General features: G+C 37.2%; 2 protein-coding genes and 1 non-coding gene across 5 annotated transcripts; all 3 read right to left on the bottom strand.

Moving 5' to 3' along the window:
- Positions 1–31,276: 31,276 nt before the first annotated feature.
- Positions 31,277–31,350, bottom strand: LOC138984519 (small nucleolar RNA SNORD107). Its single transcript, XR_011461808.1, has one exon. It is a non-coding gene; the product is annotated as a small nucleolar RNA SNORD107 (small nucleolar RNA).
- Positions 31,351–34,698: 3,348 nt separating this feature from the next.
- Positions 34,699–48,743, bottom strand: SNRPN (small nuclear ribonucleoprotein polypeptide N). 2 transcript variants are annotated; one of them, XM_070358175.1, is made up of 8 exons: positions 48,684–48,743; positions 40,781–40,849; positions 39,409–39,560; positions 36,659–36,770; positions 36,048–36,200; positions 35,481–35,619; positions 34,988–35,113; positions 34,699–34,881 (listed from the first exon to the last, which is right to left on the bottom strand). In XM_070358175.1, the coding sequence occupies exons 2-8, from the start codon at positions 40,781–40,783 to the stop codon at positions 34,844–34,846; spliced, it is 723 nt and encodes a 240-aa protein (XP_070214276.1). In that variant the 5' UTR covers positions 40,784–40,849; positions 48,684–48,743; the 3' UTR covers positions 34,699–34,843. The 2 variants fall into 2 exon arrangements, with proteins under 2 accessions (XP_070214276.1, XP_005910124.1); XM_005910062.3 differs by lacking the exon at positions 48,684–48,743 and having other exon boundaries at positions 40,781–40,920.
- Positions 40,787–58,163, bottom strand: SNURF (SNRPN upstream open reading frame). 2 transcript variants are annotated; one of them, XM_005910061.2, is made up of 4 exons: positions 58,009–58,163; positions 52,058–52,153; positions 48,684–48,809; positions 40,787–40,926 (listed from the first exon to the last, which is right to left on the bottom strand). In XM_005910061.2, exons 1-3 carry the CDS (start codon positions 58,020–58,022, stop codon positions 48,704–48,706), a joined length of 216 nt encoding a protein of 71 aa, XP_005910123.1. In that variant the 5' UTR covers positions 58,023–58,163; the 3' UTR covers positions 40,787–40,926; positions 48,684–48,703. The 2 variants fall into 2 exon arrangements, with proteins under 2 accessions (XP_005910123.1, XP_070214277.1); XM_070358176.1 differs by lacking the exon at positions 40,787–40,926 and having other exon boundaries at positions 46,639–48,809; positions 57,997–58,133.
- Between the last annotated feature and the right edge of the window lie 13,926 nt (positions 58,164–72,089).

The raw sequence follows: 72,089 nt of genomic DNA, 5'->3' as shown, positions 1-72,089 counted from the left end.
GAATCTGGAGGACTAAGTGATATAAGTGATATAAGCCAGACAGAAAGCCAAATCACTCATGGTTTCATTTATATATGAAATCTGAAAAATAATAAAGTCAAACTCATAGAAACAGAATACAGTGGTTGGTGGGGACTTAGGGGTGGGAGAAATAGTGAACATTGGTAAAATGTACAAACTTCCAATTGGAACAATAAAGTCTGAGAAGTTAATGTATAACATGGTGATTATAGCAGGCAATGCCCTATTCATTGTACAATTAAAATTCATGAAGACAGTAAAATTTAAATGCTCTCTCACACACAAATATAAAAAATAAGTATGTTAGGTAATGGTGTTCTGATTAACTCAATGGGGGAATACTTTTATGTTGTATACATATATCAAATCATATTAAATATCACTTACCATTTCAATTGTCAATTACAACTCCATAAAGTTGGGAAAAACTTCAGGAATATAGATTTCTTAAACAATATCAAACAAAAGTAGTAGCAACTAGCACAACTAAGCCCTTATGATTCTACAGGCAACAGAGAGCATTTCCTGGTCCACTGACATCATTTCCCTAAATATCAATAAACCTGAAGACAGACTTATACTCCTATCAGTCCTAGTGCTGCTCCTCTGTCCTTTCTTGCTGCTGCTGCTAAGTCACTTCAGTCGTGTCTGACTCTGTGCGACCCCAGAGACAGCAGCCCATCAGGCTCCCCCGTCCCTGGGATTCTCCAGGCAAGAACACTGGAGTGGGTTGCCATTTCCTTCTCCAATGCATGAAAGTGAAAAGTCAAAGTGAAATCACTTAGTCATGTCAGACACTCAGCGACCCCATGGACTGCAGCCCACCAGGCTCCTCCGTCCATGGGAGTTTCCAGGCAAGAGTACTGGAGTTGGTTGCCACTGCCTTCTCCCTGTCCTTTCCTATTCAAATTCAAAAGGGTTAACAAAGTGGAAGTCACGGTTAACTGAAATTTATGGAACATTCACATGGAACCAACATAAGAGGGAGGATCCAGAGAGTGATCCTTTTCTAATTTCCCCTATTTGGCTATTCTTATGGGTTTTGCTATTACTTATTTTAAAATAGACTGAAAGAGTTACTATCTGTATGCCTACATCTCAAAAAAAATCATTAAATTCTATGTTCTTTCCTTTCAACACTGTCAAACACAAGAGACTGCCAAATAACTCAAATAGCATCACGTCGATCTAAAATAACACTATCACTTCTTTACTGTTATAGTCTCTCATTTTTGTGACCTCCTTCACTCATTCCTTCATAAATGTGTTTATGTCACAAACCAATTAAACTCTTATTTTCCAACATTACAGGAGAAGACAAAGTGATAGAAAAAAATCCCTGTCAAGTAGGAGCTCATTGTATACATTTCAGGAAAAAGAGACAACATAAGACATAAAATAAATCTGAATTGGTATGTGTATTCATAAGGATACAATTACAAATTTAAGAGTAAATTGGCAAGCTAAAGCAAATAGGACTCAATACATGCAGCTATTTACATTAAGGCACACTGAACAATCCTGAGATACTTCAGATCTGAGTGCCATTCAACAGCGTTCTCATGCCCAACTTACCATTTTATCATGATCCATTCTGATACTCTCTCCAAACAGCACTTTATCCACTAAGAGAAGGGGATATGGGTAGGAATTATGAATTCACATTATAAATGTCAGTAACTATGCATCAACTAGACAATTTAATTACTATTGCTATTCCAAAGTAAATCAACAGCAATACTTTTTCTGAAGGTAATAAGGTCAGAAGAATTCTTAAACCTACTCAGAACAGCTGATTAAGTCAAAAGGAAAGTAAGAGGAGGAGGGAAATCTCCTGTTTTGGTGTCCTTTTAGAGACCAACAGTCTCTGACAACTTGGTCAGATCGCTGCTGACAGGGCATTTTCCCCATCTTCACAATCACCATAAAGGTGAATTTTCTTATTCTTTTGGACTCTGTGAACCTAACAGCAATGTGGCAAAAAGCTCACATACAATTCCCATTTTCTTTTCTTTATTATCTTTCTCAGTCTCTTATTGAAGACAAAGATTTTTCTTCCCTGCCCATCAATAGTCTGTATACATTTGTTCAGCACTCCTCAAATTTCAACACTAAACAAATGAACTGGGTCACAGAGATGAATATAACTATCATACTTGGAGAAAACACCCATAACACTTCAGGCATACAGATACAAAAGGGAAGGACTTTTTAAAGTTAGGAAGTTCAAAGACATAAATATAAAAAAAGTTCTCACTGAAATCAGCCACATAGACTGTACTGTGTAGTTCCTTCTCATGACTGAAAACCATCAATAACAGACTACATGCCACAATTTAATGTCTTAGTATTGATCTGTTCACAGTCCCTCTTCAAGATCAGCTTCTCACTTTCAAGGAAACTTTAAAACTAGAAAAGTTTATGTTACAGAGAAAATGAATACTTATAGGGATATCACATACTGCTTAAAAGAAGCAATATTACAACATATGTTGATCCTATCCAGAGGAAAAAGTCTACTATCTATACAGCTTCTTATTTGTAAGATTTGGATTGTTTTTGTTTGAGAGAACATGGTAGGAAAAAAACAGGATACCTCTTGCTACATGCTACAGAAGCAGAAAGGAAAAAAACAAAAGGCTGCATCATACTACTCCATAACAATGAATGGGGATTTATAACTCAACCTGCAATTTTCAACATAAAGTCTAATTCAGCAAATCCTTGATTCCCTAATATTAAATCTGTACTTGTGCATTCCAACTCAGCATAAGATACAATATCTATGATTTCTCATCCATCACTACCATACTCCCAAAAACATTCTCAAAGAGCTGCCTCATGTGGGGGTCTCTATAAACTCTTACTTTCCTTGCCCTTTAAGTGACTGGCTAAATCATCAAACTTTCATTCATCCAAGCACTAAAGTATTTTAAATACCACAGTTACAATTATACACCTGTTATATGGTAGACTCTATGAGATAATAAATGGAAAGCAAAATATTAATAGGAAAACATCCCTGTCAAAAGGAGCTCATTATTTCTAGTCTATTTAAGCAGACACAACAATAAAACAAAATCTAGTAACTGAAATGTTAAGAGACCTAACAAAGCATGCTTTATATTAAATGGTAGCAATTTAGATAGTTTGGGCCAAAAAATTTCAGACTCATTTCCAAACCACTAGTTAGTAATACAATAAATTTCTGGAAATATTCCAGATTCAATTGGGAAAGATCATCATCCATAGTCCTGTCTGCTCCTCGACATTAATGACGTTACTAATACTTACTATCCTCTAGAACAGGAGTACCCAACCTCTGGACTAGTACTTCCTGTCAGATTGGAATCAACATTAGATTAGAAATAAAGTGTACAATAAATGTAAAGCACTTGAAATCATCCTGAAACCGTCCCTCCAACCCTGGTCCATGGAAAAACTGTCTGCCATGAATAGGTCCCTGGTGCCAAAAATGGCTGGGGACTGCTGCTCTAGAACTATCATCTAAAATGTGGATTCAGGACACCTTAACCTTGGCCTTGTAGCTTTTCCCTTCAAAATTTTACCTTCTCTACATCCCATCTGACTTTGCTTCCTTGATTCCTAGCACCATCTTTTATTCACTTGGCCCCTCACCCATTATTCCTTTTTCCAACAGTCTTTTCTCAGTATCTCACAAAAGTCAAAATCTCTGAAACTACTGCACAGCCTTGCCTTGATGAGATATTCTTCCATGGCTAAAGGATACAGGAACAGATAGACACAAGCGGAACTGCAAGCATACAGTTGCATGAAGGTTATTACGGTAATACTGATGGCTTGTAACGAAGACAATCAGTTCTACATGTATATAATGTGGAATTCTGAAGGGATCTCAGCCTGTACAACTGACATACATCCTTACTTTATCATGATTCAAGCAACCAATTCACAAGATATCACCATGTGTCTGTACCAGACTGACACTGGAATTACAGGGCAAATTGTTGACTCAGGGGGATCCTTTGAATTGGCCTTGACAATATTAAAAGTACTATTTACCTTTCCCTTTCCATATAGCACTTTTAGTAAAAATCAGTGATCTTCTCATTTCCAAACTTAATTGTGCCTTACAGTGCCATGCAAAGCTAACTGCTATCCCCAGTATTCCTTTTACAAATTCAATCTTTGTTTCTCTTCATGGACAATACAATCTTTTGGTCTTCAATGACCCTAGCCACTGCTGACAATCTCCTTTATTGGATGGCCCTGATTAACTCAATATCTAAATGCTAGCACATACAAGGCACAGTCTTCAGGTGAATACATTCCTATTCTTACATATACTTCATGCCTAGATCTCCTCCTTCCCTGTGGCCATAAGTAACAATCTTGTATTGATTAATCCAAAGTAACATCTCAATCCCCAATTCCCCCCTAAGCCCCAGAGTACTATTTCTACCATAAAAACCAGTACCTTAATCTGTGGGATTAATATAAGGCTGGCAAAATATATCTCTTTCTTATCATGCATTCTAAGAAACCCAATATTCTCTAGAATAGTAAATGGTATTCACTCAGGTGCTAAGGCCCTGATCTTATTTCTCCTATTTGAATTCTCTTCTGATCCCACCCAGAATCATTCAATATTTTATCAACACTTTCAAAACACATCCTAAATCTCAGTAATTCTCAACACTTCCATGTCAACAAGCCTAGCACACCACCTTTCACGTGATTATTAAAATAACCATGTAATTTGCTTTCTTATTTCCATTTTTTTCACCACAGTGATCTTCATGCTATCTACCTTGCTTGAATACATAAAAATACAGAAAACTTAAGTACTGTAGAAGTCAGAATTTAAAACGTTTGAAAGACAAAAGCAGTTGGTATTAACTATTAATAAAATACAGCTACTGAACCATGCAATGACTCTTGCCTCAAGGACTATGTGAGAACATTCTATCTTGAAAAATGCTAAATGAGGCATTATGGGAAGAAATTTTTAGAGTCTATAATTCTTGAAAATAAATATTGACTTAATTATGGAAAAATTTTAAATAAAGACAACAGGATTTGTTTTATAATCCTCTATGATGAATTCCCAAGGATATCTTAAATGGCCAAATAAATGTGGAGGCAGTATCTTCAACCAATTATATAGTTTGCCTTGAAATTAACTTAGTGTCCTATGTTTGTTAAACCAAATACCCCAAGAATCACAGTCATGGAATTCTGCATAAATGATTTATCAGAGAGTAGTAAAAGTCAAGAAATATGGAGAGTTGAGAGGCTACAATCTTCTTGAACTTTTCCTAGACTAACTCATTCTGCTCCATATGGGAGGAAGAGGCTCCACTGTGACTGGAGACTCCAAGTAATTACTGGGCCTCTTTTTAATGAGGAGTCCCTGTGTGCTATGGTCACCCATGTGTTTATTCTTCTTTGTATCTTCATTCCATGTTTTCAAGCAGCTACCCTGAAAGGTACCTTTCCTCATGAAAAAGATCCAGCCATGTTGCATCCCTGCCCTCTTCTCCAAGATAAGGACATTACATTTACTTTTAAATCAGAGACTGAATTCTCTTTGGGACTACTCTTCGTGTATTAAAAAGTGTTTGGTATCACAGCTAACATCCCTGAGAATAATTAAATAGTAAAATGCTTTCCTGTTATCATTTCCTATTTAATTTTTTAAAACTTCCTTCATTCTATGAAATTTTAAGGTTTTGCTAGATTGAGACTGAATCTATGAATTTGGTAAAAAAAAAAAAAAAAAGGAAGAGGATGTGTTTTAGTCAGGCAGATTTCAAATTTTCCAAGATATTCTTGTTATAGGTTTGAAAGCCCCATATTTATATTAAAGTAATAACAAAATGTCCTTAGTCCCTGGACTGTCTTCAATTGTTTCTCCTTGTTTAGATGACAATTTTCTTTAATGGTAATTCATTTGCCTGTTTATTTTGCACATTCTTTTAGCTCACACTTCATTTGTTTACAATCAGTAATTTGGCTTCACTTCCATATTCCCCTTAAAACATAAGGACATTTACTGAGCCTCTGCTACAAGACTGTCATCAGAGACTAAGTACAAAGTTAGAAATAGAGAGCAGGGAATACTCATGTGACCATTTTAACCAATGCCTTACGTAATGATACCTCTGTAAATATACTGCATTGGTTTACAATTTATAAATCAGTGTAACATTTCCATTACTGACTTGTGCCTCAGGACCAAGAGTCAGATTTTGAAACTCATCATATTCAGGATGATTAAGAACATTTCATCAAATTCCACCAGGCCATTTTTCAAAACTCAGAATATCTTTATTCTGGCATAAAACTTGGAATTATGACTGGTAGATTGCTTATACTTCCTTGGTTACTTACAGAGAACACAGAATTTAGCAACATACAGATTTTAGCCAACATAATCACTGTAGTCATCTATACACAGTACCACAGAGGACTGGAGTTCACTTGCCATCAGGCTCAGACACCAGATTAGGTTATGGAAGCCTAACAAAGCAAACAAAAGTAGGGAGGAACAATGGGAATGTACCATCTATATGGAATATTGATCTATAGCAAATCTGAACCTGGACTCCTTAGTCAGTTCAAGAAAACAGGTGAACATCTTGAATGTAACAGAGGATCCTTTCCTAGGTCCTCAAAGGTGGAGAAATTACAGAAAGAAACATTTTAGAACTGGTGAAATCTGAATATAGACTGTATCTTAGTGTAATATATTTGTACTACTGATCAATTTCATGATTCTGAGAAACATACCAAGGTTAATTTAAAAGGATGCCCTGGATATTACAAAGTGAATGCTGAAGTATTTGGGGTTATTTAGACATATCTGGAACTTACTCATAAGGGATTCTTAATATAAGAACAATAATTGGGCAGGTAGAAAGTTAAAGAAACAGGGAAGGAGAGATGGGGATGAAGGGAGGAAAAACTAGAAAAAGAACAAAACAATGTAGAAAAAAATCTGGGTGATGTGTATATGGAGGTTCTTTATAGATCTCTGCAATTCTAAATGTAAAATTATTTCAAAAATAAATTCAGAAAAAATAAACACTGCTATAAGATATACTTAGGAAGTTTGTAAACCCCCACAAAGCGCTACATTTAGAAGAGGTCAATGGTTTCTACCTCTGACAACTCTTGTGAATAGAATTGTCACTATTTTTTTTTATTCATTGCCACTTAGTACTTACATTTAAGTTAAAAATACCATTTTCATCTATTAGACTGGCTAAAATGTTAAAGGACTGATAATATCCACCATGTACAATTTTTATGGAAATTAGCACTACCATTTCTCCATTTATGTTTGCTGTCCTAGAAAACATTTCAGAGCAAATTTACAGTATCTACTAAAACTAAAACATGCAGAATTGATGGTCCAACAATTCCACATCTAAAAATCTATCACAGAATTAGACCAATTTTTATATATAAAATTATATACATGACAGAATTATATGCAACAATAAAAACAAAGTTGACCTGCATTTCCAAATGAAGAAATGGAAAATTAATTATAATATGTACTTATACAGCCAATGGAAACTCTGCAGATAAACTCTATTGGTTTGGAAAATTTCTGCAAAATATTAAAGAAAAAATAAAGTTGTAAAACAACAAATACCGTAATGATGGCATACTTGTAAAATAAACTCAACATAAACTTAAATATAGACAAATTACTGACCTCTATACCACAAACAGTCAACTCTTATCACTCCTACAAAGTAGGAATGTAGGATGAAGGATAAATGACTACAGTCTAAGTTGTTTAATAACCCTTCATTCTTGGATGCCCAGTTTCAACACACTAGGTATTAGGCTTGTACAGTGAGAGAGGTTGGGCAATGCAGTTAGTAGTTCCCTGATAAGACAGTGCATCTGATATTCCAGAAGTAGATAAAACTTTCAGTAAACACAACAATCTATCTATATTAAGCCCACTTAGGTGAACATCAGAGTAACGTGGATTTAAAGGAAAACCTCGCGTGTTTTTTCTAGTCCAGTCGCAAAGAAGAAAATGCCAGTATAGCCAAGAAAATTATAGAACTATTTCTCTACAAGATTGCATTATCATGGCTCAAAATGTCAACACAAGGATCTGGCTCTCCTTATACAACCAGAGTTGTGATGGGATCAAGATCTTAAATTCAGGTATGGGAAAGATGACAACTATAATCAAGAATCAGATCCTGTTCTAGATGAGACCTAGTAGATTCAATAAAGAGGAAAACTGGAGAGGTCTATTGCAGATAATACAAATATTTTAACAAGATCTTGTTTGGGACCCCTCTAAAAACTGTGAGCTTCTGATTCAAATAAGGAACAAAGTATCTTATAAATGATACCAAAACTGGCACATGGGAGGCACTGTAAAAGCCTGGCTATTACCTGGGACAAGACTACGGTGTCCATAGGGTTGCATTAATTACATTTATCAGACACAAATCTCACACTTGTAAAGTAAAACATGGATAAAAAAATGCAACAATGTAAATACAACAATAAAGAAAAACACAAGATATATTCAGAGCACAGAGAAGTACAAACAACATTTCAGGCAATTAATTCTCAAAAGCATGCCAATTCTATTTCTGAGTATACATATATAAAAGATGTGCCCTTTGGGATATAAAGATGCAATAATGTCCAAAAGGGGGAAATAATGACAACATTTGAGTGCTGTGGATGGAATCACTGCAGAAGATATCTACGATCCTCTTGTCCACATGTTCACCACCTGGGAGAGTACAGAGGAAGAGATGGCAAACGAAAATAAACATCAAGTTATCACGCAGCCAGGCCTCATGACAGATGGGTATCATCTTTATGCCAAGATTTAACTGGTACTCCATGGAAAACAACTTCCATCATCCTAACTACAAAAATCTATCTCCTAACTACAAACACCAGGTTTAAGTACAAAAATGATGAAACTGTAATTTTCTTTCCTCAGCTCATTTACTGAGACCCTGGTACCCATCTTGTATTCAAAATTATTTCCATGCCATTCAACCACACATGCATTCTTTGAAATACCATTTCCAATGTAACTTCTTACTGCTAATTTATAAACAGAGTTAAAAATAAAACAACAGCACAACCAAAAGGTAATAATGTGTTCTATGAATTCCTTAGTCTTTCATGGAAATCTCTCCAAAATCAAAACCCATTATCACAATATCCACATTCTCCCTGCTGGTGCAACTTCTGATGGTCATAACTGCAAGAAAACTCTTTGTATTTTAACTAGTGACTTCATTAAGTGTTTTTCATTAACAAGAGACAACTCAAAAATCTGAGGTTAAACTCAAATAATCACAAAGATCACTCACCTAGAGCCAGACATCCTGGAATGTGAAGTCAAGTGGGCCTTAGAAAGCATCACTACTAACAAAGCTAGTGGAGGTGATGGAATACCAGTTGAGCTATTTCAACTCCTGAAAGATGATGCTGTGAAAGTGCTGCACTTAATATGCCAGCCAATTTGGAAAACTCAGCAGTGGCCACAGGACTGGAAAAGGTCAGTTTTCATTCCAATCCCAAAGAAAGGCAATGCCAAAGAATGCTCAAACTACTGCACAATTGCACTCACTTAACATGCTAGTAACGGAGAAGGCAATGGCACCCCACTCCAGTACTCTTGCCTGGAAAATCCCACGGACGGAGGAGCTTGGTAGGCTGCAGTCCATGGGGTCGCTAGGAGTCGGACACGACTGAGCAACTTCTTTCACTTTTCACTTTCATGCATTGGAGAAGGAAATGGCAACCCACTCCAGTGTTCTTGCCTGGAGAATCCCAGGGACAGGGGAGCCTGGTGGGCTGCCATCTATGGGGTTGCACAGAGTCCGACATGACTGAAGCAACTTAGCAGCAACATGCTAGTAAAGTAATGCTTAAAGTTCTCCAAGCCAGGCTGCAGCAATACGTGAATCGTGAACTTCCTGATGTTAAGCTGCTTTTACAAAAGGCAGAGGAACCAGAGATCAAATTGCCAACATTCACTGGATTGTTGAAAAAGCAAGAGAGTTCCAGAAAAACATCTATTTCTGTTTTATTGACTATGCCAAAGCCTTTGACTGTGTGGATCATAATAAACTGTGGGAAATTCTGAAAGAGATGGGAATACCAGACCACCTGACCTGCCTCTTGAGAAATTTGTATGCAGGTCAGGAAGCAACAGTTAGAACTGGACATGGAACAACAGATTGGTTCCAAATAGGAAAAGGAGTATGTCAAGGTTGTATATTGTCACCCTGCTTATTTAACTTATATGCAGAGTACATCATGAGAAACACTGGGCTGGAAGAAGCACAAGCTGGAATCAAGATTTCTGAGAGAAATATCAGTAACCTCAGATATGCAGATGAGATCACCCTTATGGCAGAAAGTGAAGAGTAACTAAAGAGCCTCTTGATTAAAGTGAAAAGAGGAGAGTGAAAAAGTTGGCTTAAAGCTCAACATTCAGAAAACGAAGATCATGGCATCTGGTCCCATCACTTCATGGCAAATAGATGGGGAAACAGTGGAAACAGTGTCAGACTTTACTTTTTGGGCTCCAAAATCACTGCAGATGGTGATCGCAGCCATGAAATTAAAAGACGCTTACTCCTTGGAAGGAAAGTTATGACCAGCCTAGACAGCATATTAAAAAGCAGAGACATTACTTTGCCAACAAAGGTCCGTCTAGTCAAGCCTATGGTGTTTCATGTATCGATGTGAGAGTTGGACTGTGAAGAAAGCTAAGTGCCGAAGAATTGATCCTTTTGAACTGTGGTGTTGGAGAAGACTCTTTAGAGTCCCTTGTACCTCAAGGAGATCCAACCAGTCCATTCTAAAGGAGATCTGTCCTGGGTGTTCACTGGAAGGACTGATGCTAAAGCTTAAACTCCAATACTTTGGCCACCTCATGGGAAGATTTGACTCATTGGAAAAGACTCTGATGGTGGGAGGGTTTGGCAGCAGCAGGAGAAGGGGACAATGGAGGATGAGATGGCTGGATGGCATCACTGACTCAATGGACATGAGTCTGAAATGAACTCCGGGAGTTGGTGATGGACAGGGAGACCTGGCGTGCTGCGATTCCTGGGGTCACAAAGAGTCGGACATGACTGAGCAACTGAACTGAACTGAAATAAATTAATAAATTTGCCAAACTAAGCTAAAAGTAGCCTACATAAAAATGCATTCCCAGTTTGGATTCAGATTTCTTCCAACTATGATAGATATCTTTGGAACAACTAATAAATTTACATGAGGATTTATTTTAAAATATATTAAAGGATTCTAGTTAATACTAGGCATAGGAAATTGTAGTTATGTGTTCTGTACACATACATAGGCCCAAAGTATCGCTGTATTTCTAATTTTCAAAATTTGGCAATGTTCTGATAACTATTAGTTCTAGTTGCTAAATATGTGAAAGTTTATTACACTCTCTTCTGTCTTTGAAACTTTTTATAACAAAAACTGGATAGTTCTCAAAAAGCTACCCAGGAAATTGCCATGACTCCTAGCAATTTTATTTCTAAGTAAAAACCCAAAAGATATGAAAACAGAGACTCAGACATTCCTATACCAGTGTTCATAGAATCATTGTTCAATGTGGATAGCTACTAGCCCTATTATTCAAAGTAAAAGAGCGGAAACATCCAAGTTCATCAACAGAAAAAATGTGGTTTATACATAGAAATCCATAAAAAGAAAAATGAAGTTCTGATACTTATCTTGCTCTCAAATTTTATTTCCCTTGAAGAACCAGGGATCCTAGGAGAAATGGTAGGTTTCACACTGGGGTTAAGATAAGAACAAAATGAACCTGGATACTGTTACTAGAGAAAGGATAGGGACATGTTGAGAAGACAGAGGCCAAATGTAGGACAATTCAGGAAAAAAAAAAAATAGTGTAGTGGAGACCCATCTTTATCTATAGTGTAAAGAAAATATCCATGAGTCTACACTGAAATGAGTAACTGAAAAACTGAATGGGGGAGAATGGACAACTCCCAATTGGACAACTTCACATAATAAAATGTAGGCACAGAGGAAACCAGAATTGAAAGACACATGTACCCCAGTGTTCATCACAGCACTGTTTACAACATCCAGGACATGGAAGCAACCTAGACGTCCAATAGTAGATGAATGGATAAGACTGTTGTGGTATGTATACACAATGAAATATTACTCAGCTATTAAAAAGAATATATTTGAATCAGTTTTAATGAGGTGGATGAAACTGGAGCCTATTATACAGAGTAAAGTCAGTCAGAAAGAAAAACACCAATACAGTATACTAACACATATATATGGAATTTAGAAAGATAGTAACAATTACCCTATATGCAAGACAGCAAAAGAGACACAGATGTAAAGAACAGTCTTTTGCACTCTGTGGGAGAAGGCGAGGGTGGGATGATTTGAGAGGGTAGTGTTGAAACGTGTATATTATCATATGTGAAGTGGATCGCTGGTCCAGGGTTGATGCATGAGACAGGGTGCTCAGGGCTGTGCACTGGGATGACCCAGCGGGATGGGATGGGGAGAGAGGTGGGAGGGGGTGCTCAGGATGGGGACACATGTACACCCATGGCTGATTCATGTCAATGTATGGTAAGAACCACTACAATATTGTAAAGTAGTTAGCCTCCAATTAAAATAAATAAATTAAATAAATAAATAAATAAATAAAAATAAAATGTAGACTTGACAGATTTTCTTAAAATTATGATTTGACAAGAAACTTCAATACACACTAAAATTAGCATATCAAAGTATGATAAAGAGTACTGGCATTATCTTTCACAAAAGATACTTATTAATAACAACACTAAGTAAGTAAAGCTACATCACTAGTCATAAAGCACTGTTAACATTTGTTGTTGGTTAGAATGTCCGACTCTCTTGAGATTCCATGGACTGTAGCCCGCCAGGCTCCTGTCCATTGGATTTCTTCAGCAAGAATACTGGAGTGGGGTATCATGCCCTCCTCCAGGGGGTCTTTCAGACCCAGGAATGCAACCCAAGTCTCCTGCTTGGCAGGTGGATTCTTTACCACTGAGCCACTAGGGAAGCCCACTGTCAACATTATATGATCCCTAGTGATTTCCTTGGAGAAGGAAATCACAACCCACTCCAGTGTTCTTGCCTGGAGAATCCCAGGGACGGGGGAGCCTGGTGGGAGGCCGTCTATGGGGTCGCACAGAGTTGGACACGACTGAAGTGACTTAGCAGCTAGCAGCAGCAGCAGTGATGAACTGAGAACTACATCACTTTCATAGTATTTTTGCCAAAAGTGTATAATTTCAAACTCAAAGGGAAGAAAAAAAAGCACACAAACCCAGATGCGCGTGGTTCCCGTATTTTGTAGATTCTCCAAGTGTTAAAAATCAAGAAAATCCAAGCAAACTGAACACCCGTCCCAAATGAGAGATTAAGTAGACTTTGACAACTACATGCAATGTTGGATACCACTTTAGATGTATAAAATTATCAGTTGATAATAACACATCAATAGACATTTACTGTTTTTTATAACTGTATACCGCAGATGAAAGATGTTTACATAAGTAGTTGGAAAATATTAAAAACACAAACGAACAACAAAAGCCTATGTAGTTCCCTGCAATATTCATGGAGGTATAAAGTCATATATCAATATAGAATTAAAAACTATATAAGGCTAGTATTTCCTGTTTTCCAGTCTACATGAAAAAACACTCAAAACAGTTTTGACAGAGCTAGTAAAGCAAACACAAAATAAAGTTCTATGTTTAGGACTATCTTCTCAGAAAGTGCCAATAAAATAATGATGGCTATAATAGGGGCTATAAATAGGGCTATAAAAGAGATAATATAAAAATAAACAAATTGTAGTTCACCTATTCATTGGATACAAAGATTTTCATTTTTAGAAAAATTCAGTTATGTTATCTTAATCAATAATTAAAATGGCAAATATGATCAACTTGAAAACAAAATATATTTTATTAAACCTGTCACTAAATTTGATGAAAAATTCTTAATTAAAAGGAGAAAAAGTTCCTAAGATGACTCTTAAGTACTTAAAAATTAAAATCATAATGAGTTTCAATGAAATTGTATTTAAAAAATATTAAAGCTGATTTACATATATTAATATGGAAAAAAACTAGTTTTGCAATCCCTATCACTATATTAACAAAACTATGAAATGCTTGGGAATGAATTTTAAAAAGAAAGCTAAACTAGCAGTATTCCAACATAACAATTTGATTTTAGAAAAATATAAAGACATACCTTGTTGTTTGACAGGAAGACTCAATTTTAAAGAGATCTAGTCTCTCCTAATTAATCTATTAAATTGTTGCAAATGAAATAAAAACTGCATTATTTTTTTCCAACTTGCAAAGTAATGTTAAGCATCAATTGAGAGAAAAAATGCAAGTGTTGACAGGGAATATTCTGAAAAAGAAGAGAAATGAGATAGAGCTCAATGGAATAGAAGATTCATCAGTAATTTTAAAGTAACAATAGAAAGTAAGGCAGACAAATAAATAGAAATTCAACCAATTATATGTCAGAATTTCTATGATTACGGTAGAAGTGAAGATGAGTTGTAACTACCTAAGTCAAGGTAAACAATTTGAATATGTAATGCTTTAAAACCACAAGTAAGGATAAATGGAAAGAGAAATAAAATGGCAAAACATCTGATGAAAAAAAACATAGATGAAGAAATGATACTAATACAAACATGTTTTAAAGAAAAACACAAAACTCAAAAGGCATAAAACATAGTATGATTATATTTTAATACACAACCAAAATACAAAACACCACAGTAAATTGACAGCAATAAAATATGGTATTTCATTTGCACTACACTTAGACATTGATATACCAAGGAAAATGAAAGGAAAAAAAAAAAAACAGAGCAAATGAAAGAAAAAAAAAAAAACAGAGCAAAATGAAATAATGCAAGAGACTGTAAGGATTAAGCATATATGAAGATGACAGACTGAACAGTTACAGAAGAAAGGCAATTTCTTTGTAACATCATATTGCCAAAAAATAAAAATGTAATATTTATACAGTTTTAGGAAATATATCCACATAAACACTTGTAGATAAGATTGATGAAATCCTGTCTATATAATGGGGGAAAATCTATTTTACTTTGGACTCGAAACTATAAATTTTGGGTATCCTTAGTCTTCACAGTTTCATTGGAATTATTTCAACAAATTAGTTGGATAAATTTACAATTTATATATAAACAATGCTTACTGCATAGAAAAATCTGTGGCTAGTATATATAGATCCCCCAAAATGCCATGAGTGTTAACTGATCAATAAACCCACAAGAAGTGCACAAAATTTCATCAATAAGTAGATAACACAGAGGTGGGAGAATCAGAGGAGGAAAAACAGCATTTAAGAAGTAAAATGTTACACTTAAAATTTTCCATATCCTTTGAAATCTTGAAAATTGTGTTTTTTATGAATCAATTTTAAATTTCCCTGTGATAAATGAAAATTTTAAATATAGGCACTAATACTTCTGGGAGCAATGAAATGAAGCTTTGACATTACAAAGTCCTGAGCCTCTTTGTGTAACAATGTCTCCATCATTCAAGCTCCTGAGATTCAGTCCAATAGCAACAATGAAAACAGTCCACATGCCTGGTTACAATTCTCTCCAATATCACCCTTTAAATTTGAGCCTTCTCAGCCTGTTTTTATGATCTACAGGGAGTGTCTGTTGCAATACAATAATGAGGAATTGCCATACATTATGAAGACTATTTTCTGGTTTTATGGAAGATGGTGGCAGAATCAACAGTATCAGTTTTCCTACGTAGTCATCACTTGAGAGGACACACTGGGGAAAAAAATGGGTAAAGGTTAGTAGCACACTTCATTTCATTACATAAAATGAAATGCAATAAATAGCTATTCTAATATGAAAAAACAACAAGTCAATCAAAATTTGCTTTGGAATTCTTTTAACAATGAGAAAGCCAGGTATTGGTAGTCTTATATCTTGCTTCTTATATTGTCTCCTCACATTGTCTATGCTTCCTTTTTATTACTCTTTCATCTACAGATCACTCACTCATGATATCATGCAATCTACATGGCTTTCTGTATAAGAAACATACCAATACCTAAATATTGCAATGAAAATAACCAAGAAACTTAGTCCATTTGATAAGAAAAATAGTAACTATATTAAAGATATAGAGGCTACAATGGAACTTAGGAAACATTTAGTTCCTAATCCATTACTCTGCTGCTGCATCGCTTCAGTCGTGTCCGACTCTGTGCAACCCCATAGATGGCAGCCCACCAGGCTCCCCCGTCCCTGGGATTCTCCAGGCAAGAACACTGGAGTGGGTTGCCATTTCCTTCTCCAATGCATGAAAGTGAAAAGTGAAAGTGAAGTCGCTCAGTCATATCCGACTCCTAGCAACCCCATGGACTGCAGCCTACCAGGCTCCTCCGTCCATGGGATTTTCCAGGCAAGAGTACTGCAGTGGGGTGCCATTGCCTTCTCCGCCCATTACTCTAGTTCCCATTAAAATGGCTGAGCAGGTACCTCTCAAAAAACCATTAATCTTCTCTTTGAAAAAATGAAAGAAAATGGAAGGACAATGGGTCTGTCATGTCCGACTCTTTGTGACCTCATGGACTATACAGTCCATAGAATTCTCCAGGCCAGAATACTGGAGTGGGTAGCCTCTCTCTCTCCAGAGGATCTTCCCAACCCAGATATCGAACCCAGGTCTCCTGCAATGCAGGCGGATTTTTCACCAGCTAAGCTACAAGGGAAGGCCAAGAATACTGGAGGGGGTAACCTATCCCTTCTCCAGTGGATCTTCTTTACCAACTGAGCTATGAGGGAAGCCTGTAATCTTCTCTTTAGTTATGATTTATGCCTGAGGAAAAAGGCAACATTTTCTGATTAAAACCGTTACTTTCAAGGTTATCCCATGGACAGCAGATGGGCAATAAGGCTTTCTGAGAAAGAATGTTTAACAATTTGTCAGTATTCAGTTCTTGCCCGCCCATCCCATGAAGTAATCTTACAGCAAGGTAGAATGGGAAATGAAGGAAAAGCTCCTAGAGTGTCAAGGGCAGGAATTCCGCATCTGTTACAACATTACTGACTTCATCAACAGCTGTCCCCTCTCATTCTTCCTATAGTTCCACAGCTTCAGGAGTTCTAAGATTCTACATTTCAGTATCTACATACTGGACCTGAATCTTTTCTATTTTGCATTTCCCAAGTGACTTAATCCAAAAATCATGTACTTTTTTTCTAATTTCTTATCTTTTGCCTAATTAATTCCCCAAATCACAAAACAATTCAGTATGACTTTATGTCAGGCAATGAGTAAGATATTTGCCAAAAATTATCTGCAAGAGATTCTGAGTGTGAGAAAAGTGGAATTCTGAAAATCAAGGACCCCTTCAAAAACAAAACAAAAAACTACTGAAGCTCCACATCTGTAGCTCTTAACCTGTTGTACTGTCTTCAATCTGGTCTTACAAGCTACCTGTGCCTGCAGTCACCTTGGCAGTATCCCACCATGCTATGAAATTCTGGTTGGCCATATGATAAGGTTAGCCAACAGAATATGGCAGAAATGATGTTACATGACCTCTGAAACCAGATCAAAAAAGGCCATGCCACTTCAAACACTTATTTTTATGATTGAAGTGAGAACCTGTGTGATGGTTAAAAGCCTTTTAGCTAAGCCCAACCTTCCAAGTCATCTAAAACCAGTGCCAGATTTGAGTGAAGAAGTATCCAGAAGACTCTAGTGGTTTGAATCACTCTCAACCATTGAACTGGGTCTTCCCAGTTGATTCTAAATACATTCTGGCACTCTCAGAAATCTTCACCCACAGAATCTTTAGAAATAGCACAAGAATGTATTATATATCACCAAATTTAGGATAATTTGTTACCTATATGTTATCTGAACAATAAACACTAGCTGCCACCAAAATTCTATCAAATTTAAGAAAAGCAGAATATCAGTTCCTGTCTAACCAAAATGCCCTGCCCTGAATCAAATGAGCACTCAGACTGCCCTTACAATCACTATCACCAAGGGGTTTTCCTGAGCCCAGAGATGGGAGTCAAGAAAACCTGGAATGAGCAATAATGCAACTGGTCTGGTGACAACAATTATTGACATTAAAACAAAGATGGCAAAAGTATCTTTTCTTAAACTACTACCTCCCTACAGGGAAAAAGAAGAAACATAGTAAGGTAAAACACACAGCATTCTGACCAAACACTGAAGCAGCAGCTTAAGTGGAGGCTAATGCCGAACTAACACTTAGAAACAGTTCCTCATTAATCAACCCTGTAGCTGATTCAACTCTCCAACTTCAACATGACTTTGCTACTATTAGTCTATATTAGCACCTTTTTTAGGCTGCCATCCACCTCTACCATTATACCACCAAACTACACATGCAAAAATAGCTGGTCTATTCCCTAATTTATAATTAGTAAAATATTGATCATCATTTGTTTTGCAATATTAGTTATGTTATTGTATTTGGTGTTGAGTAAATTAATTGAAGGCCGGCCATTGACTACATTATTCATGGACTCCATCTTTAATACAATTATATTTTTAAATAACTGGCTTACTTACTGATTCTCAGGAATATCTGATAATTCCAAGCTGCACAAGAACAAAGTCTGCACCAGTGTTATTTTCCTGAGCCTAGCCAAAATCTTGTCCTAATACAGCATTTCTTGATCCAGAACCTTCTTACTTGTGGTTTACAGTTGAGATTTATAAATTAAGGAACTCCATAGGAAGAATGTTCCTGATGATGTCAGATATCCTCAGATTATCTGCATGTTATGTTTTTCTTTCACCATATTTACCTGAGAAGCAAGAATACAATAAAGCCAAGGTCAGATACAAATAAAACTCCAGGAGACACTAATTATGATAACTTTAGAAGTGACAGGAATAGTGAATGCAAATTAAAAAACTAGCAAATATGACTGGCCCAAACAGAATTTTTTTTTTTTTTTTACTTACACCTTCTCAGAGTACTTTCAGCATGAATGTTGAGACTACTGAAATTTTTCTTACCAATTCTGAATAATCTAAAAAGCCATAAAAGACCTATGATCAATCCATTTAACAGACTCAAACTACTGTAAAAGACAATAATCCATTCTCCTATTAGGCCCATTAATGAAGAGTAATTCCCAAGCTATTCCAAGAGACTTTCCTTCAACAATTAGCCATAAATATGGCACTGTCTTATAAAATTACCCTTTATAGAAACTTTCAATGACTATTTTTATCATTCAGGTGTTTGTCAACCCAAATATAACTGTATAGCACCTACCTCAAATCCCATCTTCTCCCTTCTTTCCGAGGGTAATCAAATTCTCTTTGTTTCACTGTTTAAAACTCTCTGCAGCACTAGTATCTAAGTCACACGTTCTTCATGATCACTCAAAACTATGCGTGACAGTCACTGGGAATATAAAGCTGGATACAACAGCCCAACACTCCCAAAACGTCAACAGGTAACGATGAAGACAAGCACAAACTGGCTGTATCTTTTAAGTTCCTTTGGTTGTTAGATGTTGCTTTTGAAATACATTTAAAAATTTAAAGGCAGTAAATAGCAGCTGTCCCTTTTTTTCTGGTATGTTTATATAGTAATGTTAATTTTTTGCTATGATTTCCCAGACAACTTTCTATTCCATAATGCACATTTGCACTTTTACATTGTCATATAGCAACATATGTTTTAGTATTGAACTTACACATGTGCAAAAGTTTCAAAAAGAATGCTAAAATAATCACCATTATAGTTAACACTACTGAGAAAGCATTATTTAACTCTATTATCATGTCAGAATAAACCCATTCCTTAGGAACAGTAACCATTAATATTTCAAATAGAAAAAACAGAGGCATATGGACACATCTCAGCATACACATTTAGTTGTTATCTGTTCAAAAATGACAATTAAAAGAATCAACTTAAAACATTCTTCTATATCAGAATATTTTTTCAGTGTCTGAATGACAGTCAAACAAATAAGCTATCATTACAATTCCTCTTTTAATGATGTATATTTCAGACATTCAAATTATGTTACAATCTGTAACATATTTTCTTCTTTATGAATTTGAGAACAGTAATAGGTAAAATCCCATCAGCAAGTTTTATCATTTCAAAAGTTTTACATATTCAAATTTTGATTGTCACTGCCAAAATTCTACACAAAATAAGATATACTAATGATACCTCTAACAAATTTTCATTATGTACATTATAAGCAACTGAGAATACTCCTGACATTAGTTACTGATTATACTATAAAAATTTAAATACCCACCAGAAAACTTTCAAAAGCTCTCAGAAAAAAACCCTCAAAATCACATAAATTCTGTTCTCACAAAAGTATATATGGAAACATTAAAAAAAATACATAGCCACTTAAACATTTTACATAAAAATTAACATTCGTTTAGATATAAATGAAGCAGGTTTCTACACATTTAAGCTTATAACTGAAATTCCATTTTCATTTTTTTCCTAAAAAGAAAAAAAGCAAGGCATGAATAGATGTTTAAAAAGAAATTATCCCTAAAACTAATTTTACATATGTATGTGTATATACATTTACAGTATGTTTGTATATGCATATAAATTCTCAACCAGTATGTGTATATAGTATAGCAAAATAACCATTACTTGATATTAGCTATGAGAATAGCTATGACTTAAATGACAATTCCTTTAATGTCTTCCTTTCTTCCTAAAGATAAAAATAAAATCCTTTGGTCATTTTTCTTTGTTAAAAGTATACAATCTAATCTTTTCCTATGAGAATCTAACAATCTGAAGACATGGAGACAATCTAGGTATCCCTATGCCCAAAAAAATCACTGCATAAACACCAACTGTAATGACAGACCCAAGATGGAAGAGCAGATGGTCAGGTGCTCATCTTCTCAACTCCAAAATTACAACTTGCTGCTGCACAACCACTGATGGGAGAATGAAGGATCCCACCAAAAAAGGAAACTCCACGTCCAAGGGCAAAGGAGAAGCTCCAGCAAGATGGCTGGACTGGCGAAATTGTGTTTAGAATCAAACCCCATATCCGCCAGAGATGCTCGAAGGTCTCAAACAAAACCTTGGGCTCACCGGGGATGCCAGAGTCTGAGCCAGACCTGCCTTTGCGTTTGAGTGTCTCCTGTGGAGGCATGGATCAGCAGGGGCCTACCGCTGGGGCAGGGGCTCTGGATGCAGCAGACCTGGGTATAGCATAAGCACTCCTGGAGAAGGTCACTATTAACCCCACAACAGAGCCGCCAGAACTTACACAGGACTGGGGAAACAGACTCTTGGAGGGCACAAAGAAAACCTTGTGTGCACCGGGACCCAAGAAAAACGACCAGTGGCCCCAAAAGAAACTGACTCAGGCTTGCTGGTGAGTGTCCAGGAGTCTCTGGTGGACGCCTGGGTCGGCAGTGGCCTGCTACAGAGTCGGGGCACTGAGTAAAGCAATGCGTACACAGGACCTTTTGAAGGAGGTCGCCATTATCTTCATTACCTCCACCACAGTTTGGCCTCAGATCAAACAACAAAGCGGTAACATAGCCCCACCCATCAACAGAAAATCAGATTAAAGATGTACTGGGTATGGCCCAGCCCATCAGAAGAAGACCCAGTTTCCCCTCAGTCAGTCTCTCGCATCAGGAAGCTTCCATAAGCCTCTTAGCCTTCTCCATAAGAGGGCAAACAGAATGAAAACCACAATCACAGAAAACTAATCACATGGACCACAGCCTTGTCTAACTCAATGAAACCACGAGCCATGCTGTGTAGGGCCACCCAAGATGGACGGGTCATGGTGGAGAGTTATGGAAAAATGTGCTCCACTGGAAAAGTAAAAAGCAACAGTTAGAACTGGACATGGAACAACAGACTGGTTCCAAGTAGGAAAAGGAGTACGTCAAGGCTGTATATTGTCACCCTGCTTATTTAACTTATATGCAGAGTACATCATGAGAAATGCTGGGCTGGAGGAAGCACAAGCTGGAATCAAGATTGCCGGGAGAAATATCAATAACCTCAGATATGCAGATGACACCACCCTTATGACAGAAAGCAAAGAACTAAAGAGCCTCTTGATGAAAGTCAAAGAGGAGAGTCAAAAAGTTGGCTTCAAACTGGACATTCAGAAAACGAAGATCATGGCATCTGGTCCCATCACTTCATGGCAGATATATGGGGAAACAGTGGAAACCAAGCCTGACTTTATTTTTCTGGGCTCCAAATTCACTGCAGATGGTGACTGCAGCAATGAAGTTAAAAGACGCTTGCTCCTTGGAAGAAAAGTTATGACCAACCAAGACAGCATATTGAAAAGCAGAGACGCTACTTTGCCAACAAAAGTCCTTTCTAATCAAAGCTATGATTTTTTCCAGTAGTCATGTATGATGTGAGAGTTGGACTATAAAGAAAGCTGAGCGCCAAAGAATTGATGCTTTAGAACTGTGGTGTTCGAGGAGACTCTTAAAGAGTCCCTTGGACTCCAAGGGACCAGTCCATCCTAAAGGAAATCAGTCCTGAACATTCACTGGAAAGACAGATGCTGAAGCTGAAACTCCAATATTTTGGCTACCTGATGCAAAAAACTGACTCATTTAAAAAGACCCTGATGCTGGGAAAGATTGAAGGCAGGAGAAGGGGATTAAAGAGGATGAGATGGTTGGAGGGCCATCACCCACTCAATGGACATGAGTTTGAGTAAGTTCCAGGAGTTGGTACTTGACAGGGAAGCCTGGCATGCTGCCATGGGATCGCAAAGAGTCGGACATGACTGAGCAACTGAACACCAAAATATTACACAGTCCTAAGAGCCAATTATGAGTTGTATTCCACTGCTAATACATTCATAGAAGCCACCTCATGATATTGTTATATTTACAAATTTATACTTAGTGAAATCCCATGCACCTAGAAAAACTAGATTTTTTAATGATTCTTTTACTGCTATTTACAATGTTGTCTTGTATGTTGTCATGCATTCCAATTAAATACAACACTGTATAATTCAAAGACAATAAAATCTTATAAGATACAACTTCCTTTGATTAAAATATATAATGCCCTATCAGCAGTACAACTACAAATTATGACTTGACTTTTTTAATGTACAAAAACCTAAGCACTAAACAATGCTTAAAATATAAAACTTTCTTTTAGATGAGAATCCAAAAATGAAAAAGTACCATTTTAACTCTTGCTTTTCCATAAATCAGAAAGCAGATCCCTGAACAGGTATATAGCTCAAGAAACCCACAACAGCATCAATTTCACTGCTGAGATTTCTAAAGAAAACAATGGAGCTTTACAATGAATTATTTACAAAATTATACTTTATGAGACTCTATACATCTAGAAAGTCTAGATGTTAAAAATTAAAACCTTATATCTGCCTATTTACAAAGCTGTCTTGAATATTGTCATGCAACCAAGGGAACACATACAGAACTGTGTATTGTTCCAAGAGGTAGTATAAAATATCTTTGACAAAGTCATTTTTTAATTTGAATGTTAAGAGGAAAAAAATAAAGATTAAAAAAGATAAGAAGGGTGAGTAGTTAGAGTACAGACGCTTTTTAGGGCCATTACAATATGATGATGATTAATACATGTCATTATACATTTTTCCAAACTCACAGAATGTACAAAAGCAAGAGTTAATCCTAATGTATATAAACTACTGACACTGGGTGATTGTGTCAATGTGGGCTCATCCATTTTAACAAATGTACAACTCTCACAGGGGATTTGATCATGGAGGTGGATTTTCATATGTGTACTAGGTTGATAATGGGGGGAATTATGCAAGTATTCAGGTAGAAGGTACATGGAAAATCTTTTGTGCCTTCCTCTCAAGTTTTCTGTGAACCTGAAACTGCTCTTAATAAAAATAATATAAATGAAATATATCAGGAATCTTGGTTTGAATTAGATATACCAAAAGAATTTACATGGTGTAAGTTTTAAATATACGTACTTGATACAATGGCCAATTCTTCTACATGAGAACAGGGTAAATGTGTAATCTTGTCAGTGTTTCCACTTAACAACCAATTTGCATAGCTCCAAGGGCCTGTTTGTCAACTTCGTTGCTATGCTGATTTTAAAAGACAACAGTACTAACACATTTACAATGAAATAAAGTTAAACTTTTTAGATTCTCAGTACATTTAGAAATATTACATGTTTAAAACTAAATATTACTTTTGCTCCTTATTTACAAAATTGGTTATTGTCATGTTAGCAAGTGAACACAAACATTTCTATAAAATTTTCTTTAGAAAAATGAATTGCATCAGGAACCTTAGCACATCTGGGAAAATAAGTTACACATACATGTCCCACAATTAGAGGTAAAATTATATAAGAAATGCATGTATCTAGAAAGAACACATGTTTTTAACTGCATATACAGCATTATAAGAGTCACTCAAGAACAGTGAGAGTTAATGTACCATTCCATTTTGACAAGCATAAAGCTTATGTGCTATGAATTTTAGGTAAATATGTATTCAAAATTATGACAGAAATTTGTGAACATCTAGTGATATATGGATAAGAAACAAAAATCTGATCACAGGCACACAACCACCTAATACTGTTCCCCCCATACAGACTAAGTATAAACACATAATGGTCATGCAACACTTCTATTCATAATATATATATTTCACCATTAGTTTAACATTTATATATTGATTCTGTGTGTGTATGTGCGTGCGTGCGGTTTCAGAACACCTAGGAACTTGTTAAAGAAGAGCTTGCCTGCTAGACAAGTGTGGAATGTGTCCTTACTCTGTTCCAATATTTAAAACTCAAAATTTAGATGGAAATACAAGTCTATGTATTTAAAAATATGAATGATGATTTCTACACTCTAACAAATAATGTCTAATGGAAAAAACCTCAAGAACACAATAAACAGAAAACCATCAAAATTCAAGCCTAATTCATGAAGATGCTCACTCTGCTATATCTAAGATCAAACAATGACTGTAACTTTAAAGTTTCAATGAAAAGGTATTCCAAAATTATTGACAGAAATTAAAAATATTTTATGAAATAGCATGTATCTTCAATATACAAAGCAAAGTAAGAGATCAATCCCTAGCAACCAAAAATATCCCAAATACAAGTAGTTTAGCAATTCGTCAAAACAGTGTTTTAACTTTAGTCTATCAGTTTGGTACTCACAAAATACATGCCTACCAGGCAAATCCTAAGTCGATGTCATTTTAAAAAACTAACATTTGCTTCCCACATATCTAACAGCCTCACTATATTCTCCAGCAATACATAAAGTTCATAAACTAAAGCCTCCTGTATTATCTGCCCTCAAACAACCCAAAGAACCTAAGACTAAAGCCAAATGATAACTGGCCCCCAAAATATTGCCATTCTATGACTTTTAGTATCACTAGTTTTATACACACATATGTGCATGTATTCATATGTGTTGATATGTATACATGGATATGTATGTAAAAACATCCCTACAAAACATGGACTAAATGTTTAGAGCAAACGACTACATATTCTATTTTATTGACCACCATCTAAAAAAATCCCTTAATTGCCCAATTATTTATTCAGATAGTCTGAAAATAGGCAAAATTTTCACTCTCTGCATAGTTAATATTTTATAAAACCTGCATAAATTATAGCTCATATGCCTAAAAACATATAATAATGCTATTAAATACACATAATATAAAAAAATTCCTTTCATCAGCCCACTATTTAATCAACTTAGGTCTGATATACTATCACTAACATCACCCATAAAAACTTACATATTGTCTATACAACTATAAATAAATACTTTAAAACAATAATTCACTATTTTCATTAAAAGTCAAATGCCACTGGCAAATGAAAACTTTTCTAGCCTATGCTGTTTTATTACCAAATGTGAAGATTTCTCTAAGTTATATAAAGAGTTGTGTTCTTTTTGTATACAAATATATCTGAAAAACATAAAAGCAGTCCAGTGATGTTTCCACCATGATGAATCCTGTCATAAAATGATATATTTACATTAGATACTCCACACTATGTACTCCACACTATGTATTTCTCACAACCTAAAAATTGTGTCTAATGATCCAATGAACATACTGAGAGGGTGGAAGGAACATTTCTTTTGGCAAACAAAAATATTTGTATCCTATTAGGTTGATATGAATTTACAATGATATAGACAATTACAAGTTAAACAAAAAATTTAACATTGCTTGTAACAAACTGTTTAACAACTTTTACCAGAAATGAATTAATATTGGTTGGAAATTAGAATATTGATCAAATATATTTAGATTCCCAACATCTGATCATGGAGCAAAGTCTGGATGCTATTTGAGAACGCTCTTCATGCATATACATATACATACACAATCTTCCAAAAATCCCTATTCTCTGTCTCCTAAATTCAGCTTTTATTTGCCTAAGACAAAGTGGTCTAGAAATACCTCAGTAACCAACATTATATTTTACTAACTGAAATGTCAGCCATCTCTATGCATGACAGGATGGTAAAGAACAGTACTTTTTCTATTATGTACAAAGCAATAAAAAATCCCCACTCAATCCTGATTATGTAAGCATTGAGAAGCTCTTCTCTGGTGCAAAAATTTCATCTTAATAAGGCAATCTCATACCATAAAAAACTGTAACATAAATGTCATTACAGGATAACATCTACATCCAGATAGAGCACCCTTAATAGAATTTCTTAGGTGACAGTTGAATACAGAACAATCTCTCTCATCTCAAAAAGCCACTGCAATAATCCAATCAAATGATTTCAAATGTATACATCATTCAGAGGTATTCTAACAATCCTTATTTCTATAATCATGTATTAAAAATAATTCTTCTATATATATTAACAAACTCTGTTAATATTTGCAACACACTGAGAAATGTCACGAAGCAATTATATTTGGTTATGTCATACATAGTATTTTTAAAATGCATATAAACAATAGCAGTGCCTTCTTTTGCTTTTATAATAGAGTAATATTAGACATTTCCATGTCCTTCTCTTTTTGCCAGCCATAAACAATACAAAATTCTGTACAGCTTACAAAATGTCCTCAGAATCCCTTTCTAAAAGTCTTTTCCAGAAGACACTTTTACCAAATGTATTTTTAGAAACTTTCTTAGGAAACAAGCTGTATTATCTTATATAAAAATAATATATTGATGATTATAAATGTAGACCTATCTACTTGAATATTAGATTCCAAAAGATTAAGCAAAGAAAGAATACAATTAAGCTCTTACATGCTGAATTTCATTCTCTTCACCTCCCAACATTCAATGAACAATTCATCATTCAGAGTATTTTGTATCTCAATACCATTACCCAAACACAATTTTCCTAAGTATTTAAAAACATTCATAAGCTACAAATGTCAAATTAATTAATGGGATTAGATTTAGAGTAAACACAATTAAGATCTGTTTATCATAAATGTACACAAATGCTATATATATAGGGCTTTGACTGGTAACTGTGATAATCCACAGCAAGGCAATTACTATTCCTCACCAATCCAAAGACTGCTAATGAAATATCAATATTTCAGAACCAAGACGAAGTTCAGGCCAGTACTAAACTCTTATTTTGTCTATAATTTGTGTATATGGTAAAGCTTCTAACTGAAATCAAGAAGCACTGTCCTTCCCTTCCTAGCCTCATATTCCTATAGGGTTAGCTTACATGTACTTGATATTGTCCAGACTAGCCAATACTTGGAAGTTTTACCGAGTTGAAATAATTTTCAATTCAGTGGACACCCTTCACATACTTGAATCTTGGAGAGAAATCTGGAATGAGAGTTGCTGTCCTGATGCTGCTGGATCAGGCAAATCAATGCAGAGTTAAAGATCTAGAAAGTATCTATACAGAAGTGCCCCGGCAAAAGACGCTTTAAATTGGCAAGAGGTGTAGAATTCCTTATCAGTCAATAAGTAAAATTGCTCAGAATACTCCAGAAAAATCTGCTCATCTATGTTAATACAAAAAAAAAGTTTGCACAACTACCCTAACACCATCCTGAGTTGCACATTGTATCTTGCTGTGCAAAGTTATCTTGAGACTCTTGTGGACCAAAGGGGAAGAGGAAAGGAGTTTGAAATTTATGAATCCAAATGTTCAGTAACTAGAACTGGAAAATTTCCAATTTTCACAGTGGCAAAAAAATACTCAAAATATTATCAGTTTATATAAACCTTTGTCCTCTTTTCCAATTATTGCTTATTTCTAACACTTCTGAAACATGTCAATTGCAGATTTATGAAGAACACGACGTGGTTTCATCATCTTTCTCAAAGATTGTTCTGGCCAACAGATAAATTACAGAATCTGAAGCTGGAAGTAAGGGGACCAGTTAGAAGTTTCAGTATGAAAAGCAGCTCCAAAACAGCCATCTATGTAACACAGTAGCTACTGTGCAAAAAAGATTCTAAGTTTCTGGATGAAATCCTTGTCCATCTTTCTTAGGCCCCATTCATGTCCATGAATGACAGCCAATCACCTTCAAGTTGACATCATGTTTCAAATCTCTGTAAAATTGATAGTTAAATATATATTACACAATGATTTTAAAAGGATGTTTATGAATTATTTCCTGCTTATTTGCCACTATTTGCTTTGAATTATCTGTACATGTGTTTGCAATTTTAAAAGCAACTATTCAAAGTCTTTTCTTTTACAATGAGTTGTAGAATGATGTTTATGGCACATTATAAAAACCAAGAGAATAATCAATATACTCTGCTAACCTAACAGCCTCCACATGCCTAAAGCCTGAGCTCTGCAACAAGGAAACCACTGCAGTGAGAAGCCCAACCACCACAAGGAGAGCAGCCCCTGCTCGCCACAACTGGAGAAAGCCCACGCACAGCACCAAAAGCCCAGTGCAGCCATAAATAACATCTTTATGTTTTTGTTTTTAGCATTTTTTTAAAAAGCATTTTTTTTTAAACACAGAAGTTTTATTCCCCAGTGAGCCAGAATGAAACAGATAAAGGCATTCAGTAAGAGATACACATTTCTCTCTTCACCAAAGCCCCAAATCAAAATTTGGAACTCTCACATAAGTGAGTTTAAGATAGTATAGTATTACCCAGGGAATTCCCTGGCAGTCCAGCGATAGGGAGTCCACACTTTGACTACTGAGGGCCTGGGTTCAATCTCTGGTTTGGGAACTAAGATCCCACAAGCTACAAGGTGCAGAGCTGTACTACACAACTCCCTGATCTTAGATTCTGGCTGGCACAATAAATTTTCTTACTTCTTGACTCAATCCTTACAAAAAAACAATCAGAAAATAAACGTTAAACTGAAAGCCAAATTTTGCCTATAAGGCCAACTTTTTGTACTTACCAATAATTAAGACAATAGTGTAACAAAAATTACTATCAAAAACCTATTAGATGCCAATTTTTATTATAGGCTTTGGTGAAAGAAAAGTCATAATGACACCAAGGCCTCCAGTGAACCATTAATGTTTCATTCTAATAAAGGAAGAATATTAGAAAAATCTATCTTTCCAGTATTAGAAATATTTCCAATATTAGAAAAACCATCTTTCCAAAACCTGCCATGTTATAATCTTAGACAACAAAAATATTATTCTGTAACAAGACTTTCATAAGTTTCTTCTTTGTGACTTCAGCAGTTCTGGCGGATGGAATATTTGTATTGTTACTTTGACATCACTTAGGGCCACAATTCACTTAGTCAAAAAAACTGCTCAGTCTATTTAAAATTCAAAGCCAGTGTCCAGCCAAGTTCACCAGACCGGGTAAAGTGAAAGTGAAGTCGCTCAGTTGTGTCCCACTCTTTGCGACCCCATGGACTGTAGCCTACCAGGCTCCTCCCTCCATGGGATTCTGCAGGCAAGAGCACTAGAGTGGGTTGCCACTGAAGGTAGAAATCACCATGTCTAAGAAAACATACTACTCACTGAGATTGTTTCTATTCTTAGAAATATTTCTTAAAACACCTACTATTTCTTTGAAATTTTTATTTATTAGTCATTTTTATGACTGAAGGGCAGACGTAACAGAAAGACTCTTCATCTACCATTTAAAAAGCTGAATTAAGTATCCTGTAGCAATAAAGGAGCAGCTCCCCTGTACTAACTGCCCCTATGCACTGTTTGCAAAGATACACTGGCTGTGTGAATATCTGATGCTACTTAACAACATTCAAATCTAGAACAAGCAAAACTAGATTTCAAATACTGCTCTTCTAGTAGAACTTCATCATCTTACTAAGCAACAAAGATATGCTCACTCCTATGAACTCAAATTGCAGGTATTTCCACTTTTGACAAAAAATGACTAAAATGTATCCCTATGAATACCCTGTAAACTTCATGACAAAGTACTTAGGTTCTCTACAATAAATCCTGATATTTACTAAACAGCTATTCCCAGAGAGGAGCCTAACTTAATGACTACTGAGTATTAAGAGTATAACATTAGATATCAGATAGCCCTAGATTCTAATCTGTCACTAATACAAGTTAATATTCACTAATATAAGTATCTAATAACATTTTTAAAAATCAGTAATGGCATCTCTCTTAAACATTTACTCTGTGATAGGCTCTGATCCCATGGATCAACTGCAGACAACTGAAGAGAAATAAACTGTCCTTAAACACCAACATTCGTGTGACAGCACTTACCACACTCACAGCATTTCATAAAATATATTCCATAAACATTCCTTCTGGACATCACTTAGACACCTAGAACTGGTTTCCAATGTTTGATCCAAGATGTGGTAGTTTCCTTTATTTTGGTCTTGTTTCTGTCTTTGTTTCCACCTTGTCACATACGTGCCTTCTGAGATCCAAAGATGAGCTTCCATTTTTGCTTTGAACAGTGTTTGTGGTATACATACATATATATATATATGTGCGCACATATAAAAAAGGAAGAAAAAAAGAAAATAATTACAAAAATCTACAAAAAGAAAACAAGGGATGTCTGAAGAATTGGCACAAAGTGTACTACTACACCTGCCAATTCTAGCTATTCAGCTTTCACATGTCAAGAACAACATTTTTTGCCAAGAATAATGTTGTCTGAAAAGTCTATTGAGGCACATTGACTAGATTTCAGAGTGTCCTTTTAAGCTCAAACTTTGAAATCATCATGTTCAGACAAGGTCCTATGTCATCATAAATCTAGCCAAGGCCTCTGCAATATGATTTTTTTTTAAAAACAAGATTATTTTACCTGGTGTGGTTTGTTCTGTCCTAAAGGTAGTTAAGTAATATTTTTAGCCTGTTGCAACATTACTGGGTAGGATCCACATTGACACATCAGAAAATTCAGTAACCAAATTTTCTCTTCCTTTCAGAGGCATCAATTATGTGGGCAAAAAGGCACTGCATATGACTGAAAAAGTTTCAAGACAAAAAAAAAAAAAAAAAAGCCATGATGATTTGCTTTATCTAGGAAAATTCAAATTCTGAACATTTTTATATTTATGGCCCATCCCAAAGGAGTTAGAATGTATCTGAACATTTCATAATACAATACAGGTTTGTAACTGACTACTTGCTGAAATGAGTAATAAGTCTTATTTGAAATTAACACAAGCAAGTGTTTTTTTCTGATATTTGCAGGATTTTGAAAATTCTCCCATTTTCACACAATCCCATAAAGTACTCCCATAAGTAAATGAATGAAAAAAATGATTTCATTTACTTATGGGAGTACTTTATGGGATTGTGTGGAAATGGGAGAATTTTCAAAATGCTGCAAATATCAGAAAAAAACGCTTGTGTTAATTTCAAATAAGACTTATTACTCATTTCAGCAAGTAGTCAGTTACAAACCTGTATTGTATTATGAGATGTTCAGATACATGTTGAGTTTTGTTTACAAAAGTTAAAAATTTTTTATCTCACTTAAATGCAGAATCTAAAAAATCTGAAGACTAGAATGGTGATTGTTGCCAGGGGCTTAGGGGGTAGAAGAAATGGGGAGATGCTGATCAAAGATAATAAACTTTCAATTATATGATGAATAAATTCTAAAGATCTGATGTAGAACATGATGACTACAGTTAATATACGGTACACTTAAAATCTGCTATGACAAATTTTACATATAGATCTTAAATGTTCTTACTACCAAAAAATAACTCCGTAAGGAAATAGATGTGGTAATTCATCTTACTGTGGTAATCTTCTCACAATATATACTTATTACAAGACATCATTCTATGTACTTTAAAATTATACAATGCTATTTATGAATTTAAATTTATGAATTTATTTATTTAAATTTATACAGTGCTATCAATGAAACTGGGAAAAATTACAAGACTTCTAAAATTAGACATGATTACACAAGTGAGTACCAATGAATCTATGGAAGCAGGGAACTATGTCACATCTGACATGCTTCTATACTAAGTCCAGTTTGCCTATTACATAAGCACAGAATACCACAAACAACTCAAAACCAGAAAGGTAGTATAATTATTATATACCAAATTCTTACTTCAATTTTTAAGTCCCAGAATTCTACTGAAAACCACAATAAAAATATACATTGCTATACAATATGTATATCTTTATGGAGCCACAGTGAATGTAATGTGAACATTACAGTAAATTACATTAAATTACAGTAAATGTGAACAGGAAACCAGGAAGTTGTTGTCCCACTACGTTTTAGGTGAAACATGCATTCAAATGCAGGTATGTAGGAGAAACTCTTAGGGACATCAAGTATTTACTTCCATGAGTGTCTAAAAACTGACTATGTTGGTACTAGTATGTGACCGCAAAAGAACCTTGTAGAAGCAGATCTAGCAATCCACAACAAAATACCCATACTTCTCTTACACCTAAGTTTTCTTAGTATGTATTCTACAATGAAGAGTTTCAAAAAAAAAAAAAAATTCAAGTTCTAAGCAGAGAAAAATACTATTATCACCAAGTAAAAATAATGGAAGTAAGCTTTTTGCATAATCTAGGGTTCTTGCCATTAACTTCTAACTTGTAAAAGAGGCCATCTTTAATTAGTATTAGAGAACAAGTAGTCTTTAAATATGCATATCTAAAGGCTATGCACACCAGCATATCTATACATGGATGAGTATTTTCTTTCCAAAAACATAAAAAAGTACCACAAATTATTTAAAGCTGATCCAGAGAGCAGCCTTCTTAGAAAATAAAACTCTCTACATACTTTTTCTCTAAAAAATGAGGGTTGTATATCTGTCATATATATCAGGGTCAATTTTCTAAGAGAATGGTTTGCCTGGAGCTCTGTTATCACAAAGATTCTTTGTAACATTCACAAACTCTAAAAAAAAGTTATCACATGTATTATAAAATCTCCTAAACCAAGGAAGGCTTGGCTGCTTTTGTTCCTTACCTGAAAGTAGCCATTAATCTTAAAAATTACTTTGGGATAGACCATATAAAGTTGGGGCCAGCACCTGTAGTCATTTTGAATGCCCCTCTTCTTCCAGAGACTGTAATTTGAAAGGCCATGATTTAAAAGCTGGAAAAGGCGACACAGATACAATCTCTGCTGATAAAATCAAAGCAGAAGACAATTAGTCTACAAGTCTTAAATTACTAAGGAGTTATTACCAGTCTTAAACTGTGGTGTTTTACAAGCTAATTGCTACAATCAATAAGGACTCATTTATTGTCCAGTTGAAACCTTAGCCATAAAACCTAAAACCTCCAACCTCTTCCTTTTAAGAGATTTCACTGTTCCATATCAACTCTAACTAGACCTAGATATTTGGGCATTCATTAATTATTTATTTGGAAGATACTGTCTACTTCTCTGAACTTCCCATACATCACTAAATGATGCAGCTGGATATGATTGTAACTGGTACTTAACAGTCAACTAGGTTCTTCCCCGGTAGTCCAGTGGTTAAGACACCATGCTTCCAACGTAGGGGGTGTGCATCTGATCCTTGGTCAAGGAACTAAGATCCTACATGCTGCACAGTGCAGCCTAAAAGTTAAATTTAAAAGAAGTGTCCTGGGACCCATACTCTACCACTCATTTAAAAATTTGTAAATACTTACTCACTGGTAGGAAATGATGATTTACTCCAGGATCATGTCATCTCTCTGACCAGACGGGCACAAGGACACTATGTCCAAAAAGGTCATCAACTGAAGTAAGCTTGCAAGGAAGGAAGAACCTTCCTATTTCAAATACTTTGATTGAAGAAACAAAATCTAATCCAGTATCAGTTTCCTTCTATAAGATGGCCTTACAAGGCATCACATCCCTACTTTCCTTCAAGTATATACGGCATGGTAAAGTAGAGGGGTCAGTATAAAGTTTATTATGTGATACCAGCCAGTGCACAAAGTCAAAGTTGTTAAGCTAAAACAACTATCATAACCGTTTCACCATAAGACATACAAAGACAAAATTATTTAAATGAGTTGGTTAACAGGATTTACCTCATCCATAATAACTTCAAGACCAGAAAAATCCCAATCTTAACTCTGACCTCTAAAAAACATCAAAAGGCAAAAAATGTACAACAGTACCTCACAGTTTAATTGCTCTATGCATTTATTAGCTAATATTAATGGAGCAGAGGGGACAAAAGCTCACAAACATTTCACACATTTCACAAGCTGCATTGCAGAACAAAAAGTGACTAAGAAGGATCAACAGTATCCTAGGGTCTTGGTGGACGCATTCCTGGGGGAGGTGGACCTTGAAAAGAAAAAGCAAAATTCCATGAGATCATAAAAAAATAGACAAACATAAATATTCAGGGGCCTGGCTAGTACCACTGAGAAAATTATTAATACTCACTCACCTCTTATCCCTGGTGGAGGGGGTCTCATTCCTGGAGGGGGCATGCCTATTGGTGTCCCACGAGTAGGAGGAAGCCCAATTGGTGGGCCCATGGGTGGTCTCATACCAGGTGGAGGAGCCATAATTCCTAGAAAGAAAAATGGCAGGAAAAAAAAAAAGCACATAAATCAGCTAAGATGGTAGCATAAAGCACAAGATAATAGTTAAAGAAATAAGCCAGGTACTAAGTAAAGAGTTGAACACATTTCTCCTTGACCATTGCTACGGCAGATCATCCCAATTCAAGAGTCCATAGTTTTCATTAAAAATCAATGGCCAAAAGTGAAAACATATTCCAAGCTCCTAGTTAGGGAGTTAGGCTGGGCCTTAATTTAGTATCTTCTTAAAGAGTGCTTTTGGTCATCATAATTTTATTTACCAGATCCACATCTGTATCTAAGAACCAAATTCTTTTAGAATTCTTTTTAGAACCAAATTCTCCATCGATTCCTTACCTGGAGGTGGGGTTGCTCGACCAACAGGTGTAGGTGCAGTCCCCCGTCCTGGTGGATACTGAGTTGGAGCTCCAGCAATGCTGGCAGTAGCCGCAACTGCAGCAGCTGCTACAGTGCCTCTTCCCTGTGGGGTCATTACCTGAGAAAGAACGCACAGACAGGCTGTAAATATAAACACTTCCTCACATCATTCAAATACAGAAAAGAAAAGGCTGATCATACACTATTTATTAAACACAAAGTAATTATAGCAATTATGCACTTCTCCCATTTTTCTCATTTAAGGCGCACTATCACCACTATCACACTCTCCTTTAAAATGAACATGTCCGCTTTTAACTTCATCAGCCCTTTGCATTCTCAACTCTGGTTTATCCATCCATATTCCTCTTCGCTCATCAGTGCTGAGTTACTGCTATCATGGTGGCTTCATAATGTATATTTGTACCCCTCTTCCCTCTACAGCATATACTGCTTTACACAGTACAGGATGTTCACTCAGTTTTTTCAGTCTCCTCAGTATAAGATTCCAGGTACTTTCTCTCAATAACACTCCTGGTGCCTCACCTGTTGAGATGGCCCCCCAACCCCTCGGACAGGGCCTGCTAATCCAGCAGGAGCCTGGGGAATTGGAACACCAGCTGGAACGCCTCTGCCAGCTGCCCTGCCAACCCCAGGGCCCCCTGCAGCTCCAGCAAGTGGTACCCGAGCAATGCCAGTCTGAAACAAAAAAATACATATATAGCTTGAAATCAAATTTATGAAAGCTATCTATCAATAATCATTCCTAAATAATTACCTCTTTTCAACATTTTACCATATAACCTATCTCATATGAGGTTCTATATTGAAAATAGCATCAAGAGAAGCATCCTACAGACTAGATGTATACTAGTCAAATTGGGAGCCCATATATTTTTCACTTTTTCACGATCCTATCAAGAGAAAATAAATCAGCACTCCTACCCATAACTAGATTGTAGTCAGCACATAGAATAACTCATTAGAATACGCTTAATCTCCCATTATAGACAAACAAGAACTTATATCAAGTGCCAGGCACATTTTGACAAAGGTATAGTGTACTTTGTCTCTGTTGTACACTCATTTAGCAAATAATTCAAATACTGTGATTCCCTCCCACATTAATGTTCTGTCCTGTCCTACATCTTTCTTACATCTTTGGGGGGTGGTCCCTCCACAGTCATGGAAACCAAATTCTCCCCACGCAACAACACCAGACCCAAAACTCGCTTTTCTTCACGCTCTGGCTGCTTAGCATTCTTTGGCCTATAAATGGGAAGAAAATTTTAGTATGGTAAGTTATGGATCGACTCACTAACATTTTTATAGATAATTACATATCAAGACAGTAATCCATGCCCAGATAGTCATGCTCAGTTACTGAGTTGTGACAAAAACAAAGAAAACTAGACTCGATATATAAAGGTGAGCTCTTTTCCTACTATACACCAAACTTCCAGAATATTCCCTCAATGTTGTACTATAGCAAAACTAATTTCTTCTTTGTGAAACACAGATGCAAATAACATTGCTAGGATTCTTTTAATGGTTGTTGCTATTGTTCAACTGGTAAGTCATGCCGACTCTGTGGCCCCAGGAACTGCAGCACAATACTTTGCTATCTTTCAATGTCTCCTAGAGTTTGTTCAAACTCATGCCCATTGAGTCAGTGATACCATCCAATCATCTCATCCTGTCACCCTCTTCTCCTGCCCTCAATCTTTTCCAGCATATGGGTCTTTATTGACAGCAAAACTTGGAATTTTATCTTTTTCCTTCCAGTTTTACTGACATATAACTGACAAACCATACTGTGTTAACTTTAAGGTGTATAGCATAATGACTTATTTCATGAAATAACTACCACAATAATTTTAGTGGACCTCCAACATGTCTTACAGATACAAAAAAAAAAATGTTTTTCCTTGAAAACTCTTTTAACAACTTTGATATATAACATACAGCACTGTTAATCTCATTTCTCATGCTGTGCATTACATCCCTTGTACCTAATTACCTTAAAAATGGAAGTTCATAATTTTTAACCACTTTCATCCAATTCACCCCACCATGCCCTGCCTCTGGCAGCCACAAATTTGATCTTGTTTTCTGAGTTTGTTTCTGAAGTATAATTGACCTACAATACAGCATTATTTTCTAATACACTACACAGTAATTCAATTATTTCTATTATAAGGAGATCATTATAAAGTGATCAACACTGGCTAAGACTTTGAAGACAGGCAACATTGAAACTTCAAGTTTTCATGTTAAAATGGGAATTAAATCATTTTTAACTAAATAAATACTAATGACAAGACAACTGAAATAAGAGATGAGAACAGCAACAGGCAATAACAGCCTAATAGCAGACACCTGCTTATTCCTAGACTTACCACATACTATATAACCATGGGAAGCGGCTTCCCAGGTGGTGCTAGTGGTAAAGAACCCATCTGTCAATGCAGGAGACATAAGAGACGTAGGTCTGAGTTCTGGAAGATGGCAACCCACTCCAGTGTTCTTGTCAGGAGAATCTCATGGACAGAGCAGCCTGGCAGGCTACAGTCCATAAGGTGGCAAAGAGTCGGACACAACCAAAGTGACTGAGTATTCATGGATATAATCAGGGGAAATCTTTTTGAAAACTTTTTGAACCTCTGTTAGTCTAATTTCCTCATGTGTCAGCAGCAAAAATCATATATGCATACAGCTTCTACCATATAATATAGATAGTGCCTTATTTAGGTGAAATTATCCCTAAAACTTACTGAAGAATGAGACATAAATTAAGGATACACCTAAAGCACTCTCAAAGCACTTGTCTTTAGTATTTATCAAAGTTGTAATTTTTAAAAATCGTTTTCAGTAAAAATGTAGATTATTTAAACAAAACCTTAACATTGATCATTAACTTAGCATTCATCATCTAGAATTTCTGAAATGATCCAACTTCATATGCAGGAAGAAAATTAAGAATAAATAAAAACAAAAAGACAAGGAATATGTTATGGATTCTATTAAGATTTGAGAACAGATGTGTATAGCAGGCAGGCAAAGCATCATCACCTTTCTCTTCATACAGAAACTTCTAAGTGAATTGGTCAAATTAAATTTTTGGACAATGTATCATCAACTGTGGGAACAGAAGATATCAAGCCAATGGTCAATATAAATTCTGCCCCTAGATAAGAGCCTGAAACAAAACCATTTTGAACATCTAGAGATATTACTAGCACTAACCCAAATACTCTGAATGGAAAGTCAATTGAGTATAATGGCTCTGGGATCTCCCAAGTGCCACGCTCTTATTGTTACAGGAAGTTCCTCAAACACAGGTGCAAAGAGGATTGTGTCATAGGTAAGGCACAAGCATATTGAAGTTATTTCTGGAGAAAGAGCATGGATAAACCCCCAAAACAAATAAGCAAGGGAGATTAGAGGCTGATGCCAAATCAACACTGACCACGTGAGTTCAGACAAAACAAGGGGCAGGCAAAGAGGCTGGCTGAACAACTGCTAGACCAGGCCTGAACTATTCTATTCTCATTTCAAGTCCTCAACCATGAAGAGTAATTGTGACTCTTACAATTCCTTCGATCTCAATTTTCTAAATAAATATATATTGTTATTCTGAGAGTAGCATACAGCTTTTTCCCTCAGTTTCAGTTCATAATTGTAGTTTCAAAATTAAAATAAAAAATAAAAATAATGAAACAGTAGTGTGGATACAGTGACTCTAATACTGGGAGATTCATCCAATTCAGAGATGAGACCAGGACAGGACTGCCATTTTTCCTGTCTCCTTCAGCAGGTACCCTAACTACTTACTTTACCCTCCTTCACCCTTAACTGTTCTGCCTCTCCCTCAGGACCCCACTGCCCAAACCCAAAGTGGCCTTACTTGATCTTCCTGAACTCATCACAATCACAGAGGATCAAGTTCATATGCTTGTCAAAAGCCTTAAAGGTGCCAATGAATATACGACCATCTTGCAGGATACATCTCATCCTATAGTCAATGTGCTGCAGCATCTTGCTACTCTTTCCCACAGTCTGGAAGGAGTAAGATAAGAGTTAGTCATCACTTTGTCTGCAGCTACTTTCTAACCCTTTCCTGTTTCTTCCCCACTCCTGTACCAATCCAAATTTGGCTGCTTTCTTAACAAAAACATCATGCAGTCAATCTTTTCTTACCTTACCTTTAGGATACTAAGTTTGGACCCAGGACCACTTATACTCCTCTATGGAATGGTCTACTTTTCAGAATCCCTATGCAGTTTTCCACTGCCCTAAATATATGATTTCCCCAATAGATTCCCAAACCCAGTTCTCTCTTTTAGCATACCATCATTCTAATCCCTGTCCTTTCCCAATTCGAATCCCAAATCTCACTCTCCTACAGAGTACGTGATCCTGAGGACTATTTATTTTCCCACTAGACACCTAGACAATTGGTGGGAAATTTCTATCTCCATCAAAAACTTTGCAGTTTCCGTCAACCCAATGTAAACATAATGTATTATTTTTCAGTTCTCTTTTAAAGGCCTCTATCCTAGTTTACACTTCACCTCTTATATCATTCAGAACTTTCATCAGTGTTTCTCAAACTTTTACTTAATTTTTTGTAAAGGTGCCACTAAGGCCCCTTTTAAAAAGATTTTCATCCCAAGTGACCACTCCACTAAAATTTTAATATGCAGAAATACTATTTCCATACTGTGGCCCTCTGGAAGACCCCAAACCACTGTAAAAATCTAAGATTCTTCTCATTCATCAAAAACTAATTTTCAGTTCCTTTGGATATCCTTCCCATTAATAATGTATGTTCTTGGTTACCTAAACTTAAACAGAGCCACCAAATGGATTAGGATGCTGTATCTCTCTAGACTGCTTTCCTTTGTACCAATCAAGTCTCAAAGACCTCCATTTTTCTTCTCCACTGATTTCAAGCCTGTTCCTCGGCCGTGGTTTTGCTGGACCATCCATTTTCAAAGTAGACTTTTCAATCTATTGAAATCTGACCTCTTGAGTCCCCCATCTGCAGGTGATTCCTCACCACTGTAAATACGACCAAAAATTCTGTCTTTCTTCACAATGCAAGATCTCTATAACAGGACAACATACAGAGGTTTTCTACAGTTTTTATCTAATGCAATGAGGTATCATCACTATAGATTAATTCCCTATTAAGAACCCTGAAACACCTCACACTCTGGAAATCCAATATATTTAGAGAGTAGCTTTTCTCCCCTCTACCCTAATAAACATCTTACCATGATTGCTGTTCCACCAAATTCAATGTCCACAGGAAAGTTTCAGGATCCTTAAGACCTAAGGGAAGGCTACAGATAAAGGTATGACGCAGGTTCTCTTACAAACAATGCAAGCTGAGGCAGAAGCTTCAAATAGTAGATGGAGCCTGCAGAGGAAAGCATGATCAAGCTGCACCACATCTACCATGGTTTAAAACAGGCAGAAAATCTTGTATGAAAAGTACTATTTGAGATACTCAAAATCACTCTATTTCATTCTTATACCCACCAATTAAACACCAAATTTCACTATTTGATGACCTTATCTCCCATTTTTTGCACACCTGTAAGTTACCAGTTTGTTGAATGTAATTTTACACAGAAATTCTTAAAAGTTTCAAAAATAAACTTAATTTTCTATTAATATTCCCAAAACATAGTATTCTCTTTTTCCATCCTTATTCTAAGGTGTTTGATTCTCTGGTCACAAGTTAATACCAAGTAATCTCAACTTCAACATTTTGGTATTCCTAAGTTTCTCCATTTGAATTCCTCCTGAGTTAGCCCAGATTTTGCTCCTTGGCTAAACCACCTAAATGCTTTAAACCACAATGTTACCTCCCCCCACCCAGCCAAAGTCCCTTCAGAATAATGCTAGGAAATATCTCTTCACTATGAATGTAATATATTATCACGTACCTGCTTAAGATGTCCTTTGTCAAAAGGTGACATACAACTACTGAATGCTTACATGTATGTACAGTCAACTTTCTTAGTAATCAAAGAAACAAACATTAGAATACAATCATTTCCCCCCGATTAACTTAAGAAAATGCTTCTAATAAGTATGAACCAAACCTAGCCAAAACTAGTAAGTGCTCTCAAACTGCTAATTATATTTAAAAAGCAAACATACACATTATGTTCTTTATGAATGGGAATTTGGTTTTACATAGATGTTCCTGGTGGCTCAGACGGTAAAGTGTCTGCCTGCAATGTGGGAGACCAGGGTTCGATTCCTGGGTCGGGAAGATCCCCTGGAGAAGGAAATGGCAATCCACTCCAGCACTCTTGCCTGGAAAATCCCATGACGGAGGAGCCTGATAGGCTACAGTCCATGGGGTCGCAAAGAGTCGGACACGACTGAGCGACTTCACTTTCACTTTGGTTTTACATAAAAGTAACTCAGTATCATAAACAAAATCTAGTTTAATTGTACTTTCAACAATGCAAATATTTCAAGTAAGATTGTTGTCTCCATTGTTTTCAATAGAGAAGATTTACAAACAGTAACCTGGTTAAGTAATTTACAATCATCTATTTTCTTATGTGAAAATAAAATCATTTAAATAGTGGTTAAGATCTATGACATAATAAAAAAAAAGAATGGTGTGTAAAACCGTAATAGATTAGAAGAGAGTTTAATGAAGTTATACAAATAGTTCAGTAAGAATGGTAAAATGTAGAGGCAGTATTTCCCTACAATTAGCAAAATTTCATGTCAGTTCATTACATTTTAAAGAGAACTTGGAGGGTATTAGGTTTTCTAAAAAAAATAATAATAATAATAAAATGACCATTACTCAGAATCTCTCTCCCAAGCTTTGTTCTCCACATGCAAACTACCATGCATCCTTTGTGCAGCTTTTTCTGTAAGTCAATCCTACCATCAATAAATGTAGTTTTTTCTTTTCCAATCTGGATTCCTTTTATTTCTTTTTCTTCTCAGACTGCTAAGGCTAGGACTTTCAAAACTATGTTGAATGATAATGATAAGAGTGGTAAGAGTGGACTCATCTTATTGCCGACTTTAAAGGAAATGCTTTCAGTTTTTCACCAGTGAGGATAACGTTTGCTCTGAGTTGGTCTTTATTGGCCTTTATTATGTTGAGGTATGTTCCTTCTACGCCTACTCTCTGGTGAGTTTTAATCATAAATGGGTGTTTAATTTCGTAAAAGGCTTTCTCTGCATGTACTGAGATGATCATGTGATTTTTATCTTTCAATTTGTTAATATGGTGAATCATATTGACTAATTTGTGTATACTGAAGAATCCTTGCATCCCTGGATAAAGCCCACTGTTGGATTCAGTTTGCTAGCATTTAGTTGAGGATTTTTTCATCCATGTTCATCATTAATTGGCCTGTAATCTCCTTTTTTATGGCATCTTTGTCTGATTTTGGTAACAGGGTGACATGGTAGGGGACTTAAAATATCCCACTCACACCAATGGACAGATGATCCAGACAGAAAATCAATAAGGAAACACAAGTTTTAACTGATACAATGGATCAGTTAGACCTAATTGAGATCTACAGGGTATTTCATCCAAAAAAATAAACTTCACTTTTTTCTCAAGTGCACATGGAACATTCTCCAGGATAGATCACATCTGGGCCAGAAATCAAACCCTTGGTAAATTTTTAAAAGTTGAAATCATTTCAAGCATCTTTTCTGATAAGGCTGTAAGATTAGGTATCAACTACATGAAAAGTACTATAAAAAACACAAACCCATGGGGGTTAAACAACAGGCTTCTGAATAACCAACAGATCACTAAAGAAATCAAAAAGGAAATCAAAAAACATCTAGAAACAAATGACAATGAAAGCACAACTCAAAATCTATTGGACGCAATAAAAGCAGTGCTAAGAGGGAAATTTATATACAAGCCTACTTCAAGAAAAAAGAGACGTCAAATAAACAACCTAATGTTACACCTAAAGTCAACTAGAAAAAGAATAACAACAACAAAAAAACTCAAAGCTAGTAGAAGGAAAGAAATCACAAAGATCAGAGAAGAAACAAATGAAAAAGAAATGGAGACTACAGCAAAATTCATTGCAAAGCTGGTTCTGTGAGAAGATAAAACTGATGATCCCATCAAGAACAAAAGGGAGAAGACTCAAGTCAATAAAATGAAAAATGAAAAAGGAGAAGTTACAACAGACAACACAGAAATACAAAGGGTCATAAGAGAATAGTATGAGCAATTACATGCCAATAATATGGACAAGTTGGAAGAAATGGAATCAATTTTTGGAAAAGTATAATCTTCCAAACCCGAACCAAGAAGAAACAGAAAATATGAACAGACCAATCACAAGCATGCAAATTGAAACTGTAATAAAAAATCTTCCAACAAACAAAAGCCCAAGGCCAGATGGCCTCACAGACAAATTCTATCAAAAGTTTAGAGAACACCTATCCTGCTCAAACTCTTCCAGAAAATTGCAGAGGAAGAAAAACTCCCCAAATAAATGTAATTTTAATCCAAATCCACATGAAAGTTTCAGGCCTATAATTTAAATGTTCTGAATTCTGACAGGATTCTCTGTAAAAGAGTAGTCTGTAAACTCAGGAAACCTTGGTATATGTTTGAACCACTAGCAATTTCCACTTTTATGATAGTATATCTAAGATGTAAGATCTTCAGCAATCCATGGAGACATTAAGTTAAGTGGTTATCTGAAATAGGGGGTGGAGTTGGGGAATGAATTAAATGGCACAAAGGGATCTTACTCAGGCAACAGAAAACCCTAAAAGGACATGTGGCAATGGCTGTAATGGCAATCTGCTTATAACTGGGCAAATTTTATGATATATAAAACATACACCAATTAAGCTGTTCTTATACAGTAAATTGTCTGAACCGTCAAATAATCTTCAAAGTTGCTAAGATTACATTTAATATTGCCACTAGTGCCTCCAAAGAACAAAAGCAGCTGAATGTTCAATAAGACAGTATTCCTGGCCCTTATTCCCAAATGGAGACATGCTACTAGACAATGAGCCACAGACAGTGATTACCAGGGGAAAAAAAGAGGGCTGGATATGGATTTTCAAAATTTCACTTAAAGGAAAGAAATGTAATCACAGAAAGGTTTCTGAAATAAAGATTAACATAATAGGCTTCCCTGGTGGATCAGACAGTAAAGAATCTGCCTGCAATGCAGGAGGCCTGAGTTCGATCCCGGCATCAGGAAGATCCCCTAAGAAGGGAATCGCTACCCATTCCAGTATTCTTGCCTGAAGAATTCCATGGATATAGCAGCCCAGTGGGCAACAGTCCATGAGGTCGCAGAGTCCGACGTGACTGAGTGACTAACACTTTCACTTTTCGGTGGGAATCAGTATCAAATGAGCATTTAAGGTGGAAATTTGTAGTCAGTCACCTCCCCAATGAAATTTTATAATTCAGAGTCAGGGATTTTACCTTCAAGTGCCAAAAGATTTCAGAGTCCAGATTTCCCAATCAGACCCATTTCAAATGTTTTATCCTGCCTGGCATTTCAGTGAACACAGACCAAACCAGGTTCATACAGCTTAGCTATTAAGAGATCAACAAATGCAAACAAAGATTTCCTGGTATAGTAGATCAGAACACAAAAGAAAGCCAGTCAGGCCTCTATCTATCCATCTAACCTGTTTGAGGTTCCAAACTCCTCCCACAACCACTATGTTACTACCATGTATAGAAATGCATCTGGGGATTTGAGTCATGGACTAAAGCAATGGAGACCTACAGAACTGGGGACATAAATATGTATTATGTATAAAATAATCCATATAAATAGGAGATAACATTTCACTCAGAATAGGGTTTGACTAATTGGAGAGGTTAAGAATGGGCTTCTCTTAAAGAGATGGACTTGAAATTTAGAAAGCTATACCTCATTCCTAAATTCAGCATACTCTAATCACGAATCCTTGTGAGAGAAAGGAGATGTATTACTTTGTAGAGTGATCAAATGTTATCTCCACAGCAAAGAAGAACAAAATGCTTTAAGAGGAAAAAAAAACAAGAGCAGCAATATTACACTGCACTAAGGAATTAGCAGTTATAATAAATTTCCTGATGAAAGCAGACATAAACAACTAAATGGTCCAGGTGGCCTGACTACATCCTGGGACTCCTCAGAAAGAGGTGTTCTCAAACTTTTGAAAAGGATGGACTTTGAAATGATTAAACTACATAAATATGTAAAGCTTCCTTAAATCAAAAGATCTGATGGTCAGACTTGGCCAATTAACACACAAAAAATGAGAAGTCACAGAACAATGGTATAGTATTAGTTCCCATTCACCTGATAAAATAGACTCTTCACAGAAAAAAGAAATATGCACAAAATTCTAATGTGAGAAACACAGCTAAGTGGAAACTATTAATCCACAAAGCAATGCCAGTTAAACCAGAGGAAAACAATCTTTCCATTTTGGAAAGTGTTTGTCAAAGGGGAAAAAAGAGACATCAAAGGTGGTACTAAGAAATTATCACTGTAGTAATTATTCTTGAACTTTTGAACTGTGGTGTCGGAGAAGACTCCTGAGAGTTCCCTGGACTGCAAGGAGATCCACCAGTCAATCCTAAAGGAAATCAGTCCTGAATATTCACTGGAAGGACTGACACTGAAGCTGAAACTCTAATACTTTGGCCACCTGATGCGAAGAACTGACTGATTAGAAAAGACCCTGATACTGGGAAAGATTGAAGGCAGAAGGAGAAGGGAAAAACAGAGGATGAGATGGTTGGATGGCATTACTGACTCAATAGTCATGAGTTTGAGTGGACTCCGGAAGTTGGTGATGGACAGGTAAGCCTGGTGTGCTGCAATCCGCGGAGTCGCAAAGAGTCAAAACATGACTGAGTGACTGAACTGACTGAATTATTCTTGATGGTAAATAATGCTTATGATGTTATTAAAAAGCAACATAACAAAACATTTAAGAACTTACTAATTTTTATACCCTGCATACCCAAACTGAATCCTCATCCTAATAAATTTAAAATACCTAATATACAGTATTTTTAAAATGCAGAATATTCATAATAGCATAGCAAACTAGGGGAAAAAAAAACACAAGTACAAAGGAAAAGTAAATCATGAAGGGACCATCATTTATTCATTACAAATGATATTGAGGATTATGTAATAAAATGAAGGAACATTAATGATATACATAAGTAGGGTAGTTTAAAAGCATGATTACAACTATGTTTTCAAAAGAAAAGCAAATGGGTAAAATGAAAGAAAAAAAAAAAATCCCACTATGGTTGAAACATGGCTATTTAAAATCTGTGGTTTACTTTCCCATTTTTCTTGGCTATCACTCATGCTTTACATTTTTATAATGAAAAAGAAAACATTATCAATTGTTTAAATGTCTTTACCCATTTACATGTATAGCAGACTTTAAGAAGACCCTTATGGCCAAATTCATCTGATTCTCTACTCTGCAATGTTTACTTCATCTACTCTCCTTACAATACCTTTCCCTTTACCACATTCTATAGTACCAACACTCCCCTACTGGCTCCACCTTATGTTTTCATCTTTGAAAGTGGTTCTCTAAGAGACTAGCAGACTTTTTCTTTTAAAGGGAAAGATAATAAATATTGTAGGCCTTGCCTGCCATTCAATCTGTCATGAATACTCCCATCTGCCACTGTACTGTCAATAATATTCACAGGCTGTATGTAAATAAATGGATATGGCTGTGATAACAAAATTTTTATTTATAAAAACAGGCAATAAATGAGTCAGATACTTTACCGACTCTTGCTGTAAAATAATTCTAGTAACTAGTACTATTTAGATGAAACTAGCAATTAAAACTTGGAAAATTACTCTACTTGCAGATCATAATTATGATTTAAATAATACTATACAGGAACTTGCAACAGTATCTAAACTATACTAAAGGGCCAAAGAATTCTTGGTTAAAAAATCAATTATGCACACTTATTCATGTAAAAATGTTCTTACTCTGGGGGACAGCTGAGGACAATTACCAGATTCCACTGTCTGAAATCAATGCTACTGTCTTGCAATCAAGTCCAGGCAAGTACTGCAGAATGCTGGGTAAAGAATTTAGTAGGGGAGGATTTTTCCTTTTGAAATGATGGCCATAAACAAGCCTAATTAATTTGAGTTGTGGGGTTATACTCTGAAATAGAAATAAAGAAAATCTAGAAGAAAACTCATCTATAAACTTCTTTCCTCTCTTAGTTTCTGAAAAGCACATATTAAACCCTTTGAATTTAGGTCATTCAAATCTTAAACTTAAGAAAGGAAAAATAAAGTAATCAAAATTAATTGCAATTTTCTAAAAATCTAAGCAACTAACACAAAAAGACACTGTAAATAAATCTACATAACACTGACAAATCATGGGTTAATAGTTTTCTTACACGTCAGATGATCCAAAAAATGGGTAACAAAATATGAGAAAAGAAAACAAAAAATAACTAGTAAATAAGCCTGGGAAAATATTTAGCTTCTCATCTGCTAATGGATGTGATGTGTATTTCTAATCTAATAGAAATAAATTATATGTAATTGACATAATTAATGCAGATGAAAGTGTACCTGGCACTATACTTTCTCATGGCAATAAAGACTAATAATTGATAATATAATTTAGAACATGAACCTTCATTTCAAATTCCTTGATTTATTTTTACATCTGCATATCCAAGGAAATGATCCTATCTAATGTTTTCCAAAAAGCAAATTACTGAAGCTTCATTTCAAACTATCAGCAGAAAAAATAAAATTCTCACAGAAAGGAATTATAAAACATTAGCAGGATATTCAGCAACTATTCATAATGAAATGCTTTTCTTACATTAAGGTGAAAAGCAGTACAAGCTAAATATGAATAAAACTACCTAAAAAGAAAAGACTACATTGTCTAGAAAGTAACTCATGACAAAAGTCTTTCAGGGTGAGAGCATTAAGGTACTGCTTTTACTATTTAAAACTTTCTGCTATGTGTTTATATTTGTATGAAGCCTTTAAAGAAAAGAAATTGAATATATCCCAAATAATTAAATGACCTCCAAACATCCTACCCTTTAATTAGTTGTTTATGATTTCATCAGCTATAACCTGTTTTTATTTTTCTCTTGAAATCATCTACCTTGGTGTTCCAATACTGCTTTAACCACCTCTTGGTGTCTCAGCTAAGAATGCCTGTCTCAGTTCTGCCTGGAAATCCACCACAGGTACTTGCTGCTGCTGAGATCGCCTCAGGTACACGTGACACCTAAGACAAGAGCACAAAACACATAAATGAAAAGACATTTGCCTATGTAGTTAACAATGCAAATATGAAAAGACCCTTACATTTAATCCTCAAGGTTCAGAGCATACCATTACATTATGAACAAATTATAAAAGAAGAGACTCTCTGAAAAAACGAAGGTACAAGAACTGATGGATACTTACCCTCTTTGGTGATATTACCAAGGAACTTAAAAAAAGGAAAAAAAGAGCTCTTTTGGTTTAAAATGCCCTATAAAAGAACCAAGAGTATAATAACCATTTCTAATCTGGAAACAACTCTTTAACCCCTAGGGAGGTAGGGTATTGGTTAAGGTATTTCCAATGAGACATTTTAAGATAGTTATTTATGCTGACAAGAAATTACTAACTGAAACAAAGAACTTCCAAGCTACTTAGGCTCTCAGACTATGTAAATCTACCATCCTTTAGTTATCAGGGAATTCTGGAAAAATACTCAACATATTCCTACCTATGAATAGGACTCTATCTGGCTGTGAATCTGATCCTGAGGATAAGAGATACAGGAAATTACACAGGTTGCTGGCTAACAAGACAAGCATAAATAAATCACCAGCCAACAAACTGCCCTCATTGTAAGTATGTGCTTGTATACTAAGTCACTTTAGTTGTGTCTAACTTTTTGTGACCCTGTGGACCTTAGCCCGCCAGGCTCCTCTCTTCATGGGATTCTCCAGGCAAGAATACTGGAGAGGGTTGCCGTGTCCTCCTCCAAGGGATCTTCCCAGGGATGGAACCCATTTCTCTTACTTCCTGCACTAGCAGGCAGTTGATAAGTACATATGTATGAAAATATTCAGTAACAGCTAGAATTGAAAATGGGACTGTGATAAATGGTTTTCCACTATTTCTATACTTTTAAAATAAGATTTTTAACTGCAGTTCACGGGGTCACAAAGAGTGGGACATGACTAAGCAACTGAACAACAACATAAAGAATTAGCCTGGACTTTGTCCATGGTTCCTAGAAGGTAATCTCTAATCCTTTGAGTTTAACAAGTGATAGGAGTGTCTTTGTTATTCCTGGTGGGCCTCAGGGATCACACCAGAGCTAAAGCTAACTAGATGGCTCAGGTTAAAAGCTGGGCTTAGAGAACAGAATATTTATACTGCTTACCTGTTTCTATGATCCACCTATTATCAAAGTGGACAAAGGTGGTTGGGGAAATTATATTATTTTTCCAATGCAAAATTACCCTCAGATTCTAGTTCAGCACCTCCTAGTATTTATACGTAACATATACAACAGACATCAGGAAAATGAAGTTGTCTCTTCTTCAAAAGCAATGAAGTATTTCCATAGGTATGGACAAATGAGTGAAACCTAAAGCAGGCTTTTAGAAGATTACCATATGACCACCTATTATACTGATGATTCACACTAATGTTACACTGGATAAAGGCTCTAATAAAATATAACAAATGTAACAGAACCTTCACTCACTAACAAAGATCCTCTCCCAAGAAATCTCCTCCACCCATATCTCTGCCGCAATCTCTAATTTACCTCAAGTTATTTCTAGAGATTCTGGAGAGGAAAAAAATGGCATTACCATGTAAAAGAAAACAGGCAAATGCCTATCATAAATTATATAAAATATTCACTCAAAGTATTCCTTTTCAAAGTTTAATAAAGGAAAGAATAACGAAGTCTGAAGAATAAGTAAAATAAAACAGACATGGGAAAATGGAGAAATCTTTTTGCCTTGCCAATAATTTTAAATATGCAAAATACTGAAATTTCCCCACATATTAAACGAGCAAATAACAAAAATAAGATACAAAATGCTACCCACGTTGTATAATAATTTCTGTAAAAAACTTCATATTTGAAGAAGTGGAATAAAATACAAATAAATATTAATAACAGTTGACCCTTAAACAAAAGTCTGAATTGTGTGGGTCTACTTATATGTGTTTTTTCCCCCAATAAATATATTGGGGATTTTTTTTTTTTTTTTTGAAATTTTTGACATTTTGAAAAACTTACAGACAAACCAGAGCCTAGAAACATCAAAAAAAGAAAGGTATGTCATGAACACGTAAAATGTATATAGACATACATTTAACATAAAAATGTTGTTCAGTCAACTGTCTATATTATCAGTAACGCTTCTAGTCAACAAGAGGCCATTTACAGTTCAATTTGGGGGGACTCAAAAGATATATGGGGATTTTTGCCTATGTGGGGGACTGCAACCCAACTCCCTCATTATTCAAAAGACAACTGTAATATTAATTTTCAGATTGACTGCTCCTTTATTCACTGCAATAACTAAGAAATGCAAACAACCTAAATATCCATTAGTAAAATAATGATAATGTTATTATAGAACACCTGACATGGAAAGACTCCCAAGGCATATTATTACAGAATAAATCTTCTGTATATAAACAAACATGCCTAGACACACAAACACACACACACTCCATATGTGTATACATGAATGCATATTAAAAGGTCTGAAATGATAAGAGATCAAACTACCTGAGGATTTATCTCTGGGGAGAATGGACAGGAGGGAATGGACTAGTGATATTTGATACTGTGTATCTCAAAATTACATGTTTTATGAGAAAATTATATTCCTGTATTAGTAACAGCAATACAATTTGAAAAGTAACAGCTTTAGGAAAGAAAAACAATTTTACCACTGATAACTATCAAGATTTGTCGTAATAACAAAGTGCACAAGACCCAATGTAGATTCAGTATGTATCATGTCATTGTTATTGTTTTAGCTGCTAAGTTGTGACTCTTTAGAAATATTAATATAGTTTTAATTGAAATGCTCCTTCTAGAAACACATTCATATCCTAAATTGAGAAAAATGTATACATTTTAAATGCACTAACTAAAAAATTCTAAAGACTGCAGAGCAAACATGAATACATAAATTTACATCTCTTCAAAGCACAGAACATTTGGCAAGCACAACAGAAGTGTAACAAATAATAAAGCAGAAACAACTTTAATATAAGTATGCTGAAGGAGGTAGAACTTTATGAACATACCATGTTACCTACACATTAGCAAAAGTAAAGTTAGGACAACATGGTTATGGATGATTTAATTGCTTTTTTACTGTATCAATATAACATGCACAAGCTTCTTTCATTAATTAAATTCATTTAAATTCCCTGTGGCAGCATACTTTGTTCCACTTTGAAAATGCCCTAAATTGGTTCTCAGGGCCTGACTGTACTCACTCCTGGTTGCTCAGTGAGGCTGTCCTTCTACGTTTGACTTGGACTTCCACCTCTGGTACGTGCTGTTCTGTAGTCCGTCTCAAGTGTAAACGGTCCCTGAGGTAGAAAGGGGATTTGTTTTATAGACCTCATCAATTTCTGAAATAACCACTTACTTAAAGATTATACATGTATCTAGTAAAATGGAATTTTTAAACTCCGTCTAATCTAATTAAAGCAAGGTATGGTGATATATACCAATTACAAATCAATACAACTGACAAAGGTAGAATTAAATATTAGAAGATCTTTATCCATCAATGGTCAGAATCTAGCCCAAAACTACTTTATCCCTTTAGATTCCCCTTGACAGCAGAAAACGTCAAAGGAAAAATATCAAAAAATTAAGCAAAACTGTGTATTTCTACATATACTCACATATACAGATATAACACTATATATTTAGATATATTTACACAAAAATAAATGTACATACATCTGAAAAAGTGGCAACATTGATTCCAAAAATTATTTGAAAAGTATTTTATTATGATAGATCCTCTGTATAGTGGAATAAAGTATAAAATTTAAATTACGAAATGTCTAAGCAATCTCTCGTGTGAATGCTTCCTTCTTAGAATTTGAGAAACAAGAAATTTTAAAAATGCTTAAAGAAAAAAAAAACATAGCCACTGACAGTATAATCCGCAGAATAGCTCACAAAATGGCTGCTCAAAGGATCTGAACAGGAAATCTGTTCAGCACTTGGGTCACAGACTAGAAACTACAGGAACTGAAATTTTAAAATGTCCAACTCAAAACAGAGATAAGGAAAGGCATTTTACACAAGTCATGCAATGTAGTATTTCACAGGCAGATTTCAAAGGACACATTCCAAAAGACAATTTCCTGAACCCATGCTATTTTAGGTTTCATATTAGATTACGCAAAATAAACAAAAGAGTTTAACAATAACCCCGGATTTGCTTCAAAAACTTTAATGTTCTAATCAAGCAGTAGGAAAGATCATTAAAAAAAAAAAACCTTTGCTAATCTCCTTGATTTTTGGACCTTTGATTAGGTAATGCTTTCTTAGATTATGACACCTAAAGTACCTAACAGAAACAGAAATCCATAGGATTTCACCAAAAGTGAAAAATCTTTGATTCAAAAGACACTTAGAAAAACAATTAGAAGCATGGGAGAAAATATATGCAAATTATACATGGGATTAAAGTCTTTTATCCAGAATATATATAGTATTAATATTAGTCGCTCAGTCGTGTCCAACTTTTTGCGACCCCATGGACTACATGTAGCCCGCCAGGCTCCTCTGTCCATGGGATTCTCTAGGCAAAAATACTGGAGTGGGCTGCCATTTCCTCCTCCAGATGTAAAGAACTCTAATTTAGAAAGAGATAAAGATCTCTTACAACTCAATAATATAGTAACAAAACTCAATTTTAAAATGAGTAAAGGGGGCTTCCCTGATGGCTCAGTGGTAAAGAATCCACCTGCCAAAGCAGAAGACACAAGTTCCATACTTGGTATGGGAAGATCCCACATACAGACCATGAAGCTGCTAAATCCCTACACCACAACTTTTGAGCCTGTGCTTTAGAGCTCAGGAACAGAAAAAACTGAAGCCCACATGCCCTAGTGCTGGCCTGCACAAGAGAAGACACAGAAGAGAAGACCTTGCACTCCAACTTAAAGAGAATAGCCCCAGCTCACCACAACTAGAGAAAAGCCTGTGCAACAACGAAGACCCAGCACAGCTATGAAATAAATAAATTACAAAAAATAAAATGAATAAAGGATTCAAACAGATTGCTTTCCAAAAGCATAAAAATTTCCCTTAACAGAAGAAAAGACGCTCAATATGAGGGTCGTTAGGAAAACACAAATCAAAACCACAAACACCACTTTACACCACAGGAGTAGGATGTGGAGAAACTGGAGAAATGAAAAATGACACAACTCTGGCATTTCTTAAAAATGTTGAGCATATTAACATGTGACCCAGTATTTCCACTCCAAGCTTGGAGTGAAACAAAAACTCAAACTTGAACATGAAAGTTCCTAGCAGTGTTAGTTGTAATAGCCAAAAATAGAAATAACCCAAAGTATAAATGATGAATGCATAAACAAAATACGGTGTGGTACGGTATATATCCATACAATGGAATGTCATTCAGTCACAAAAAAGGATGAAATACTGATACATAAGATGGTAGTTTCAAACATATTTACTAATACATTAATACAGTAAAAGGAATTATAAACCTCTGCTTTACTGTAGACTTCTGCTTTGTCATAGACCACCCATTATGATTAATCAAAGCTTAACTGAGAGTACCCCATTATCCATCCCACCCCTCAGAAAAAATCTTCAGTTCCTTTATGTAACCTGAAGGTCTGTGTTCAATTGAGAAAACAATCAGTATATAAAGGTATCTTTTTCATTTTCAAAGATTTTTAAAGCTACTTGCAAAATCAGTGACGAACAGCTTTATTTTGAACTTTGTTCTAAATACACATATGTACATTTGTAATGTCCCTAACTGCATTTCCAACCCAGAAGCCAACATTTCAGAAAATTCAGCATTTAAGGAGAAAAAAAAATGCTACATGTACACAATGGTAATTTTTCACTCCAAAATCCCTTTCATTAAAAAATTAATACTAATCTGGAAATATGGGCTTCTCAGATGGCTCCACGGTAAAGAAGCCACCTGCCAAACAGGAGACTCCGGTTCAATCCCTGAGAAGATCCCCAGGAGAAGAAAATGGCAACCCACTCCAGTATTCTTGCCTAATAAATCCCATGGACAGAGGAGCCTGGCTATCATCCATGGAGTCCCAAAAAAGTCAAGACACGAGTTAGCAACTAAAACAACAACAAATTTGAAAATATACTGAAAAAGCCAAAGATGATGAGATATGATAGGGTTTTTTCCTAATAGTCTATCAAATATTCAGGATTCCTTACACGCCCCTCCCCCCGAAAGTAATAACTCAATGACTAAGATCTCAAGAATGAGAAATAAAAATTAAAAAACACAAAGATAATGTGAGGTAATCCCAGGGTGTGATCTCCCCACTAACATGTAAATCAGTGTCTCCAAAAACAAAACCTTTAGAATCAAAGAGAATTCTGAGCCAGCCAGCACCCAGGAACCAGAAAATAAAACTTCTTTGCCCACTCGTACTAGCGAAGGATGATGCCTTAACCATCAACAACTCATGTTCAAAGTACCTTGCCTTAGAAAGCAACACACAGTCCTTGCTCTAAACTTCAGACAGGGCTCATATTCCTTTCCCATTCTCAAAAAGCTGTGGTACTATGCCAAATATTCACAAGGCAGGACAGAGACCTTCAAACTTCAGGTCTTTCCACAGGGTCCGCCATATTGAGGTCCTAAGTCAGAGGGCAAGACTACAAAATGGCGGACCAGGATGATGCACTCTCATCTCGCAAAGGGCCAAATGATCAGATGTTCATATTTGAAGCAGTATCTTCCTACAAGCAGAAAAAGAAAATGCAAATCATAAGTATCACAAAATACCAGAGTCCTATTTTTCGAGCTACTAGAAAATAATTCCAGAACAAAGCTTCCAAAGCTTAATTTACATTTCCCTTAATTACATTCTAATGGGGCACACAAGCAGGCGTACTGTTTGTGATAAATGAGTATAAAAGGCAAGCACATCAAAATTCTGCAAGGAAAACCCTTAAAAATGTCCCCCCAAATCAAAGTATGGGAATAGTAATACAATAACCATAGTATTTTGTTAATTACCCCTTCTCAGCGAATATTCATAGCAGCTCCAACTTCAAAAATAATGGAACAAAAATAATAATTAAAAAATCAAGAGGAAGGGGATATGTACACACATAGCTGAACACATTAGCAACTGTGAAGTTGCTGTACAGCAGAAACTAACACAATATTGTAAAGCAAATATATTCCAAATTTTTTAAAAAGTCCAATTAAGGGCAACAATTCACTAATCCCAGATACACCCAGGACTCACATTCTACATTTTTCTCTGCTGTTCTCCTTGAACAAACAATTCATAGACCTCAGTTCCCAAGAGTCCTAGAGAAGTCTTGATCCCCTGATTTAAGGATATTATAAAGGTAACATCACCAATGGATTATCTAGCAATCAAGAAATAGGACAGACAGGTCAGGGAAATGTAGCTATAGAATTATATAATCTGGGAAACTGAAATCAGAGATTAAAGGGATGAGAGTTGTCTAAAAGGCTAACTTAATCCACTTAATACAGCAAACAATTAAGACTGCTCACAGTACCACCTAAGGCAAATGAACAAAACTGAAAAAGCTCCTGCACCAGTGATGGAGGCTGTCTTTTAAGTAGAGTAGTGAATCCCAGAATGCACTCACCTCTCTTGGCCTCCAAGCCCGCACCTCTCCCTTAAAAAGGTAAGAGAAGGCCAGGGGCACAGTGCAGCTGCCCTGACATTTCAGGCAGGCACAGGATGGAAAAATCGTGCAACTCTCTGGCCTACCTGCTCCATTCTACCATGGCACTGCAGGGAAGAGGTGACTTATAAGGCAGAGGCTGCCCAAACCTGTGCCCTTCCTCCCCTAAGCCCACTCCAGCAGAGCAGGGAAGAGACAGGGACAGGGGACGTAGATGTAGGGGGTAGCGGGCCACCCCACACAGCGGAAGCTGCACAAATCCCCTCCCCCAGTGCACAGCAGAGGTGGTGTCATCACTGACGCGCCTGCGCACCCCGAGCCCACACCTTCCCTACTGCAGCACCAGGGTGCGGCAGCAGCCTCCCCCCCCCCTCCCCCCCCCCCCAGTCCGCCTCTCCCGCTTTGCGCACGGCTCTCCGGAGGGCGCGGCCGACTCCCCGCCTGCAGGCCGCAGGACCGCCCCTCCCACACTGCGGCACCATGGGGAGGGCCGAGCCCCCACTCCGCGCCTGCGCAGAGCCGCACAGCTGCGGTGGCCGCCATCTTCGCAGAGCCGCACAAAGGTTGTGATGCCACACCGACCCCCACACTCCTGAGCTGGCCTTCGAAACTCTCGTTCCAAACGCAGGGAAAATGCATGCGAACAAGAAACTCCTCTGGCTGTCACATCCCAGAACCTGGCAGGTCCCATGCATTAGATGGGCTGTGAATACCACATCCCTCCTCTTACACCAAGCTCACAAATGGGAGATATCTAAAGGCATCAAGTATATAAGGACCAGACATTTTTGCAGCCACCCCTTCAATTTAGGGACAGAGTAGTTTTGCTGCACTATTCAAACTCTAAGACCACTGCCGGTGACAAGAACACTGAACAGTTCTCTCTTTTCTTCAAACAGATGGCCTCCTCCACCCGCATGCCCCCACCCACTCACCTCTTGCGGCCATGTCGCAAGACTTCTTTGTCATGCCCCCACCATTGCCGGCACCCCACCACCCCCACATACCGAGGCCACAGAGGGACCCCACCACGCTCCCTCTGCCCCCTACACCCGCCACGGGCAGCGCGGTCTCTCGGCCGCCCCCTCAATAAGCCGCCACCATGGCCACCGCGACCACTCCGTCGCCCCTTCCTCATCAATGCCACGGGGACCACCACAACCACTCCCTCCCGCTGCTGCCACACATCAGCACCTCCGTGGACACGGCAGCTGTGGACGCCGCTAACCGCGCCCTCCCCCGACTGTTGCATCGTGGCCAGCCGCGGTCGCGGCCTCAACCACCGGAACAAAGAATCAGAGAATCTTAGGGGGTGCAACATGACGGTGCAGATACCCCCAAGACCTGACAAAACACGGTCGGGAGAGTCAGTCCAGCCCCAAGCCTCCAGAAGTTGTTCCATCCGGCCACCGAACAAAGAACTTGAGAGCCCAGATCCCCAGTAAATACCGAAATACTTCTAGTTCTGGAAGCTCAGGATGATTAAAAAAAAAAAAATGTTGCCCACCACACGGCTGACCTGGCCCGCTCCATCGCGCCGCTGGCCGCTCCTCAGAACACAACGTCACGCATCTCCGGCTGGCAGACTACGCTGCGCTGCTCCACCGCCACGGCACCACTCCGCAGACTCCGCCTGAGCATGCGCGGCAAGCCGCCCCGCTCCTGGCGACCAGACTCTGCCGCGCCTGCGCAGTCTGTTTGCCGCAGTGGCGAGGCGCTGCGGCACTGTTGGTGACGCGCGCTCTCTCAGGCAGGGAAACCGGGGATGGTGTCTACCCCACCCCGGTGGTCAAAGTCCTACGGCCTTTGGGGTCGGGGAGCGCTAGGGACCACCATGAGCCAGCAGTTAATGGCTCTTAGAATTGCACCAAATGTTAACAGTTGTACTTCAACCCAGAGTGGTACCTCCCAGTGGAGTGGGAATTGGGTATTTCCTTTTTGTTAACATTCAAAAGTCTGTACCTTATTCAGGTTTCCTCAGGCTTTCCACTGGTGACCTTATCCTGTTGCAGGGTAACACAGATATTATGTTACATTTATATGTTTTATATACACATATAAAGCAAGTCATGATTTCGTTAAACTTCTTTACTGTGACATTTTAGATTTTAATCTATTGAAAATTTTTTACCATGTTTGTATTTTTACAGTAATGATTGCTTTCAGAATTAAAGTATTATTAACATGAAACAAAATTAATTCTAAGCTCTAATGTACTTGCTGTCAATTTCCTTGACCCATCTTCACCCTTTTCTAGCCTGCTCTTTCTGCCAGTCTGCCCAGACTCCTAATTTCGTGGCTGCTCAATATTCCTTGGTGACTAAGACGGTAAAGAATCTGCCTACAATGCTGGAGACCTGCGTTTGATCCCTGGGTTGGGAGGTTCCCCTGGAGGAGGGCATACAACCCACTCCAGTATTCTTGCCTGGAGGATCCCATGGACAGAGAGCCTAGCGGGATACAGTCCATGGGAGTCACAAACAGTCAGACACGACTGAGCAACTAAGTACTATAGTTAAGAAGCTGGCTTTGGATGGCGGGAAAGGCATGATAGGATCCCGGCATTACAAGTGACACAGAGAGAGTGGCCATTTTGGCTCACTCATTTATTGAAAGAGAATAAATTCCGTTTGTAGGGGTGATCATATCCTGCAATTAGCAAGTGAATATACAGAAAAGAAGACTTCCCAGCAAAATGATATCGCCCAACCATTTTTTTTTTTTTTTTTTTTAATGTAGGCATCACAATTCAAACACTCAGAGATATGAGTTTAAAAGACATTAAATCTAGACTATAATTATTCTCTATGCAACTGAAACTGGAGTCTGCAAAAAGTGATCAGAGCTCCTACATCACACAATATACAAAAATTAACTCAAAATGGATATGGATGACAGTTCGTTTGTAAGAGTAAAATGCAAATCTCTTAGGAAACAAAGACGTAAATCTGTGTGATTCTGACTGAAGGAATGGTTTCTTAGATACACCAATGCACAAGCAACCAAAATAAATAAATAAATTGGACTTTATCACAAGTACATTAAGTTTTTGCTTGAACGATTACTTAAATAAATGAAAAGACAGCCAGCATAATAGTATAAAAATTTGCAAATCATAATGCTATCTGATAAAGGAAGACTTACAATTAAAAACTAAAAAGACAAAAAATTTAATGGGCAAAGGATTTGAATTTGATAATTCACCCCAAACTGGCAAACAAATGGACAATCACCACATGAAAGAATGCTCAGCATCATTAATTCTTAGAGAAATGCAAATGAATGGCTTCATGAAATACGAATTCACACTCATTAGGAGGGCTACAATCAGAAAGACAATAACAAGTGTTAAGGAGGATGTGGAGAAATTGGAACCTTTCAACACAGCTCATAGGAATGTAAAATAGTGTAGTCATTTAGGAAGAGTTTGGGAGTACCTAAAAATTTAACCATAAAGTTACCATATGTTCCCTCCTAGAGTTCTATTCCTAAGTATGTAACCCAAAATAAATGAAAACACACATCTGCAAAAAGTTGTACATGAATTTTCATAGCAACCCTCCTATAATAGTCAGAAGTGGAAATAACCCAAATTTCTATCAACTGGTGAATGGATAAGCAAAATATATGGTATGGTGTAACTACAATAGAATAGCATTTGGCCATTAAAAGGAATGAAGTATTGATTCATGCTACAAAATGGATGAACCCTGAAAATGTTAAGTGAAAGGCTATATTCTTTTATGTGTCCATTAAATGATTGTTCAAAATAGGCAAATCCATAGAGTTGGAAAACTAATTAGTGATTGTCAGGAAATGAAAGAAAGAAAAAATGGAGATGGACTGCTAATTGTTAAAGTGTTTCTTTACAGAATGATGAAATGTTCTGGATTTGGATACTTGGGAGGGTTGTAAAACATTGTGAATACATTAAAAAGCACTGAATTGTGCAGTTTTTAAAAGATTTTCTTGTATATGCATTATAAGTTAATTTCTTTTTAATCCCAATTGAGGGACATTCTACAAAATACCTGACGAGTAATTGCCAAAACTGTCAAGAACATCAAAAATAAAGGCTGAGAAACTTTCTGAGTCTTATCATAACCAAGAAGAGCCTTGAGACAGGAGTACTAAATGTAATATATCATCCTGAATGAGATCTTGGACATTATGGAAAAACTGAGGACATCTGAATAAACCATAAACTTCCGTTAATAATAATGTACCAATATTGGTTCATTATTGTAATGGGTGTACCATACAAATGTAACATATTGATAATAGGGGAATATATGTATGAGATATAGGGGAACTCTCTGTACTACCTTCAAAATAATTGTGTAAATATAAAAGTATTCTGAAGATAAATTTGGTTAAGGGAATAAACCTGGATCAGATAATTATATGCAAAAATATTCCAACATGGTCACCTATAAAGGAGAAGAAGGCTCACATACAAGGGAAGAAGTATTTTTCACATACTGAAAAAAAAAATCTAATTTGAAAGATTTTTGTCTGTAACTTGAATTTATGAACTATATGAAGTAAAAAGTAAAGGGAACAGAAAAAGTTGTTCAAGGAAACTTGTCTGGCAAAAGACAATAAAGTTAAAAGGGAAAACACAAGAGAACTCATTTGCTATATACTTAGATAATGAGTTATCATTAATTCTGTATCATTAATGAATCATTAATTGTCATTAATTATCACTACAGCCAGAATGTATAGAAATCAATAAGGAAAAGGGAACCTCAAAGAAAAAAGTGCAAGGATGCCCAATCATTATGAAGTATCTTCCAGGTACTTTAACACTAGTTCAAATAACAACCATATGACTTATTTCGAATCTCCATCTCTTTTACAGGTTAGGAAATTGAGACACAGAGAAGTAAAAATCCACACTCAGAGTCACACAGATCATAGGTGGTTGAGCTCAGATTCAAGCCCAGCACCCTGGCTCCAATACCCCCGCTCTTAACCACTACTCTTAACCATCTGTAATGGCCTAACCATCTTGTAGGGTAATGACTCTGTTCATTATAATTTTAATTCCACAACCGATGTGCACAAATCCACATATGAGAACCCAAGCAGAAAGCTGGGTGAAAAGAGAAAACAACACAAAAACCCAAAACTGCCCCCTTATTCTCCTTACTTAAGTCACTGGGAGGGAGGCCTGGTGTGCTGCAGTCCATGGGGTCGCAAAGAGTTGGATATGACTGAGCAACTGAACTGAACTGAACTGAAGGGGACAACAGAGGATGAAATGGTTGGATGGCATCACCAACGTAATGGACATGAGTTTGAGTAGGCTCCAGGAGTTGGTGATGGACACGGAAGCCTGGCGTGCTGCAGTCCATGGGGTCACAAAGAATGGGACACGACTGAGCGACTGAACTGAACTGAAGGCACTGGGTGGCAGTCTTTCACTACAGGCACAATTGGTTCACAAGAAGCTCAACAGGAGAGAAAAATATTTGCTGCAGGCCCCCTCCCCCACCTTGGGAACAGCAGGAGGGAGATTCTCCTATTTAGCAGCCTTCTTGGAAAGTCCCAGGACCAACTCAGGAAGAGGCTGATCAGGGGAAGAAAGTACCTACTTGTTTAGAAACAAAACACACGCAATAAAAAGATACTCTTCCACCCACAGATTCTATATACATTCTCACTATGTCTGCAGATTTGGGGGCAAGAATTCTCTAGACGGGTCAAACGACCACATCACATCCCACCTACAACTTACGCATTTTTTAATGGTTGGGAAGGAATCAAAAGAAAGAATATTTTGTAATACAAAAATTATATGAAGTTCAAATTTCAGTATCTAGGAGTAAAGTGCATGTAGAACATAGCTGAATAGAAAAACCCAGACTTTTCCCAAGTAAGGAAAAATCCAGGTCCCAAACTGCTGTGTGTTTCCCCTTTAGCCTTACACAATTATCACACTCACATAGAATACTTCACTTCTGACATTTCCATCACCAAATATGTGTTGGGTTTTCTCTAAACCAAGTAATTATCCATTACACCAGCTGGATGTCTTACAATTTAACTCAATTCTAATATTATCTACCTGGATATAGTATCAGATAACACAGGTCAGATCCCACAGCCCAGTTCTACAAGACTACTCCTACTCTGCATCAGATGCCAAGTGCAAGGAATACTCCCCAGGTTACCCATAACTTCTGCAGACAAAGAATGTAGCCTGCCATAGCAGTAAACAAAGGATGTTGCCACCATCAAGCCATCACACTCTGCAGCCACCCCCAGCTATGCACCCTGAGGGGATTCAGGATGGAGAAAAACAGGATGTTGACCCTATATGGTTAAGGTGCACATCAAAGGAATGATTTCAGTGAGCCCAGACTCTTGCATCCTCCCAAACATAGAAAAAGTGTGTTAAGTTCATTAACTTGAAATATCTGGTTTTCCTCTAATTAACAGCAGACTTTAATGTTCCCACCACCTGGCTGTGGGGTGGGGGGTTGGTTGGTTATTTTTTGCAAAAGCTCCTAAATATCTTGGCTCCTTTTTTAACTCTGGGAAACAGTCCCTCAGGACCGAAGGATTATCTTATGGGCTTCAGTCCTCAGAAAATCTGCCAAATAAAACTGAATTATCAACTTTTAGGTTGTGCTTTTTTTTCCCCCAGTCAACACTTCTGTGGTTTGGAGGCTCCTATGATCTCCTCAATTTATTTGCTATAGCAACTCACAGAATTTAGGGAAAACTTTACTTACGTTTCCTAGTTTATTAAAGGATATGATAAATGATACAGCTGAACAGCCTGAAGAGATACTTAGGGTGAGGTCTGGGAGGGTTGTCCTGTGAACCTGGGGTGCATCAATGTCCTCCCAGTACACAGATAGTTCACCAACCTACAATTTTCCCAAACATCATACTTTGGGAATTTTTGTGGAGCCTTCCTCATATAGGCATGTTCATTTATTAACTCCATTTACAGCCCCTCTCTCCTCTCTAGAGAAGTGAGGGGTGGGACTGAAAAATTCCAGGCTTCTAAGCATGGCTTGGTCTTTCTGATGTTCAAGAGTCACCCAGTAGCCCACCCAGTCACCTCATTAGAACAGAAGATGCTCCAAATATTCTTCTCACTTAGCAGCTTACAAAAGATTTAGGAGCCCTGTGTCAAGGATGAGATCAAAGACAAATATTAGAACCAGAGGTGTCCCTAGTGTTCTTATTGTTCAGTCACTCAGTTGTGTTCAACTCTTTGAGACCCCATGGACTGCAGTACACCAGGCTTCCCTGTCCTTGTCCATCGAGTTGGTGATGCCATCCCACCATCTTATCCTCTGTCGTCCCCCTTCTCCTCCTGTCTTCAATCTTTCCCAGGATCAGGGTCTTTACCAATGAGTGAGTTCTTCACATAAGGTGGCCAAAGTTTTGGAGCTTCAGCATCAGTCCTTCTAGTGAATGTTCAGGGTTGATTTCCTTTAGGATTGACTGGTTTGATCTGCTTGCAGTCCAAGGGACTCTCAAGAGTCTTCTCCAAAACCACAGTTCAAAAGTGTCAATTCCTTGGCACTCAGCCTTCTTCATAGTCCAATTCTCACATTTATACATGACTACTGGAAAAACCATAGCTTTGACTAGATGGACCTTTGTTGGCAAAGTAATGTCTCTGCTTTTTAATATACTGTCTAGTTTGGTCAAAGCTTTTCTTCCAAGGAGGAAGCATGTTTTAATTTCATGGCTGCAGTCACCATCTGCAGTGATTCTGGATCCCAAGAGAATAAAGTCTGTCACTGTTTCCCCATCTATTTGCCATGAAGTGATGGGACTGGGTGTCATGATCTTAGTTTTTCGAATGTTGAGTTTTAAGACAAGTGTTCTTATTATTTAGGAATTTATAGGGTTTTAGGAGCTCTGTGGCAGGAACTGGGAGCAGAGACTGGCATTTAATTTATTTTCTGTTATCTCACAATAGCTTTGTACATTTAATTACATATTACCTATGGTTACAACTGCAGAGCTGAGCAGTTACAACTGATGGGGTTAAAGGCATACTGCCTCTGGTGGCTCAGACAGTAAAGAATCTTCCTGCAAGGTGGGAGGCCTGGGTTCATTCAATCCCTAGGTTGGGATCATCCCTTGGAAAAAGGAATGGTGACTCATTCCAGTATTCTTGCCTGGAAATCCCAAGGACAGAGGTGCCTGGTGGGCTACAGTCCATCAGGTCGAAAAGAGTCACACACTACTGAGGGACTAACACACATATCCCCAACACAGGGGCTTCCCCAGTGACTCAGGTGGTGAAGAACTCCCCTACCAATATAGGAGACTCAAGAGATATGTGTTCCATCCCTAACTCAGGAAAATCCCCTGGAGAAGAAAATGGCAAACTGCGCCAGTATTCTTGCCTGAGAATTTCATGGACACAGGAGCCTGGCAAGCTACAGTCCATGAGGTCACAAAGGAGTCAGACAGGACTGAGCACACCCGCACGCACTCATGCATGCACCCCAACATATGCTTCATTGAATATTTTAAGCTGACGGTTCGGAGAAAATAGAAGAAGCAGGAAGGTCACTGTGATCTTCTCCCAACCCTCCTCTGAGATGAGTCATAAAACTCTCCTGTGAGAGGTGCCCATCCTATACCCAGGGGGAAGGATCATTTTTATTTCCAAAGACAAAAGGATGCCCAGAGGAATAAGAAAAATACATTTTAATAAATTTCATCCAGTTTTATTCACTAACCTCATCCTCTCTGACATTTCTGTACAAACTTGGCATAAAAATAATCAAGGTCTGTTTCTATAGAATTTAAAATTCTAACTATAGAATTTAGGAATTCTATACTAATTTTCCTTAGGAATGAGGGCTCCTATGTCACATTAAATAAACTTGCATGGGGAATTCCTCAGTGGTCCAGTGGTTAGGACTCCATTCAGGACTCCATGTGTTCACTGCTGAGGATCCAGGGTATGATCCTTGGTTGAGGAACTAGGACCCCACCAGCCACCCAGAGCTGGCAAAAGAAAAAGGTCATAAATAAATTTGTTTGTCTTTGTAAGTTTAATTTTCAAATCGTGCCAGGACAGGGTTGAGGAGAGCTTTTTCCTGCACTAAACAGCAGAAACTATTTTTTAAAAAGCCAAAAATATTTACTATCTGACTGTGATGGTAATTTTATGTGTCAAATTGACTAGGACATGCTGCTGCTGCTGCTAAATCACTTCAGTCGTGTCCGACTCTATGTGACCCCATAGATGGCAGCCCACCGGGCTCCGCCATCCCTGGGATTCTCCAGGCAAGAACACTAGAGTGGCTTGCCATTTCCTTCTCCAATGCATGAAAGTGAAAAGTGAAAGTGAAGTCGTTAAAGCTTGTCTTGACTCTTAGTGACCCCATGGACTGCAGCCTACAGGCTCCTCCATCCATGGGATTTTCCAGGCTAGAGTACTGGAGTGGGTTGCCATTGCCTTCTCCCAACTAGGACATAGTACTCAGATATTTGGTCAAACATCATCTGTTTGTTGCTGTGGAGATATTCTTCAGATGGGATTAACATTTAAATCAGTAGACTTAGAGCAAAGCAGATTACTCCCATAATGTAGGTAAGTCTCATTCAATCAGTTGAAGGTCTTAAGCAAAAGCAGACTGAGGTCCCCAAAGAAAGATAGAATTCTCCCAGCAGATAGCCTTTGGAGTCTTGCTGTACATTCAACACTTCCCTGGGTTCCCAACCTGCTGGCTTACCCTGCAGATTTTGGATTTGCCATTGACTCACATGAGTCAATTTCTAAAAATAAATTTTTATTTGTCCAACAAATTGGCCCTTTAGAGAAAAAGTTTGCTGATCTTTATCTTAGTCACTTTTATCACAAAAGTTGTCAGGAATTCCTAGTCAGAATAGTGTGATTAACAATCTTCCTTTTACAATATATGTAAATGAAACCATCAGGCTGATATATAGCAACAACATGGATGAAATTTCAGGGCATTATGTGAATGAACTATGGCAGACAGCAAAGGACAAATATTATATGATTCTACTTACATGAGATACCTGGAGTAGTCAGATTCATAGAGACATAAAGTAGAATGGTCATTGGTAGGGGCTGGGAATAGGGAGAAATGGGGAACTGTTGTTTAGTGGGTACTCTTTCAGTTAGTCAAAATGAAATGAGTTCTGGAGATGTATGGTTGATAGTTGCAGAACAGTGTGACACACAATGCCTGCTATTGAGCTATACATTTTAAATGGCAAATTTTATTTAACATGAATTTTATCACAGTAAAAAAAATAGTACAAAGCACTATGATGAGTAAGCAAATTATTAGATTCATGAAAAGAAAGCCCAGATGCAAATTAAAAAAAAAAATACTCAAAATGTCTATACATTATAGTTTTCCAGGGAAGTTGTTTTGGTTCTGTTAATTGCTTTACAAGTTACTTGCAAAATATATTTAAATAATTTTTACATCAACAATAAATTCTGTTGATAATTTAAAGTAAGTAAAATATTTCTTTGGTCTCCACTACTGTGGCACCAACCATCATTACTCCATTGATCCAAATTTGTACTATCAGCAAATTTGTCTCCCCTCCATTGAGACACTGACTCCCAACACCTTCACATTTTCAGCACCACATTCTTACCAGATATCAAGAATCAGAGTTCCTGAAAGTTTGTGCTGGGCTGTGCTAAGTAACTTCAGTCATGTCTGACTCTTTGCGACCCTGTGGACCATAGCCTGCCAGGTTCCTCTGTCCGTGGGATTCTTCAGGAAAGAATACTGGAGTGGGCGTCCATCCCTTCCTCCAGGGGTCTAGTTTATAAAGCACCAAACTTGGTCTCCCAGATCTTGATGCCAAAAAGCATATTAAGCTGTACCTAATTCTTAGAGACATTTTACACAAAATCATAGAATATAAGTAAATGTATCTTTCAGCAAGTGGTTCGTTAATTACACAACTTAGAGGCCACTGATGAGAATCTTGAATGGGAAAGAGCAGGAAGAGTGCAAAAGGGAGAAAGAATATAAGCCACACAATTTATAATATATCTTTGCCTTAGTCCCAAAGAGTGAATATCCATAGTATACTTTTCTCAAAAGCAAAATGAGCTTTCTAACACCTAACCTTATTTGGGGGGCAAATTTTCAGATACCATTGCATTGAACCAGAGATCAAATTGCCAACATTCGTTGGATCATAGAAAAACCAAGAGAGTTCCAGAGAAACATCTACTTCTGCTTTATTGACTATGCCAAAGCCTTTGACTCTGTGGATCACAACAAATTCTGGAAAATTCTGAAAGAGATGGGAATACCAGACCACCTGACATGCCTCTTGACAAATCTGTATGCAGGTCAAGAAGCAACAGTTAGAACTAGACATGGAACAACAGACTGGTTCCAAATTGGGAAAGGAGTACATCAAGGCAGTATATTGTCACCCTCTCCAGGAAAGAACACTGGAGTGGGTTGCCATTTCCTTCTCCAATGAATGAAAGTGAAAAGTGAAAGTGAAGTCGCTTAGTCCTGTCTGACTCTTAGTGACCCCATGGACTGCAGCCCACCAGGCTCCTCTGTCCATGGGATTTTCCAGGCAAGAGTACTGGAGTGGGGTGCCATTGCCTTCTCCGTTATTTAACTTACATGCAGAGTACATCATGAGAAATGCCAGGTTGGATGAAGTGCAAGCTGGAATCAAGATTGCCAGGAGAAATATCAATAACATCACATATACAGATGACACCACCTTTATGGCAGAAAATGAAGAAGAACTAAAGAACCTCTTGATGAAAGTGAAAGAGGAGAGTGAAAAAGTTGGCTTAAAACTCAACATTCAGAAAACTAAGATCATGGCATCTGGTCCCATCTCTTCATGACAAATAGATGGGGAAACAATGGAAACAGTGACAGACTTTATTTATTTTTGGCTCCAAAATCTTTGCAGGTGGTGACTACAGCTGTGAAGTCAAAAGATGCTTGCTCCTTAGAAGAAAAGCTATGACCAACCTAGACAGCATATTAAAAAGCAGAGACATCACTCTGCCAACAAAGGTTCATCTAGTCAAAGCTTTGGTTTTTCCAGTAGTCATGTTTGGATGTGAGAGTCGAACTATAAAGAAAGCTGAGCACCAAAGAATTGATGCTTCTGAACTGTGGTGTTGGAGAAGACTCCTGAGAGTTCCTTGAATTGCAAGGAGATCCAAACAGTCCATCCTAAAGATCAGTCCTGAATATTCATTGGAAGGACTGATGCTGAAGCTGAAACTTCAATAATTTGGCCACCTGATGCAAAGACGTGACTCACTGGAAAAGACCCTGCTGCTGCTGCTAAGTTGCTTCAGTCGTGTCCGACTCTGTGCGACCCCATAGATGGCAGCCCACCAGGCTCCCTCATCCCTGGGATTCTCCAGGCAAGAACACTAGAGCGGGTTGCCATTTCCTTCTCCAATGCATGAAAGTGAAAAGTGAAAGTGAAGTCGCTCAGTCGTGTCTGAATCTTAGCGACCCCATGGGCTGCAGCCTACGAGGCTCCCCCGTCCATGGGATTTTCCAAGCAAGAGTACTGGAGTGGGGTGCCATTGCCTTGTCAGCTGGAAAACATTAAAAGCAGGAGGAGAAGGGGATGACAGAGGATAGGATGGTTGGATGGCATCACTGACTCAATGAACATGAGTTGAGCAAGCTCCGGGAATTGGTGATGGACAGGGAAACCTGGCGTGCTGCAGTCCATGGAGTCACAAAGAGTCAGACACGACTGTGCAGCTGAACTGACTGATATCTAGAAAAGCACTAATTCTCTTCATGGTAACATCAGATCCTTGTGACTAGCAGAAAAACTTTTGTAAAATGAGGCCTTAATTGTATTGAACTCCACCTTCACCAAAACCTTATATATTGACTTTCTTTCCATTGCCTCTTTGAAGCAGTCTCTCAGAGCTATCTGAGGTGTTGCCTCCTAGGCTGCGGTCCTCATTTTGGCCCAAACAAAGCTTAACACAATTTTCTGATGGTATCTGTAGGTTTTTCTAAGTAACATATCATGTCATCTGCAAATAGTGAGAGTTATACTTCTTCCTTTTCAATATGGATTCCTCTTATTTCTTTCTCTTTGATTGCCACAGCTAGGACTTCCAAAACTATATTAAATAATAGTGGTGAGAGTGGGTACCCTTGTCTTATTCCTGATCTTAGAGGGAATCCTTTTCAGTTTTTTCACCATTTAGAGTAATGTTTGCTCTGGGCTTGTGGTATATGGCTTTTATTATGTTAAAGTAGGTTCCTTCTATGCCAATTTTTTGAAGAGCTTTTATCATAAAAGGGTGCTGAATTTTTTCAAAAGCTTTTTCTGCACCTATTGAAATTATAGTATGGTTTTTAGCTTTCAAGTTGTTAATATGGTGTATAACACTGATTGATCTGCATTTATTAAAGAATCCTAGCACCAGACAGAATGGCCATAGCCAAAAAATCCACAAACAACAAGTGCTGGAGAGGGTATGGAGAAAAGGGAACACTCCTACACTGCTGGTGGGAATGTAAATTGATACAGTCACTGTGGAAGATAGTATGGAGATTCCTTCAGTTCAGTCACTCAGTCGTGTCTGACTCTTTGTGACCCCATGAATCGCAGCACACCAGGCCTCCCTGTCCATCACCAACACCTGGAATTCACTCAGACTCACGTGCATCGAGTCAGTGATGCCATCCAGCCATCTCATCCTCTATCGTCCCCTTCTCCTCCTGCCCCCAATCGCTCCCAGCATCAGAGTCTTTTCCAATGAGTCAACTCTTCACATGAGGTGGCCGAAGTAGTGGAGTTTCAGCTTCAGCATCATCCCCTCCAAAGAAATCCGAGGGCTGATCTCCTTCAGAATGGAGATTCTTAAAAAACTATAAATAAAACCATATGACCCAGCAATTCCACTTCTAGGCATATACCCTGAAGAAACCAAAACTGAAAATACATCGGAGTATCTTTGCAATACTATTTAGAATTGCAACACTATTTAGAATAGCCAAGGCCTGGAAGATGAATGGATAAAGAAGATGTGGTACATATACACAATGAAATAGTACTCAGCCATAAAAATGAACACATTTGAGTCAGTTCTAATGAGGTAGATGAGCCTACAGCCTATTACACAGAGTGAAGTAAGTCAGAAAGAGAAAAGAAGTATAATATATTAATGCATGTATGTGGAATCCAGACCGATGTTACTGACTAAACTTTTCAGAGAGCAGCAATGGAGACAAAGACATAGAGAACAGACTTATGGACAGGGGTGGGGGAAATGAGGGAGAGGTTGAAACAAATGAAGAGAATAGCATGGATGCATATATACTAACATATGTAAATAGATAGCAAATGGGAATTTGCTATATGCCTCGGAGAACTCAAACTGGGACTCTATAGTAACCTAGAGGGCTGGGAATGGGTGGGACGTGGGAGGGATATTCAAGAGGGAGGGGACATATATACACCTATGATTAATTCATATTGATGTATAACAGAAATCAAAGCAATATTGTGAAGCAATCAATAAAAATAAATATTAAAACAAAACTTGCAACTTTCATATTGTGCATCACTGATCTGATCTGATCTGATAAAAGGCCAAAAAGTGGATTAGTTCAGTTCAGTCACTCAGTCGTGTCCGACTCTTTGCGACCCCATGAATCACAGCACGCCAGGCCTCCCTGTCCATCACCAACTCCGGGAGTTCACTCAGACTCATGTCCATCAAATCAGTGATGCCATCCAGCCATCTCATCCTCTGTCGTCCCCTTCTCCTCCTGCCCCCAATCCCTCCCGGCATCAGAGTCTTTTCCAATGAGTCAACTCTTCGCATGAGGTGGCCAAAGTACTGGAGTTTCAGCTTTAGCATCATTCCTTCCAAAGAAATCCCAGGGCTGATCTCCTTCAGAATGGACTGGTTGGATCTCCTTGCAGTCCAAGGGACTCTCAAGAGTCTTCTCCAAAACCACAGTTCAAAAGCATCAATTCTTCAGCGCTCAGCCTTCTTCACAGTCCAACTCTCACATCCATACATGACCACAGGAAAAACCATAGCCTTGACTAGACGGACCTTTGTTGGCAAAGTAATGTCTCTGCTTTTCAATATGCTGTTTAGGTTGGTCATAACTTTCCTTCCAAGGAGTAAGCGTCTTTGAATTTCATGGCTGCAGTCACCATCTGCAGTGATTTTTGAGCCCCCCAAAATAAAGTCTGACACTGTTTCCACTGATTCCCCATCTATTTCCCATGAAGTGATGGGACCAGATGCCATGATCTTCGTTTTCTTTAGCTTTTTTTCTTCGTTCAGCTTTAAGCCAACTTTTTCACTCTCCACTTTCACTTTCATCAAGAGGCTTTTTAGTTCTTCTTCACTTTCTGCCATAAGGGTGGTGTCATCTGCATATCTGAGGTTATTGATATTTCTCCCGGCAATCTTGATTTCAGCTTGTGCTTCTTCCAGTCCAGCGTTTCTCATGATGTACTCTGCATATAAGTAAAATAAACAGGGTGACAATATACAGCCTTGATGTACTCCTTTTCTTATTTGGAACCAGTCTGTTGTTCCATGTCCAGTTCTAACTGTTGCTTCCTGACCTG

This window comes from Bos mutus, chromosome 21, assembly GCF_027580195.1.
Source record: "Bos mutus isolate GX-2022 chromosome 21, NWIPB_WYAK_1.1, whole genome shotgun sequence".
NCBI lineage: Eukaryota > Metazoa > Chordata > Mammalia > Artiodactyla > Bovidae > Bos > Bos mutus.
The sequence above is the reverse complement of the archived record's forward strand: the minus strand, read 5'-3'. Positions and strand labels throughout refer to the sequence as shown.

What these genes read in the sequence shown, in the direction of transcription:
- SNRPN (XM_070358175.1), bottom strand. An exon ending in AGGGACCACCCCCCAAAGAT is followed by an intron (nt 36,201 to 36,658) that starts GTAAGAAAGATG and finishes TTTTTGTTTCAG; the next exon opens with ACTGGCATTGCTCGGGTACC. An exon ending in TTGGGGGGCCATCTCAACAG is followed by an intron (nt 35,620 to 36,047) that starts GTGAGGCACCAG and finishes GTTCTTTCTCAG; the next exon opens with GTAATGACCCCACAGGGAAG.
- SNURF (XM_070358176.1), bottom strand. Translation starts at nt 58,022, where the DNA reads ATGGAGCGGGCCAGGTCAGCCGTGTG. An exon ending in CGGGCCAGGTCAGCCGTGTG is followed by an intron (nt 52,154 to 57,996) that starts GTGGGCAACATT and finishes TTTCTACCTCAG; the next exon opens with GGACCGTTTACACTTGAGAC. An exon ending in GCCTCACTGAGCAACCAGGA is followed by an intron (nt 48,810 to 52,057) that starts GTGAGTACAGTC and finishes CTCTTGTCTTAG; the next exon opens with GTGTCACGTGTACCTGAGGC.